The sequence below is a fragment of the Garra rufa genome, unplaced genomic scaffold (assembly GCF_049309525.1).
Source record: "Garra rufa unplaced genomic scaffold, GarRuf1.0 hap1_unplaced_002, whole genome shotgun sequence".
Lineage (NCBI taxonomy): Eukaryota > Metazoa > Chordata > Actinopteri > Cypriniformes > Cyprinidae > Garra > Garra rufa.
In genome coordinates this window covers 2137814-2209902 of record NW_027394277.1, presented here as the reverse complement: position 1 = coordinate 2209902, position 72089 = coordinate 2137814, and positions in this window count along the sequence as shown.

The following is a 72089-nucleotide window of genomic DNA, read 5'->3' as shown; positions in this document are numbered from 1 at the left end:
AGAAAGCCTGAATTGTGAGTTTATATTGCAATTCTGGCTTTATTTCTCACAATTGTGAGTATATATCATAAATTTTTTGAGAAAGAAAGCCTGAATTCTGAGTTTATATTGCAATTCTGGCTTATAAACTCACAATTGTAAGTTTATTTCATCCATTTTTGAGAAAGAAAGCCTGAATTATGAGTTTATATTGCAATTCAGGCTTTATTTCTCACAATTGTTAGTTTATGTTATCCATTTTTGAGAAAGAAAGTCTGAATTATGAGTTTATATTGCAATTCTGGCTTTATTTCTCACAATTGTGAGTATATATCATCAATTTTTTGAGAAAGAAAGCCTGAATTCTGAGTTTATATTTCAATTCTGGCTTATAAACTCACAATTGTAAGTTTATTTCATCCATTTTTGAGAAAGAAAGCCTGAATTATGAGTTTATATTGCAATTCTGGCTTTAATGCTCACAACTGGAAGTTTATATCATCCATTTTTGAGAAAGAAAGCCTCAATTATGAGTTTATATTGCAATTCTGGCTTTAATGCTCACAACTGGAAGTTTATATCATCCATTGTTGAGAAAGAAAGCCTGAATTATCAGTTCATATTGCAATTCTGGCTTTATTTCTCACAACTGTGAGTATATATCATCCATTTCTGAGAAAGAAATCCTGAATTATGAGTTTATATTGCAATTCTGGCTTTATTTCTCACAATTGTGAGTTTATGTTATCCATTTTTGTCAGAGTAAGCCTAAATTATGAGTTTATATTGCAATTCTGGCTTTATTTCTCACAATTGTGAGTATATATCATCCATTTCTGAGAAAGAAAGCCTGAATTATGAGTTAATTTTGCAATTCTGGCTTTAATGCTCACAATTGTAAGTTTATATCATCCATTTTTGAGAAAGAAAGCCTGAATTATGAGTTCATATTGCAATTCTGGCTTTATTTCTCACAACTGTGAGTATATATCATCCATTTCTGAGAAAGAAAGCCTGAATTATGAGTTTATATTGCAATTCTGGCTTTGTTTCTCACAATTGTGAGGATATATCATCCATTTTTGAGAAAGAAAGCCGGAAATATGGGTTTAAATTGCAATTCTGGCTTTATTGCTCACAATTGCGGGTTTATATCATCCATTCCTGAGAAAGAAAGCCTGAATTATGAGTTCATATTGCAATTCTGGCTTTATTTCTCACAATTGTGAGTATATATATGACCCATTTCTGAGAAAGAAAGCCTGAAGTATAAAAATTATATTGCAATTCTGGCTTTATTTCTGACAATTGTGAGTATATATCATCCATTTCTGAGAAAGAAAGCCTGAATTATGAGTTTATATTGCAATTATGGCTTTATTTCTCACAATTGTGAGTTTATGTTATCCAATTTTGAGAAAGAAAGCCTAAATTATGAGTTTATATTGTAATTCTGGCTTTATTGCTCACAATTGCTAGGTTATATCATCCATTTCTGAGAAAGAAAGCCTGAATTATGAGTTTATATTGCAATTCTGGCTTTATTTCTCACAATTGTGAGTATATATCACCCATTTCTGAGAAAGAAAGCCTGAATTATGAGTTTATATTGCAATTCTGGCTTTATTTCTCACAATTGTGAGTATATATCATCCACTTCTGAGAAACAAAGCCTGAATTATGAGTTTATTTTGCAATTCTGGCTTAATTTCTCACAATTGTGAGTATATATCACCCATTTCTGAGAAAGAAAGCCTGAATTATGAGTTTATATTGCAATTCTGGCTTTAATGCTCACAATTGTAAGTTTATATCATCCATTGTTGAGAAAGAAAGCCTGAATTATCAGTTCATATTGCAATTCTGGCTTTACTTCTCACAATTGTGAGTATATATCATCAATTTTTTGAGAAAGAAAGCCTGAATTATGAGTTTATATTGCAATTCAGGCTTTATTTCTCACAATTGTAAGTTTATTTCATCCATTTTTGAGAAAGAAAGCCTGAATTATGAGTTTATATTGCAATTCTGGCTTTATTTCTCACAATTGTGAGCATGTATCATCAATTTTTTGAGAAAGAAAGCCTGAATTATGAGTTTATATTGCAATTCTGGCTTATAAACTCACAATTGTAAGTTTATTTCATCCATTTTTGAGAAAGAAAGCCTGAATTATGAGTTTATATTGCAATTCTGGCTTTAATGCTCACAATTGTAAGTTTATATCATCCATTTTTGAGAAAGAAAGTCTGAATTATGAGTTTATATTGCAATTCTGGCTTTATTTCTCACAATTGTGAGTATATATCATCCATTTCTGAGAAAGAAAGCCTGAATTGTGAGTTTATATTGCAATTCTGGCTTTAATGCTCACAATTGTAAGTTTATATCATCCATTTTTGAGAAAGAAAGCCTTAATTATGAGTTTATATTGCAATTCTGGCTTTATTTCTCACAATTGTGAGTTTAAGTTATCCATTTTTGAGAAAGAAAGCCTGAATGATGAGTTTATATTGCAATTCTGGCTTTATTTCTCACAATTGTGAGTTTAAGTTATCCATTTTTGAGAAAGAAAGCCTGAATTATGAGTTTATATTGCAATTCTGGCTTTATTTCTCACAATTGTGAGTATATATCATCAATTTTTTGAGAAAGAAAGCCTGCATTCTGAGTTTATATTGCAATTCTAGCTTATAAACTCACAATTGTAAGTTAATTTCATCCATTTTTGAGAAAGAAAGCCTGAATTATGAGTTTATATTGCAATTCAGGCTTTATTTCTCACAATTGTAAGTTTATATCATCCATTTTTGAGAAAGAAAGCCTGAATTATGAGTTTATATTGCAATTCTGGCTTTATTTCTCACAATTGTGAGCATGTATCATCAATTTTTTGAGAAAGAAAGCCTGAATTATGAGTTTATATTGCAATTCTGGCTTATAAACTCACAATTGTAAGTTTATTTCATCCATTTTTGAGAAAGAAAGCCTGAATTATGAGTTTATATTGCAATTCTGGCATTAATGCTCACAATTGTAAGTTTATATCATCCATTTTTGAGAAAGAAAGTCTGAATTATGAGTTTATATTGCAATTCTGGCTTTATTTCTCACAATTGTGAGTATATATCATCCATTTCTGAGAAAGAAAGCCTGAATTGTGAGTTTATATTGCAATTCTGGCTTTAATGCTCACAATTGTAAGTTTATATCATCCATTTTTGAGAAAGAAAGCCTTAATTATGAGTTTATATTGCAATTCTGGCTTTATTTCTCACAATTGTGAGTTTAAGTTATCCATTTTTGAGAAAGAAAGCCTGAATGATGAGTTTATATTGCAATTCTGACTTTATTTCTCACAATTGTGAGTTTAAGTTATCCATTTTTGAGAAAGAAAGCCTGAATTATGAGTTTATATTGCAATTCTGGCTTTATTTCTCACAATTGTGAGTATATATCATCAAATTTTTTTGAGAAAGAAAGCCTGAATTCTGAGTTTATATTGCAATTCTGGCTTATAAACTCACAATTGTGAGTATATATCATCAATTTTTTGAGAAAGAAAGCCTGAATTATGAGTTTATATTGCAATTCTGCCTTTATTTCTCATAATTGTGAGTATATATCATAAATTTGAGAAAGAAAGCCTGAATTATGAGTTTATATTGCAATTCTGGCTTTATTTCTCACAATTGTGAGTATATATCATCCATTTCTGAGAAAGAAAGCCTGAATTGTGAGTTTATATTGCAATTCTGGCTTTATTTCTCACAATTGTGAGTATATATCATAAATTTTTTGAGAAAGAAAGCCTGAATTCTGAGTTTATATTGCAATTCTGGCTTATAAACTCACAATTGTAAGTTTATTTCATCCATTTTTGAGAAAGAAAGCCTGAATTATGAGTTTATATTGCAATTCAGGCTTTATTTCTCACAATTGTTAGTTTATGTTATCCATTTTTGAGAAAGAAAGTCTGAATTATGAGTTTATATTGCAATTCTGGCTTTATTTCTCACAATTGTGAGTATATATCATCAATTTTTTGAGAAAGAAAGCCTGAATTCTGAGTTTATATTTCAATTCTGGCTTATAAACTCACAATTGTAAGTTTATTTCATCCATTTTTGAGAAAGAAAGCCTGAATTATGAGTTTATATTGCAATTCTGGCTTTAATGCTCACAACTGGAAGTTTATATCATCCATTTTTGAGAAAGAAAGCCTCAATTATGAGTTTATATTGCAATTCTGGCTTTAATGCTCACAACTGGAAGTTTATATCATCCATTGTTGAGAAAGAAAGCCTGAATTATCAGTTCATATTGCAATTCTGGCTTTATTTCTCACAACTGTGAGTATATATCATCCATTTCTGAGAAAGAAAGCCTGAATTATGAGTTTATATTGCAATTCTGGCTTTATTTCTCACAATTGTGAGTTTATGTTATCCATTTTTGTCAGAGTAAGCCTAAATTATGAGTTTATATTGCAATTCTGGCTTTATTTCTCACAATTGTGAGTATATATCATCCATTTCTGAGAAAGAAAGCCTGAATTATGAGTTAATTTTGCAATTCTGGCTTTAATGCTCACAATTGTAAGTTTATATCATCCATTTTTGAGAAAGAAAGCCTCAATTATGAGTTTATATTGCAATTCTGGCTTTAATGCTCACAATTGTAAGTTTATATCATCCATTTTTGAGAAAGAAAGCCTCAATTATGAGTTTATATTGCAATTATGGCTTTAATGCTCACAACTGGAAGTTTATATCATCCATTGTTGAGAAAGAAAGCCTGAATTATCAGTTCATATTGCAATTCTGGCTTTATTTCTCACAACTGTGAGTATATATCATCCATTTCTGAGAAAGAAAGCCTGAATTATGAGTTTATATTGCAATTCTGGCTTTGTTTCTCACAATTGTGAGGATATATCATCCATTTTTGAGAAAGAAAGCCGGAAATATGGGTTTAAATTGCAATTCTGGCTTTATTGCTCACAATTGCGGGTTTATATCATCCATTCCTGAGAAAGAAAGCCTGAATTATGAGTTCATATTGCAATTCTGGCTTTATTTCTCACAATTGTGAGTATATATATGACCCATTTCTGAGAAAGAAAGCCTGAAGTATAAAAATTATATTGCAATCCTGGCTTTATTTCTGACAATTGTGAGTATATATCATCCATTTCTGAGAAAGAAAGCCTGAATTATGAGTTTATATTGCAATTATGGCTTTATTTCTCACAATTGTGAGTTTATGTTATCCAATTTTGAGAAAGAAAGCCTAAATTATGAGTTTATATTGTAATTCTGGCTTTATTGCTCACAATTGCTAGGTTATATCATCCATTTCTGAGAAAGAAAGCCTGAATTATGAGTTTATATTGCAATTCTGGCTTTATTTCTCACAATTGTGAGTATATATCACCCATTTCTGAGAAAGAAAGCCTGAATTATGAGTTTATATTGCAATTCTGGCTTTATTTCTCACAATTGTGAGTATATATCATCCACTTCTGAGAAACAAAGCCTGAATTATGAGTTTATTTTGCAATTCTGGCTTAATTTCTCACAATTGTGAGTATATATCATCCATTTCTGAGAAAGAAAGCCTGAATTGTGAGTTTATATTGCAATTCTGGCTTTAATGCTCACAATTGTAAGTTTATATCATCCATTTTTGAGAAAGAAAGCCTTAATTATGAGTTTATATTGCAATTCTGGCTTTATTTCTCACAATTGTGAGTTTAAGTTATCCATTTTTGAGAAAGAAAGCCTGAATGATGAGTTTATATTGCAATTCTGACTTTATTTCTCACAATTGTGAGTTTAAGTTATCCATTTTTGAGAAAGAAAGCCTGAATTATGAGTTTATATTGCAATTCTGGCTTTATTTCTCACAATTGTGAGTATATATCATCAAATTTTTTTGAGAAAGAAAGCCTGAATTCTGAGTTTATATTGCAATTCTGGCTTATAAACTCACAATTGTGAGTATATATCATCAATTTTTTGAGAAAGAAAGCCTGAATTATGAGTTTATATTGCAATTCTGCCTTTATTTCTCATAATTGTGAGTATATATCATAAATTTGAGAAAGAAAGCCTGAATTATGAGTTTATATTGCAATTCTGGCTTTATTTCTCACAATTGTGAGTATATATCATCCATTTCTGAGAAAGAAAGCCTGAATTGTGAGTTTATATTGCAATTCTGGCTTTATTTCTCACAATTGTGAGTATATATCATAAATTTTTTGAGAAAGAAAGCCTGAATTCTGAGTTTATATTGCAATTCTGGCTTATAAACTCACAATTGTAAGTTTATTTCATCCATTTTTGAGAAAGAAAGCCTGAATTATGAGTTTATATTGCAATTCAGGCTTTATTTCTCACAATTGTTAGTTTATGTTATCCATTTTTGAGAAAGAAAGTCTGAATTATGAGTTTATATTGCAATTCTGGCTTTATTTCTCACAATTGTGAGTATATATCATCAATTTTTTGAGAAAGAAAGCCTGAATTCTGAGTTTATATTTCAATTCTGGCTTATAAACTCACAATTGTAAGTTTATTTCATCCATTTTTGAGAAAGAAAGCCTGAATTATGAGTTTATATTGCAATTCTGGCTTTAATGCTCACAACTGGAAGTTTATATCATCCATTTTTGAGAAAGAAAGCCTCAATTATGAGTTTATATTGCAATTCTGGCTTTAATGCTCACAACTGGAAGTTTATATCATCCATTGTTGAGAAAGAAAGCCTGAATTATCAGTTCATATTGCAATTCTGGCTTTATTTCTCACAACTGTGAGTATATATCATCCATTTCTGAGAAAGAAAGCCTGAATTATGAGTTTATATTGCAATTCTGGCTTTATTTCTCACAATTGTGAGTTTATGTTATCCATTTTTGTCAGAGTAAGCCTAAATTATGAGTTTATATTGCAATTCTGGCTTTATTTCTCACAATTGTGAGTATATATCATCCATTTCTGAGAAAGAAAGCCTGAATTATGAGTTAATTTTGCAATTCTGGCTTTAATGCTCACAATTGTAAGTTTATATCATCCATTTTTGAGAAAGAAAGCCTCAATTATGAGTTTATATTGCAATTCTGGCTTTAATGCTCACAATTGTAAGTTTATATCATCCATTTTTGAGAAAGAAAGCCTCAATTATGAGTTTATATTGCAATTATGGCTTTAATGCTCACAACTGGAAGTTTATATCATCCATTGTTGAGAAAGAAAGCCTGAATTATCAGTTCATATTGCAATTCTGGCTTTATTTCTCACAACTGTGAGTATATATCATCCATTTCTGAGAAAGAAAGCCTGAATTATGAGTTTATATTGCAATTCTGGCTTTGTTTCTCACAATTGTGAGGATATATCATCCATTTTTGAGAAAGAAAGCCGGAAATATGGGTTTAAATTGCAATTCTGGCTTTATTGCTCACAATTGCGGGTTTATATCATCCATTCCTGAGAAAGAAAGCCTGAATTATGAGTTCATATTGCAATTCTGGCTTTATTTCTCACAATTGTGAGTATATATATGACCCATTTCTGAGAAAGAAAGCCTGAAGTATAAAAATTATATTGCAATCCTGGCTTTATTTCTGACAATTGTGAGTATATATCATCCATTTCTGAGAAAGAAAGCCTGAATTATGAGTTTATATTGCAATTATGGCTTTATTTCTCACAATTGTGAGTTTATGTTATCCAATTTTGAGAAAGAAAGCCTAAATTATGAGTTTATATTGTAATTCTGGCTTTATTGCTCACAATTGCTAGGTTATATCATCCATTTCTGAGAAAGAAAGCCTGAATTATGAGTTTATATTGCAATTCTGGCTTTATTTCTCACAATTGTGAGTATATATCACCCATTTCTGAGAAAGAAAGCCTGAATTATGAGTTTATATTGCAATTCTGGCTTTATTTCTCACAATTGTGAGTATATATCATCCACTTCTGAGAAACAAAGCCTGAATTATGAGTTTATTTTGCAATTCTGGCTTAATTTCTCACAATTGTGAGTATATATCACCCATTTCTGAGAAAGAAAGCCTGAATTATGAGTTTATATTGCAATTCTGGCTTTAATGCTCACAATTGTAAGTTTATATCATCCATTGTTGAGAAAGAAAGCCTGAATTATCAGTTCATATTGCAATTCTGGCTTTACTTCTCACAATTGTGAGTATATATCATCAATTTTTTGAGAAAGAAAGCCTGAATTATGAGTTTATATTGCAATTCAGGCTTTATTTCTCACAATTGTAAGTTTATTTCATCCATTTTTGAGAAAGAAAGCCTGAATTATGAGTTTATATTGCAATTCTGGCTTTATTTCTCACAATTGTGAGCATGTATCATCAATTTTTTGAGAAAGAAAGCCTGAATTATGAGTTTATATTGCAATTCTGGCTTATAAACTCACAATTGTAAGTTTATTTCATCCATTTTTGAGAAAGAAAGCCTGAATTATGAGTTTATATTGCAATTCTGGCTTTAATGCTCACAATTGTAAGTTTATATCATCCATTTTTGAGAAAGAAAGTCTGAATTATGAGTTTATATTGCAATTCTGGCTTTATTTCTCACAATTGTGAGTATATATCATCCATTTCTGAGAAAGAAAGCCTGAATTGTGAGTTTATATTGCAATTCTGGCTTTAATGCTCACAATTGTAAGTTTATATCATCCATTTTTGAGAAAGAAAGCCTTAATTATGAGTTTATATTGCAATTCTGGCTTTATTTCTCACAATTGTGAGTTTAAGTTATCCATTTTTGAGAAAGAAAGCCTGAATGATGAGTTTATATTGCAATTCTGGCTTTATTTCTCACAAATGTGAGTATATGTCATCCATTTCTGAGAAAGAAAGCCTGAATTGTGAGTTTATTTTGCAATTCTGGCTTTATTTCTCACAATTGTGAGTTTATGTTATCCATTTTTGAGAAAGAAAACCTGAATTGTGAGTTTATATTGCAATTCTGGCTTTATTTATCACAATTGTGAGTTTAAGTTATCCATTTTTGAGAAAGAAAGCCTGAATTGTGATTTTATATTGCAATTCTGGCTTTATTTCTCACAATTGTAAGTTTATATCATCCATTTTTGAGAAAGAAAGCCTAAATTATGAGTTTATATTGCAATTCTGGCTTTAATGCTCACAATTGGAAGTTTATATCATCCATTGTTGAGAAAGAAAGCCTGAATTATGAGTTTATATTGCAATTCTGGCTTTATTTCTCACAATTGTGAGTATATATCATCAATTTTTTGAGAAAGAAAGCCTGAATTATGAGTTTATATTGCAATTCTGGCTTTATTTCTCACAATTGTGAGTATATATCATCAATTTTTTGAGAAAGAAAGCCTGACTTATGAGTTTATATTGCAATTCTGCCTTTATTTCTCACAATTGTGAGTATATATCATCAATTTTTTGAGAAAGAAAGCCTGAATTATGAGTTTATATTGCAATTCTGCCTTTATTTCTCATAATTGTGAGTATATATCATAAATTTTTTGAGAAAGAAAGCCTGAATTATGAGTTTATATTGCAATTCTGGCTTTATTTCTCACAATTGTGAGTATATATCATCAATTTTTTGAGAAAGAAAGCCTGAATTATGAGTTTATATTGCAATTCTGGCTTTATTTCTCACAGTTGTGAGGATATATCATAAATTTTTTGAGAAAGAAAGCCTGAATTATGAGTTTATATTGCAATTCTGGCTTTATTTCTCACAATTGTGAGTATATATCATCAATTTTTTTTGAGAAAAAAAGCCTGAATTATGAGTTTATATTGCAATTCTGGCTTATAAACTCACAATTGTAAGTTTATTTCATCCATTTTTGAGAAAGAAAGCCTGAATTATCAGTTCATATTGCAATTCTGGCTTTAATGCTCACAATTGTAAGTTTATATCATCCATTTTTGAGAAAGAAAGTCTTAATTATGAGATTATATTGCAATTCTGGCTTTATTTCTCACAACTGTGAGAATATATCATCCATTTTTGAGAAAGAAAGCCTGAATTATGAGTTTTTATTGCAATTCTGGCTTTAATGCTCACAATTGTAAGTTTATATCATCCATTTCTGAGAAAGAAAGCCTGAATTATGAGTTTATATTGCAATTATGGCTTTATTTCTCACAATTGTGAGTTTATGTTATCCATTTTTGAGAAAGAAAGCCTAAATTATGAGTTTATATTGTAATTCTGGCTTTATTGCTCACAATTGCTAGGTTATATCATCCATTTCTGAGAAAGAAAGCCTGAATTATAAGTTTATATTGCAATTCTGGCTTAATTTCTCACAATTGTGAGTATATATCATCCACTTCTGAGAAAGAAAGCCTAAATTGTGAGTTGATATTGCAATTCTGGCTATATTTCTCACAATTGTGAGTATATATCATCATTTTTTTGAGAAAGAAAGCCTGAATTATGAGTTTATATTGCAATTCAGGCTTTATTTCTCACAATTGTAAGTTTATATCATCCATTTTTGAGAAAGAAAGCCTGAATTATGAGTTTATATTGCAATTCTGGCTTTATTTCTCACAATTGTGAGTATATATCATCCATTTCTGAGAAAGAAAGCCTGAATTGTGAGTTTATATTGCAATTCTGGCTTTATTTCTCACAATTGTGAGTATATATCATCAATTTTTGAGAAAGAAAGTCTGAATTATGAGTTTATATTGCAATTCTGGCTTTATTTCTCACAATTGTGAGTATATATCATCCATTTTTTGAGAAAGAAAGCCTGAATTCTGAGTTTATATTTCAATTCTGGCTTATAAACTCACAATTGTAAGTTTATTTCATCCATTTTTGAGAAAGAAAGCCTGAATTATGAGTTTATATTGCAATTCTGGCTTTAGTGCTCACAACTGGAAGTTTATATCATCCATTTTTGAGAAAGAAAGCCTCAATTATGAGTTTATATTGCAATTCTGGCTTTAATGCTCACAACTGGAAGTTTATATCATCCATTGTTGAGAAAGAAAGCCTGAATTATCAGTTCATATTGCAATTCTGGCTTTATTTCTCACAACTGTGAGTATATATCATCCATTTCTGAGAAAGAAAGCCTGAATTATGAGTTTATATTGCAATTCTGGCTTTATTTCTCACAATTGTGAGTTTATGTTATCCATTTTTGTCAGAGTAAGCCTAAATTATGAGTTTATATTGCAATTCTGGCTTTTAAACTCACAATTGTAAGTTTATTTCATCCATTTTTGAGAAATAAAGCCTGAATTATGAGTTTATATTGCAATTCTGGCTTTAATGCTCACAACTGGAAGTTTATATCATCCATTGTTTAGAAAGAAAGCCTGAATTATCAGTTCATATTGCAATTCTGGCTTTATTTCTCACAATTGTGAGTATATAGCATCCATTTCTGAGAAAGAAAGTCTGAATTATGAGTTTATATTGCAATTCTGGCTTTAATGCTCACAATTGTAAGTTTATATCATCCATTTTTGAGAAAGAAAGCCTCAATTATGAGTTTATATTGCAATTCTGGCTTTAATGCTCACAACTGGAAGTTTATATCATCCATTGTTGAGAAAGAAAGCCTGAATTATCAGTTCATATTGCAATTCTGGCTTTATTTCTCACAATTGTGAGTATATGTCATCCATTTATGAGAAAGAAAGCCTGAATTATGAGTTTATATTGCAATTCTGGCTTTATTTCTCACAATTGTGAGTTTATGTTATCCATTTTTGAGAAAGAAAGTCTGAATTATGAGTTTATATTGCAATTCTGGCTTTATTTCTCACAATTGTGAGTATATATCATCCATTTCTAAGAAAGAAAGCCTGAATTGTGAGTATATATTGCAATTCTGGCTTTATTTCTCACAATTGTGAGTTTATGTTATTCATTTTTGTGAAAGAAAGCCTGAATTATGAGTTTATATTGCAATTCTGGCTTAATTTCTCACAATTGTGAGTATATATCACCCATTTCTGAGAAAGAAAGCCTGAATTGTGAGTTTATATAGCAATTCTGGTTTTATTTTTCACAATTGTGAGTATATATCATCAATTTTTTGAGAAAGAAAGCCTGAATTATGAGTTTATGTTGCAATTCTGGCTTTAATGCTTACAATTGTAAGTTTATATCATCCATTGTTGAGAAAGAAAGCCTGAATTATGAGTTTATATTGCAATTCTGGCTTTAATGCTCACAATTGTAAGTTTATATCATCCATTGTTGAGAAAGAAAGTCTGAATTATGAGTTTATATTGCAATTCTGGCTTTATTTCTCACAATGGTGAGTATATATCATCCATTTCTGAGAAAGACACCTGAATTATGAGTTTATATTGCAATTCTGGCTTTATTTCTCACAATTGTGAGTTTATGTTATCCATTTTTGAGAAAGAAAGTCTGAATTATGAGTTCATATTGCAATTCTGGCTTTATTGCTCACAATTGTAAGTTTATATCATCCATTTTTGAGAAAGAAAGCCTGAATTATGAGTTTATATTGCAATTCTGGCTTTAATGCTCACAATTGTAAGTTTATTTCATCCATTATTGAGAAAGAAAGCCTGAATTATTAGTTTATATTGCAATTCTGGCTTTAATGCTCACAATTGGAAGTTTATATCATCCATTGTTGAGAAAGAAAGCCTGAATTATGAGTTTATATTGCAATTCTGGCTTTAATACTCACAATTGTAAGTTTATATCATCCATTTTTGAGAAAGAAAGCCTGAATTATGAGTTTATATTGCAATTCTGGCTTTAATGCTCACAATTGGAAGTTTATATCATCCATTGTTGAGAAAGAAATCCTGAATTATCAGTTCATATTGCAATTCTGGCTTTACTTCTCACAATTGTGAGTATATATCATCAATTTTTTGAGAAAGAAAGCCTGAATTATGAGTTTATATTGCAATTCTGGCTTTATTTCTCACAATTGTGAGTATATATCATCCATTTTAGAGAAAGAAAGCCTCAATTATGAGTTTATATTGCAATTCTGGCTTTATTTCTCACAATTGTGAGTATATATCACCCATTTTTGAGAAAGAAAGCCTGAATTATGAGTTTATACTGCAATTTTGGCTTTATTTCTCACAATTGTGAGCATATATCACTAATTTTTGAGAAAGAAAGCCTGAATTATGAGTTTATATTGCAATTCTGGCTTTATTTCTCACAATTGTAAGTTTATGTTTTCCATTTTTGTGAAAGAAAGCCTGATTTATGAGTTTATATTGCAATTCTGGCTTTATTTCTCACATATGTGAGTAAATGTCATCCATTTCTGAGAAAGAAAGCCTGAATTATGAGTTTATTTTGCAATTCTAGGTTTATTTCTCACAATTGTGAGTTTGTTATCCATTTTTGAGAAAGAAAGCCTGAATTATGAGTTTATATTGCAATTCTGGCTTTATTTCTCACAATTGTGAGTTTAAGTTATCCGTTTTTGAGAAAGAAAGCCTGAATTGTGAGTTTATATTGCAATTCTGGCTTTAATGCTCACAATTGGAAGTTTATATCATCCATTGTTGAGAAAGAAAGCCTGAATTATCAGTTCATATTGCAATTCTGGCTTTACTTCTCACAATTGTGAGTATATATCATCAATTTTTTGAGAAAGAAAGCCTGAATTATGAGTTTATATTGCAATTCTGTCTTTATTTCTCACAATTGTGAGTATATATCACCAATTTGTGAGAAAGAAAGCCTGAATTATGAGTTCATATTGCAATTCTGGCTTTATTTCTCACAATTCTGAGTATATATCATCCATTTCTAAGTAAGAAAGCCTGAATTATGAGTTTATATTGCAATTCTGGCTTTATTTCTCACAATTGTGAGTATATATCACCCATTTCTGAGAAAGAAAGCCTGAATTATGAGTTTATATTGCAATTTTGGCTTTATTTCTCACAATTGTGAGTATATATCATGCATTTTTGAGAAAGAAAGCCTCAATTATGAGTTTATATTGCAATTCTGGCTTTATTTCTCACAATTGTGAGTATATATCACCCATTTCTGAGAAAGAAAGTCTGAATTATGAGTTTATATTGCAATTTTGGCTTTATTTCTCACAATTGTGAGCATATATCACTAATTTCTGAGAAAGAAAGCCTGAATTATGAGTTTATATTGCAATTCTGGCTTTAATGCTCACAATTGTAAGTTTATATCATCCATTTTTGAGAAAGAAAGCCTGAATTATGATTTTATATTTTGAATTTCTGGCTTTATTTCTCACAATTGTGAGTTTATGTTATCCATTTTTGTGAAAGAAAGCCTGAATGATGAGTTTATATTGCAATTCTGGCTTTATTTCTCACAAATGTGAGTATATGTCATCCATTTCTGAGAAAGAAAGCCTGAATTGTGAGTTTATTTTGCAATTCTGGCTTTATTTCTCACAATTGTGAGTTTATGTTATCCATTTTTGAGAAAGAAAACCTGAATTGTGAGTTTATATTGCAATTCTGGCTTTATTTATCACAATTGTGAGTTTAAGTTATCCATTTTTGAGAAAGAAAGCCTGAATTGTGATTTTATATTGCAATTCTGGCTTTATTTCTCACAATTGTAAGTTTATATCATCCATTTTTGAGAAAGAAAGCCTAAATTATGAGTTTATATTGCAATTCTGGCTTTAATGCTCACAATTGGAAGTTTATATCATCCATTGTTGAGAAAGAAAGCCTGAATTATGAGTTTATATTGCAATTCTGGCTTTATTTCTCACAATTGTGAGTATATATCATCAATTTTTTGAGAAAGAAAGCCTGAATTATGAGTTTATATTGCAATTCTGGCTTTATTTCTCACAATTGTGAGTATATATCATCAATTTTTTGAGAAAGAAAGCCTGACTTATGAGTTTATATTGCAATTCTGGCTTTATTTCTCACAATTGTGAGTATATATCATCAATTTTTTGAGAAAGAAAGCCTGAATTATGAGTTTATATTGCAATTCTGCCTTTATTTCTCATAATTGTGAGTATATATCATAAATTTGAGAAAGAAAGCCTGAATTATGAGTTTATATTGCAATTCTGGCTTTATTTCTCACAATTGTGAGTATATATCATCAATTTTTTGAGAAAGAAAGCCTGAATTATGAGTTTATATTGCAATTCTGGCTTTATTTCTCACAGTTGTGAGGATATATCATAAATTTTTTGAGAAAGAAAGCCTGAATTATGAGTTTATATTGTAATTCTGGCTTTATTGCTCACAATTGCTAGGTTATATCATCCATTTCTGAGAAAGAAAGCCTGAATTATGAGTTTATATTGCAATTCTGGCTTTATTTCTCACAATTGTGAGTATATATCACCCATTTCTGAGAAAGAAAGTCTGAATTATGAGTTTATATTGCAATTCTGGCTTTATTTCTCACAATTGTGAGTATATATCACCCATTTCTGAGAAAGAAAGCCTGAATTGTGAGTTTATATAGCAATTCTGGTTTTATTTTTCACAATTGTGAGTATATATCATCAATTTTTTGAGAAAGAAAGCCTGAATTATGAGTTTATGTTGCAATTCTGGCTTTAATGCTTACAATTGTAAGTTTATATCATCCATTGTTGAGAAAGAAAGCCTGAATTATGAGTTTATATTGCAATTCTGGCTTTAATGCTCACAATTGTAAGTTTATATCATCCATTGTTGAGAAAGAAAGTCTGAATTATGAGTTTATATTGCAATTCTGGCTTTATTTCTCACAATTGTGAGTATATATCATCCATTTCTGAGAAAGACACCTGAATTATGAGTTTATATTGCAATTCTGGCTTTATTTCTCACAATTGTGAGTTTATGTTATCCATTTTTGAGAAAGAAAGTCTGAATTATGAGTTCATATTGCAATTCTGGCTTTATTGCTCACAATTGTAAGTTTATATCATCCATTTTTGAGAAAGAAAGCCTGAATTATGAGTTTATATTGCAATTCTGGCTTTAATGCTCACAATTGTAAGTTTATTTCATCCATTTTTGAGAAAGAAAGCCTGAATTATTAGTTTATATTGCAATTCTGGCTTTAATGCTCACAATTGTAAGTTTATATCATCCATTTTTGAGAAAGAAAGCCTGAATTATGAGTTTATATTGCAATTCTGGCTTTAATGCTCACAATTGTAAGTTTATATCATCCATTTTTGAGAAAGAAAGCCTGAATTATGAGTTTATATTGCAATTCTGGCTTTATTTCTCACAATTGTGAGTATATATCATCAATTTTTTTTGAGAAAAAAAGCCTGAATTATGAGTTTATATTGCAATTCTGGCTTATAAACTCACAATTGTAAGTTTATTTCATCCATTTTTGAGAAAGAAAGCCTGAATTATCAGTTCATATTGCAATTCTGGCTTTAATGCTCACAATTGTAAGTTTATATCATCCATTTTTGAGAAAGAAAGTCTTAATTATGAGATTATATTGCAATTCTGGCTTTATTTCTCACAACTGTGAGAATATATCATCCATTTTTGAGAAAGAAAGCCTGAATTATGAGTTTTTATTGCAATTCTGGCTTTAATGCTCACAATTGTAAGTTTATATCATCCATTTTTGAGAAAGAAAGCCTGAATTATGAGTTTATATTGCAATTCTGGCTTTATTTCTCACAATTGTGAGTTTATGTTATCCATTTTTGTGAAAGAAAGCCTGAATTATGAGTTTATATTGCAATTCTGGCTTAATTTCTCACAATTGTGAGTATATATCATCAATTTTTTGAGAAAGAAAGCCTGAATTATGAGTTTATATTGCAATTCAGGCTTTATTTCTCACAATTGTAAGTTTATATCATCCATTTTTGAGAAAGAAAGCCTGAATTATGAGTTTATATTGCAATTCTGGCTTTATTTCTCACAATTGTGAGCATGTATCATCAATTTTTTGAGAAAGAAAGCCTGAATTATGAGTTTATATTGCAATTCTGGCTTATAAACTCACAATTGTAAATTCATTTCATCCATTTTTGAGAAAGAAAGCCTGAATTATGAGTTTATATTGCAATTCTGGCTTTAATGCTCACAATTGTAAGTTTATATCATAAATTTTTGAGAAAGAAAGTCTGAATTATGAGTTTATATTGCAATTCTGGCTTTATTTCTCACAATTGTGAGTATATATCATCCATTTCTGAGAAAGAAAGCCTGAATTGTGAGTTTATATTGCAATTCTGGCTTTATTTCTCACAATTGTGAGTATATATCATAAATTTTTTGAGAAAGAAAGCCTGAATTCTGAGTTTATATTGCAATTCTGGCTTATAAACTCACAATTGTAAGTTTATTTCATCCATTTTTGAGAAAGAAAGCCTGAATTATGAGTTTATATTGCAATTCAGGCTTTATTTCTCACAATTGTTAGTTTATGTTATCCATTTTTGAGAAAGAAAGTCTGAATTATGAGTTTATATTGCAATTCTGGCTTTATTTCTCACAATTGTGAGTATATATCATCAATTTTTTGAGAAAGAAAGCCTGAATTCTGAGTTTATATTTCAATTCTGGCTTATAAACTCACAATTGTAAGTTTATTTCATCCATTTTTGAGAAAGAAAGCCTGAATTATGAGTTTATATTGCAATTCTGGCTTTAATGCTCACAACTGGAAGTTTATATCATCCATTTTTGAGAAAGAAAGCCTCAATTATGAGTTTATATTGCAATTCTGGCTTTAATGCTCACAACTGGAAGTTTATATCATCCATTGTTGAGAAAGAAAGCCTGAATTATCAGTTCATATTGCAATTCTGGCTTTATTTCTCACAACTGTGAGTATATATCATCCATTTCTGAGAAAGAAAGCCTGAATTATGAGTTTATATTGCAATTCTGGCTTTATTTCTCACAATTGTGAGTTTATGTTATCCATTTTTGTCAGAGTAAGCCTAAATTATGAGTTTATATTGCAATTCTGGCTTTATTTCTCACAATTGTGAGTATATATCATCCATTTCTGAGAAAGAAAGCCTGAATTATGAGTTAATTTTGCAATTCTGGCTTTAATGCTCACAATTGTAAGTTTATATCATCCATTTTTGAGAAAGAAAGCCTGAATTATGAGTTCATATTGCAATTCTGGCTTTATTTCTCACAACTGTGAGTATATATCATCCATTTCTGAGAAAGAAAGCCTGAATTATGAGTTTATATTGCAATTCTGGCTTTGTTTCTCACAATTGTGAGGATATATCATCCATTTTTGAGAAAGAAAGCCGGAAATATGGGTTTAAATTGCAATTCTGGCTTTATTGCTCACAATTGCGGGTTTATATCATCCATTCCTGAGAAAGAAAGCCTGAATTATGAGTTCATATTGCAATTCTGGCTTTATTTCTCACAATTGTGAGTATATATATGACCCATTTCTGAGAAAGAAAGCCTGAAGTATAAAAATTATATTGCAATTCTGGCTTTATTTCTGACAATTGTGAGTATATATCATCCATTTCTGAGAAAGAAAGCCTGAATTATGAGTTTATATTGCAATTATGGCTTTATTTCTCACAATTGTGAGTTTATGTTATCCAATTTTGAGAAAGAAAGCCTAAATTATGAGTTTATATTGTAATTCTGGCTTTATTGCTCACAATTGCTAGGTTATATCATCCATTTCTGAGAAAGAAAGCCTGAATTATGAGTTTATATTGCAATTCTGGCTTTATTTCTCACAATTGTGAGTATATATCACCCATTTCTGAGAAAGAAAGCCTGAATTATGAGTTTATATTGCAATTCTGGCTTTATTTCTCACAATTGTGAGTATATATCATCCACTTCTGAGAAACAAAGCCTGAATTATGAGTTTATTTTGCAATTCTGGCTTAATTTCTCACAATTGTGAGTATATATCACCCATTTCTGAGAAAGAAAGCCTGAATTATGAGTTTATATTGCAATTCTGGCTTTAATGCTCACAATTGTAAGTTTATATCATCCATTGTTGAGAAAGAAAGCCTGAATTATCAGTTCATATTGCAATTCTGGCTTTACTTCTCACAATTGTGAGTATATATCATCAATTTTTTGAGAAAGAAAGCCTGAATTATGAGTTTATATTGCAATTCAGGCTTTATTTCTCACAATTGTAAGTTTATTTCATCCATTTTTGAGAAAGAAAGCCTGAATTATGAGTTTATATTGCAATTCTGGCTTTATTTCTCACAATTGTGAGCATGTATCATCAATTTTTTGAGAAAGAAAGCCTGAATTATGAGTTTATATTGCAATTCTGGCTTATAAACTCACAATTGTAAGTTTATTTCATCCATTTTTGAGAAAGAAAGCCTGAATTATGAGTTTATATTGCAATTCTGGCTTTAATGCTCACAATTGTAAGTTTATATCATCCATTTTTGAGAAAGAAAGTCTGAATTATGAGTTTATATTGCAATTCTGGCTTTATTTCTCACAATTGTGAGTATATATCATCCATTTCTGAGAAAGAAAGCCTGAATTGTGAGTTTATATTGCAATTCTGGCTTTAATGCTCACAATTGTAAGTTTATATCATCCATTTTTGAGAAAGAAAGCCTTAATTATGAGTTTATATTGCAATTCTGGCTTTATTTCTCACAATTGTGAGTTTAAGTTATCCATTTTTGAGAAAGAAAGCCTGAATGATGAGTTTATATTGCAATTCTGGCTTTATTTCTCACAATTGTGAGTTTAAGTTATCCATTTTTGAGAAAGAAAGCCTGAATTATGAGTTTATATTGCAATTCTGGCTTTATTTCTCACAATTGTGAGTATATATCATCAATTTTTTGAGAAAGAAAGCCTGCATTCTGAGTTTATATTGCAATTCTAGCTTATAAACTCACAATTGTAAGTTAATTTCATCCATTTTTGAGAAAGAAAGCCTGAATTATGAGTTTATATTGCAATTCAGGCTTTATTTCTCACAATTGTAAGTTTATATCATCCATTTTTGAGAAAGAAAGCCTGAATTATGAGTTTATATTGCAATTCTGGCTTTATTTCTCACAATTGTGAGCATGTATCATCAATTTTTTGAGAAAGAAAGCCTGAATTATGAGTTTATATTGCAATTCTGGCTTATAAACTCACAATTGTAAGTTTATTTCATCCATTTTTGAGAAAGAAAGCCTGAATTATGAGTTTATATTGCAATTCTGGCATTAATGCTCACAATTGTAAGTTTATATCATCCATTTTTGAGAAAGAAAGTCTGAATTATGAGTTTATATTGCAATTCTGGCTTTATTTCTCACAATTGTGAGTATATATCATCCATTTCTGAGAAAGAAAGCCTGAATTGTGAGTTTATATTGCAATTCTGGCTTTAATGCTCACAATTGTAAGTTTATATCATCCATTTTTGAGAAAGAAAGCCTTAATTATGAGTTTATATTGCAATTCTGGCTTTATTTCTCACAATTGTGAGTTTAAGTTATCCATTTTTGAGAAAGAAAGCCTGAATGATGAGTTTATATTGCAATTCTGACTTTATTTCTCACAATTGTGAGTTTAAGTTATCCATTTTTGAGAAAGAAAGCCTGAATTATGAGTTTATATTGCAATTCTGGCTTTATTTCTCACAATTGTGAGTATATATCATCAAATTTTTTTGAGAAAGAAAGCCTGAATTCTGAGTTTATATTGCAATTCTGGCTTATAAACTCACAATTGTAAGTTTATTTCATCCATTTTTGAGAAAGAAAGCCTGAATTATGAGTTTATATTGCAATTCAGGCTTTATTTCTCACAATTGTTAGTTTATGTTATCCATTTTTGAGAAAGAAAGTCTGAATTATGAGTTTATATTGCAATTCTGGCTTTATTTCTCACAATTGTGAGTATATATCATCAATTTTTTGAGAAAGAAAGCCTGAATTCTGAGTTTATATTTCAATTCTGGCTTATAAACTCACAATTGTAAGTTTATTTCATCCATTTTTGAGAAAGAAAGCCTGAATTATAAGTTTATATTGCAATTCTGGCTTTAATGCTCACAACTGGAAGTTTATATCATCCATTTTTGAGAAAGAAAGCCTCAATTATGAGTTTATATTGCAATTCTGGCTTTAATGCTCACAACTGGAAGTTTATATCATCAATTGTTGAGAAAGAAAGCCTGAATTATCAGTTCATATTGCAATTCTGGCTTTATTTCTCACAACTGTGAGTATATATCATCCATTTCTGAGAAAGAAAGCCTGAATTATGAGTTTATATTGCAATTCTGGCTTTATTTCTCACAATTGTGAGTTTATGTTATCCATTTTTGTCAAAGTAAGCCTAAATTATGAGTTTATATTGCAATTCTGGCTTTATTTCTCACAATTGTGAGTATATATCATCCACTTCTGAGAAAGAAAGCCTGAATTATGAGTTAATTTTGCAATTCTGGCTTTAATGCTCACAATTGTAAGTTTATATCATCCATTTTTGAGAAAGAAAGCCTCAATTATGAGTTTATATTGCAATTCTGGCTTTAATGCTCACAATTGTAAGTTTATATCATCCATTTTTGAGAAAGAAAGCCTCAATTATGAGTTTATATTGCAATTCTGGCTTTAATGCTCACAACTGGAAGTTTATAGCATCCATTGTTGAGAAAGAAAGCCTGAATAATCAGTTCATATTGCAATTCTGGCTTTATTTCTCACAACTGTGAGAATATATCATCCATTTTTGAGAAAGAAAGCCTGAATTATGAGTTTATATTGCAATTCTGGCTTTATTTCTCACAATTGTGAGTTTATGTTATCCATTTTTGTGAAAGAAAGCCTGAATTATGAGTTTATATTGCAATTCTGGCTTAATTTCTCACAATTGTGAGTATATATCATCAATTTTTTGAGAAAGAAAGCCTGAATTATGAGTTTATATTGCAATTCAGGCTTTATTTCTCACAATTGTAAGTTTATATCATCCATTTTTGAGAAAGAAAGCCTGAATTATGAGTTTATATTGCAATTCTGGCTTTATTTCTCACAATTGTGAGCATGTATCATCAATTTTTTGAGAAAGAAAGCCTGAATTATGAGTTTATATTGCAATTCTGGCTTATAAACTCACAATTGTAAGTTTATTTCATCCATTTTTGAGAAAGAAAGCCTGAATTATGAGTTTATATTGCAATTCAGGCTTCATTTCTCACAATTGTGAGTATATATCATCAATTTTTTGAGAAAGAAAGCCTGAATTATGAGTTTATATTGCATTTCTGGCTTATAAACTCACAATTGTAAGTTTATTTCATCCATTTTTGAGAAAGAAAGCCTGAATTATGAGTTTATATTGCAATTCTGGCTTTAATGCACACAATTGTAAGTTTATATCATCCATTTTTGAGAAAGAAAGTCTTAATTATGAGATTATATTGCAATTCTGGCTTTATTTCTCACAACTGTGAGAATATATCATCCATTTTTGAGAAAGAAAGCCTGAATTATGAGTTTATATTGCAATTCTGGCTTTATTTCTCACAATTGTGAGTTTATGTTATCCATTTTTGTGAAAGAAAGCCTGAATTATGAGTTTATATTGCAATTCTGGCTTAATTTCTCACAATTGTGAGTATATATCATCAATTTTTTGAGAAAGAAAGCCTGAATTATGAGTTTATATTGCAATTCAGGCTTTATTTCTCACAATTGTAAGTTTATATCATCCATTTTTGAGAAAGAAAGCCTGAATTATGAGTTTATATTGCAATTCTGGCTTTATTTCTCACAATTGTGAGCATGTATCATCAATTTTTTGAGAAAGAAAGCCTGAATTATGAGTTTATATTGCAATTCTGGCTTATAAACTCATAATTGTAAGTTTATTTCATCCATTTTTGAGAAAGAAAGCCTGAATTATGAGTTTATATTGCAATTCTGGCTTTAATGCTCACAATTGTAAGTTTATATCATCCATTTTTGAGAAAGAAAGTCTGAATTATGAGTTTATATTGCAATTCTGGCTTTATTTCTCACAATTGTGAGTATATATCATCCATTTCTGAGAAAGAAAGCCTGAATTGTGAGTTTATATTGCAATTCTGGCTTTAATGCTCACAATTGTAAGTTTATATCATCCATTTTTGAGAAAGAAAGCCTTAATTATGAGTTTATATTGCAATTCTGGCTTTATTTCTCACAATTGTGAGTTTAAGTTATCCATTTTTGAGAAAGAAAGCCTGAATGATGAGTTTATATTGCAATTCTGGCTTTATTTCTCACAATTGTGAGTTTAAGTTATCCATTTTTGAGAAAGAAAGCCTGAATTATGAGTTTATATTGCAATTCTGGCTTAATTTCTCACAATTGTGAGTATATATCATCAATTTTTTGAGAAAGAAAGCCTGAATTATGAGTTTATATTGCAATTCAGGCTTTATTTCTCACAATTGTAAGTTTATATCATCCATTTTTGAGAAAGAAAGCCTGAATTATGAGTTTATATTGCAATTCTGGCTTTATTTCTCACAATTGTGAGCATGTATCATCAATTTTTTGAGAAAGAAAGCCTGAATTATGAGTTTATATTGCAATTCTGGCTTATAAACTCACAATTGTAAGTTTATTTCATCCATTTTTGAGAAAGAAAGCCTGAATTATGAGTTTATATTGCAATTCTGGCTTTAATGCTCACAATTGTAAGTTTATATCATCCATTTTTGAGAAAGAAAGTCTGAATTATGAGTTTATATTGCAATTCTGGCTTTATTTCTCACAATTGTGAGTATATATCATCCATTTCTGAGAAAGAAAGCCTGAATTGTGAGTTTATATTGCAATTCTGGCTTTAATGCTCACAATTGTAAGTTTATATCATCCATTTTTGAGAAAGAAAGCCTTAATTATGAGTTTATATTGCAATTCTGGCTTTATTTCTCACAATTGTGAGTTTAAGTTATCCATTTTTGAGAAAGAAAGCCTGAATGATGAGTTTATATTGCAATTCTGGCTTTATTTCTCACAATTGTGAGTTTAAGTTATCCATTTTTGAGAAAGAAAGCCTGAATTATGAGTTTATATTGCAATTCTGGCTTTATTTCTCACAATTGTGAGTATATATCATCAATTTTTTGAGAAAGAAAGTCTTAATTATGAGATTATATTGCAATTCTGGCTTAATTTCTCACAATTGTGAGTTTATGTTATCCATTTTTGTCAAAGTAAGCCTAAATTATGAGTTTATATTGCAATTCTGGCTTTATTTCTCACAATTGTGAGTATATATCATCCATTTCTGAGAAAGAAAGCCTGAATTATGAGTTAATTTTGCAATTCTGGCTTTGTTTCTCACAATTGTGAGAATATATCATCCATTTTTGAGAAAGAAAGCCGGAAATATGGGTTTAAATTGCAATTCTGGCTTTATTGCTCACAATTGCGGGTTTATATCATCCATTCCTGAGAAAGAAAGCCTGAATTATGAGTTCATATTGCAATTCTGGCTTTATTTCTCACAATTGTGAGTATATATATGACCCATTTCTGAGAAAGAAAGCCTGAATTATAAAAATTATATTGCAATTCTGGCTTTATTTCTGACAATTGTGAGTATATATCATCCATTTCTGAGAAAGAAAGCCTGAATTATGAGTTTATATTGCAATTATGGCTTTATTTCTCACAATTGTGAGTTTATGTTATCCAATTTTGAGAAAGAAAGCCTAAATTATGAGTTTATATTGTAATTCTGACTTTATTGCTCACAATTGCTAGGTTATATCATCCATTTCTGAGAAAGAAAGCCTGAATTATGAGTTTATATTGCAATTCTGGCTTTATTTCTCACAATTGTGAGTATATATCACCCATTTCTGAGAAAGAAAGCCTGAATTATGAGTTTATATTGCAATTCTGGCTTTATTTCTCACAATTGTGAGTATATATCATCCACTTCTGAGAAAGAAAGCCTGAATTATGAGTTTATTTTGCAATTCTGGCTTAATTTCTCACAATTGTGAGTATATATCACCCATTTCTGAGAAAGAAAGCCTGAATTATGAGTTTATATTGCAATTCTGGCTTTAATGCTCACAGTCGTAAGTTTATATCATCCATTGTTGAGAAAGAAAGCCTGAATTATCAGTTCATATTGCAATTCTGGCTTTACTTCTCACAATTGTGAGTATATATCATCAATTTTTTGAGAAAGAAAGCCTGAATTATGAGTTTATATTGCAATTCAGGCTTTATTTCTCACAATTGTAAGTTTATTTCATCCATTTTTGAGAAAGAAAGCCTGAATTATGAGTTTATATTGCAATTCTGGCTTTATTTCTCACAATTGTGAGCATGTATCATCAATTTTTTGAGAAAGAAAGCCTGAATTATGAGTTTATATTGCAATTCTGGCTTATAAACTCACAATTGTAAGTTTATATCATCTATTTTTGAGAAAGAAAGTCTGAATTATGAGTTTATATTGCAATTCTGGCTTTATTTCTCACAATTGTGAGTATATATCATCCATTTCTGAGAAAGAAAGCCTGAATTGTGAGTTTATATTGCAATTCTGGCTTTAATGCTCACAATTGTAAGTTTATATCATCCATTTTTGAGAAAGAAAGCCTTAATTATGAGTTTATATTGCAATTCTGGCTTTATTTCTCACAATTGTGAGTTTAAGTTATCCATTTTTGAGAAAGAAAGCCTGAATGATGAGTTTATATTGCAATTCTGGCTTTATTTCTCACAATTGTGAGTTTAAGTTATCCATTTTTGAGAAAGAAAGCCTGAATTATGAGTTTATATTGCAATTCTGGCTTTATTTCTCACAATTGTGAGTATATATCATCAATTTTTTGAGAAAGAAAGCCTGAATTCTGAGTTTATATTGCAATTCTGGCTTATAAACTCACAATTGTAAGTTTATTTCATCCATTTTTGAGAAAGAAAGCCTGAATTATGAGTTTATATTGCAATTCTGGCTTTAATGCTCACAATTGTAAGTTTATATCATCCATGTTTGAGAAAGAAAGTCTTAATTATGAGATTATATTGCAATTCTGGCTTTATTTCTCACAACTGTGAGAATATATCATCCATTTTTGAGAAAGAAAGCCTGAATTATGAGTTTATATTGCAATTCTGGCTTTATTTCTCACAATTGTGAGTTTATGTTATCCATTTTTGTGAAAGAAAGCCTGAATTATGAGTTTATATTGCAATTCTGGCTTAATTTCTCACAATTGTGAGTATATATCATCAATTTTTTGAGAAAGAAAGCCTGAATTATGAGTTTATATTGCAATTCAGGCTTTATTTCTCACAATTGTAAGTTTATATCATCCATTTTTGAGAAAGAAAGCCTGAATTATGAGTTTATATTGCAATTCTGGCTTTATTTCTCACAATTGTGAGCATGTATCTTCAATTTTTTGAGAAAGAAAGCCTGAATTATGAGTTTATATTGCAATTCAGGCTTTATTTCTCACAATTGTGAGTTTATGTTATCCATTTTTGTCAAAGTAAGCCTAAATTATGAGTTTATATTGCAATTCTGGCTTTATTTCTCACAATTGTGAGTATATATCATCCACTTCTGAGAAAGAAAGCCTGAATTATGAGTTAATTTTGCAATTCTGGCTTTAATGCTCACAATTGTAAGTTTATATCATCCATTTTTGAGAAAGAAAGCCTCAATTATGAGTTTATATTGCAATTCTGGCTTTAATGCTCACAACTGGAAGTTTATATCATCCATTGTTGAGAAAGAAAGCCTGAATTATCAGTTCATATTGCAATTCTGGCTTTATTTCTCACAACTGTGAGTATATATCATCCATTTCTGAGAAAGAAAGCCTGAATTATGAGTTTATATTGCAATTCTGGCTTTATTTCTCACAATTGTGAGTTTATGTTATCCATTTTTGTCAAAGTAAGCCTAAATTATGAGTTTATATTGCAATTCTGGCTTTATTTCTCACAATTGTGAGTATATATCATCCATTTCTGAGAAAGAAAGCCTGAATTATGAGTTAATTTTGCAATTCTGGCTTTGTTTCTCACAATTGTGAGGACATATCATCCATTTTTGAGAAAGAAAGCCGGAAATATGGGTTTAAATTGCAATTCTGGCTTTATTGCTCACAATTGCGGGTTTATATCATCCATTCCTGAGAAAGAAAGCCTGAATTATGAGTTCATATTGCAATTCTGGCTTTATTTCTCACAATTGTGAGTATATATATGACCCATTTCTGAGAAAGAAAGCCTGAATTATAAAAATTATATTGCAATTCTGGCTTTATTTCTGACAATTGTGAGTATATATCATCCATTTCTGAGAAAGAAAGCCTGAATTATGAGTTCATATTGCAATTATGGCTTTATTTCTCACAATTGTGAGTTTATGTTATCCAATTTTGAGAAAGAAAGCCTAAATTATGAGTTTATATTGTAATTCTGGCTTTATTGCTCACAATTGCTAGGTTATATCATCCATTTCTGAGAAAGAAAGCCTGAATTATGAGTTTATATTGCAATTATGGCTTTATTTCTCACAATTGTGAGTATATATCACCCATTTCTGAGAAAGAAAGCCTGAATTATGAGTTTATATTGCAATTCTGGCTTTAATGCTCACAATTGTAAGTTTATATCATCCATTGTTGAGAAAGAAAGCCTGAATTATCAGTTCATATTGCAATTCTGGCTTTACTTCTCACAATTGTGAGTATATATCATCAATTTTTTGAGAAAGAAAGCCTGAATTATGAGTTTATATTGCAATTCAGGCTTTATTTCTCACAATTGTAAGTTTATTTCATCCATTTTTGAGAAAGAAAGCCTGAATTATGAGTTTATATTGCAATTCTGGCTTTATTTCTCACAATTGTGAGCATGTATCATCAATTTTTTGAGAAAGAAAGCCTGAATTATGAGTTTATATTGCAATTCTGGCTTATAAACTCACAATTGTAAGTTTATTTCATCCATTTTTGAGAAAGAAAGCCTGAATTATGAGTTTATATTGCAATTCTGGCTTTAATGCTCACAATTGTAAGTTTATATCATCCATTTTTGAGAAAGAAAGTCTGAATTATGAGTTTATATTGCAATTCTGGCTTTATTTCTCACAATTGTGAGTATATATCATCCATTTCTGAGAAAGAAAGCCTGAATTGTGAGTTTATATTGCAATTCTGGCTTTAATGCTCACAATTGTAAGTTTATATCATCCATTTTTGAGAAAGAAAGCCTTAATTATGAGTTTATATTGCAATTCTGGCTTTATTTCTCACAATTGTGAGTTTAAGTTATCCATTTTTGAGAAAGAAAGCCTGAATTATGAGTTTATATTGCAATTCTGGCTTATAAACTCACAATTGTAAGTTTATTTCATCCATTTTTGAGAAAGAAAGCCTGAATTATGAGTTTATATTGCAATTCTGGCTTTAATGCTCACAATTGTAAGTTTATATCATCCATTTTTGAGAAAGAAAGTCTTAATTATGAGATTATATTGCAATTCTGGCTTTATTTCTCACAACTGTGAGAATATATCATCCATTTTTGAGAAAGAAAGCCTGAATTATGAGTTTATATTGCAATTCTGGCTTTATTTCTCACAATTGTGAGTTTATGTTATCTATTTTTGTGAAAGAAAGCCTGAATTATGAGTTTATATTGCAATTCTGGCTTAATTTCTCACAATTGTGAGTATATATCATCAATTTTTTGAGAAAGAAAGCCTGAATTATGAGTTTATATTGCAATTCAGGCTTTATTTCTCACAATTGTAAGTTTATATCATCCATTTTTGAGAAAGAAAGCCTGAATTATGAGTTTATATTGCAATTCTGGCTTTATTTCTCACAATTGTGAGCATGTATCATCAATTTTTTGAGAAAGAAAGCCTGAATTATGAGTTTATATTGCAATTCTGGCTTATAAACTCACAATTGTAAGTTTATTTCATCCATTTTTGAGAAAGAAAGCCTGAATTATGAGTTTATATTGCAATTCTGGCATTAATGCTCACAATTGTAAGTTTATATCATCCATTTTTGAGAAAGAAAGTCTGAATTATGAGTTTATATTGCAATTCTGGCTTTATTTCTCACAATTGTGAGTATATATCATCCATTTCTGAGAAAGAAAGCCTGAATTGTGAGTTTATATTGCAATTCTGGCTTTAATGCTCACAATTGTAAGTTTATATCATCCATTTTTGAGAAAGAAAGCCTTAATTATGAGTTTATATTGCAATTCTGGCTTTATTTCTCACAATTGTGAGTTTAAGTTATCCATTTTTGAGAAAGAAAGCCTGAATGATGAGTTTATATTGCAATTCTGACTTTATTTCTCACAATTGTGAGTTTAAGTTATCCATTTTTGAGAAAGAAAGCCTGAATTATGAGTTTATATTGCAATTCTGGCTTTATTTCTCACAATTGTGAGTATATATCATCAAATTTTTTGAGAAAGAAAGCCTGAATTCTGAGTTTATATTGCAATTCTGGCTTATAAACTCACAATTGTAAGTTTATTTCATCCATTTTTGAGAAAGAAAGCCTGAATTATGAGTTTATATTGCAATTCAGGCTTTATTTCTCACAATTGTTAGTTTATGTTATCCATTTTTGAGAAAGAAAGTCTGAATTATGAGTTTATATTGCAATTCTGGCTTTATTTCTCACAATTGTGAGTATATATCATCAATTTTTTGAGAAAGAAAGCCTGAATTCTGAGTTTATATTTCAATTCTGGCTTATAAACTCACAATTGTAAGTTTATTTCATCCATTTTTGAGAAAGAAAGCCTGAATTATAAGTTTATATTGCAATTCTGGCTTTAATGCTCACAACTGGAAGTTTATATCATCCATTTTTGAGAAAGAAAGCCTCAATTATGAGTTTATATTGCAATTCTGGCTTTAATGCTCACAACTGGAAGTTTATATCATCAATTGTTGAGAAAGAAAGCCTGAATTATCAGTTCATATTGCAATTCTGGCTTTATTTCTCACAACTGTGAGTATATATCATCCATTTCTGAGAAAGAAAGCCTGAATTATGAGTTTATATTGCAATTCTGGCTTTATTTCTCACAATTGTGAGTTTATGTTATCCATTTTTGTCAAAGTAAGCCTAAATTATGAGTTTATATTGCAATTCTGGCTTTATTTCTCACAATTGTGAGTATATATCATCCACTTCTGAGAAAGAAAGCCTGAATTATGAGTTAATTTTGCAATTCTGGCTTTAATGCTCACAATTGTAAGTTTATATCATCCATTTTTGAGAAAGAAAGCCTCAATTATGAGTTTATATTGCAATTCTGGCTTTAATGCTCACAATTGTAAGTTTATATCATCCATTTTTGAGAAAGAAAGCCTCAATTATGAGTTTATATTGCAATTCTGGCTTTAATGCTCACAACTGGAAGTTTATAGCATCCATTGTTGAGAAAGAAAGCCTGAATTATCAGTTCATATTGCAATTCTGGCTTTATTTCTCACAACTGTGAGAATATATCATCCATTTTTGAGAAAGAAAGCCTGAATTATGAGTTTATATTGCAATTCTGGCTTTATTTCTCACAATTGTGAGTTTATGTTATCCATTTTTGTGAAAGAAAGCCTGAATTATGAGTTTATATTGCAATTCTGGCTTAATTTCTCACAATTGTGAGTATATATCATCAATTTTTTGAGAAAGAAAGCCTGAATTATGAGTTTATATTGCAATTCAGGCTTTATTTCTCACAATTGTAAGTTTATATCATCCATTTTTGAGAAAGAAAGCCTGAATTATGAGTTTATATTGCAATTCTGGCTTTATTTCTCACAATTGTGAGCATGTATCATCAATTTTTTGAGAAAGAAAGCCTGAATTATGAGTTTATATTGCAATTCTGGCTTATAAACTCACAATTGTAAGTTTATTTCATCCATTTTTGAGAAAGAAAGCCTGAATTATGAGTTTATATTGCAATTCAGGCTTCATTTCTCACAATTGTGAGTATATATCATCAATTTTTTGAGAAAGAAAGCCTGAATTATGAGTTTATATTGCATTTCTGGCTTATAAACTCACAATTGTAAGTTTATTTCATCCATTTTTGAGAAAGAAAGCCTGAATTATGAGTTTATATTGCAATTCTGGCTTTAATGCACACAATTGTAAGTTTATATCATCCATTTTTGAGAAAGAAAGTCTTAATTATGAGATTATATTGCAATTCTGGCTTTATTTCTCACAACTGTGAGAATATATCATCCATTTTTGAGAAAGAAAGCCTGAATTATGAGTTTATATTGCAATTCTGGCTTTATTTCTCACAATTGTGAGTTTATGTTATCCATTTTTGTGAAAGAAAGCCTGAATTATGAGTTTATATTGCAATTCTGGCTTAATTTCTCACAATTGTGAGTATATATCATCAATTTTTTGAGAAAGAAAGCCTGAATTATGAGTTTATATTGCAATTCAGGCTTTATTTCTCACAATTGTAAGTTTATATCATCCATTTTTGAGAAAGAAAGCCTGAATTATGAGTTTATATTGCAATTCTGGCTTTATTTCTCACAATTGTGAGCATGTATCATCAATTTTTTGAGAAAGAAAGCCTGAATTATGAGTTTATATTGCAATTCTGGCTTATAAACTCATAATTGTAAGTTTATTTCATCCATTTTTGAGAAAGAAAGCCTGAATTATGAGTTTATATTGCAATTCTGGCTTTAATGCTCACAATTGTAAGTTTATATCATCCATTTTTGAGAAAGAAAGTCTGAATTATGAGTTTATATTGCAATTCTGGCTTTATTTCTCACAATTGTGAGTATATATCATCCATTTCTGAGAAAGAAAGCCTGAATTGTGAGTTTATATTGCAATTCTGGCTTTAATGCTCACAATTGTAAGTTTATATCATCCATTTTTGAGAAAGAAAGCCTTAATTATGAGTTTATATTGCAATTCTGGCTTTATTTCTCACAATTGTGAGTTTAAGTTATCCATTTTTGAGAAAGAAAGCCTGAATGATGAGTTTATATTGCAATTCTGGCTTTATTTCTCACAATTGTGAGTATATATCATCAATTTTTTGAGAAAGAAAGCCTGAATTCTGAGTTTATATTGCAATTCTGGCTTATAAACTCACAATTGTAAGTTTATTTCATCCATTTTTGAGAAAGAAAGCCTGAATTATGAGTTTATATTGCAATTCTGGCTTTAATGCTCACAATTGTAAGTTTATATCATCCATGTTTGAGAAAGAAAGTCTTAATTATGAGATTATATTGCAATTCTGGTTTTATTTCTCACAACTGTGAGAATATATCATCCATTTTTGAGAAAGAAAGCCTGAATTATGAGTTTATATTGCAATTCTGGCTTTATTTCTCACAATTGTGAGTTTATGTTATCCATTTTTGTGAAAGAAAGCCTGAATTATGAGTTTATATTGCAATTCTGGCTTAATTTCTCACAATTGTGAGTATATATCATCAATTTTTTGAGAAAGAAAGCCTGAATTATGAGTTTATATTGCAATTCAGGCTTTATTTCTCACAATTGTAAGTTTATATCATCCATTTTTGAGAAAGAAAGCCTGAATTATGAGTTTATATTGCAATTCTGGCTTTATTTCTCACAATTGTGAGCATGTATCTTCAATTTTTTGAGAAAGAAAGCCTGAATTATGAGTTTATATTGCAATTCAGGCTTTATTTCTCACAATTGTGAGTTTATGTTATCCATTTTTGTCAAAGTAAGCCTAAATTATGAGTTTATATTGCAATTCTGGCTTTATTTCTCACAATTGTGAGTATATATCATCCATTTCTGAGAAAGAAAGCCTGAATTATGAGTTAATTTTGCAATTCTGGCTTTAATGCTCACAATTGTAAGTTTATATCATCCATTTTTGAGAAAGAAAGCCTCAATTATGAGTTTATATTGCAATTCTGGCTTTAATGCTCACAATTGTAAGTTTATATCATCCATTTTTGAGAAAGAAAGCCTCAATTATGAGTTTATATTGCAATTCTGGCTTTAATGCTCACAACTGGAAGTTTATATCATCCATTGTTGAGAAAGAAAGCCTGAATTATCAGTTCATATTGCAATTCTGGCTTTATTTCTCACAACTGTGAGTATATATCATCCATTTCTGAGAAAGAAAGCCTGAATTATGAGTTTATATTGCAATTCTGGCTTTATTTCTCACAATTGTGAGTTTATGTTATCCATTTTTGTCGAAGTAAGCCTAAATTATGAGTTTATATTGCAATTCTGGCTTTATTTCTCACAATTGTGAGTATATATCATCCATTTCTGAGAAAGAAAGCCTGAATTATGAGTTAATTTTGCAATTCTGGCTTTGTTTCTCACAATTGTGAGGACATATCATCCATTTTTGAGAAAGAAAGCCGGAAATATGGGTGTAAATTGCAATTCTGGCTTTATTGCTCACAATTGCGGGTTTATATCATCCATTCCTGAGAAAGAAAGCCTGAATTATGAGTTCATATTGCAATTCTGGCTTTATTTCTCACAATTGTGAGTATATATATGACCCATTTCTGAGAAAGAAAGCCTGAATTATAAAAATTATATTGCAATTCTGGCTTTATTTCTGACAATTGTGAGTATATATCATCCATTTCTGAGAAAGAAAGCCTGAATTATGAGTTTATATTGCAATTATGGCTTTATTTCTCACAATTGTGAGTTTATGTTATCCAATTTTGAGAAAGAAAGCCTAAATTACGAGTTTATATTGTAATTCTGGCTTTATTGCTCACAATTGCTAGGTTATATCATCCATTTCTGAGAAAGAAAGCCTGAATTATGAGTTTATATTGCAATTCTGACTTTATTTCTCACAATTGTGAGTTTAAGTTATCCATTTTTGAGAAAGAAAGCCTGAATTATGAGTTTATATTGCAATTCTGGCTTTATTTCTCACAATTGTGAGTATATATCATCAATTTTTTGAGAAAGAAAGCCTGAATTCTGAGTTTATATTGCAATTCTGGCTTATAAACTCACAATTGTAAGTTTATTTCATCCATTTTTGAGAAAGAAAGCCTGAATTATGAGTTTATATTGCAATTCAGGCTTTATTTCTCACAATTGTTAGTTTATGTTATCCATTTTTGAGAAAGAAAGTCTGAATTATGAGTTTATATTGCAATTCTGGCTTTATTTCTCACAATTGTGAGTATATATCATCAATTTTTTGAGAAAGAAAGCCTGAATTCTGAGTTTATATTTCAATTCTGGCTTATAAACTCACAATTGTAAGTTTATTTCATCCATTTTTGAGAAAGAAAGCCTGAATTATGAGTTTATATTGCAATTCTGGCTTTAATGCTCACAACTGGAAGTTTATATCATCCATTTTTGAGAAAGAAAGCCTCAATTATGAGTTTATATTGCAATTCTGGCTTTAATGCTCACAACTGGAAGTTTATATCATCCATTGTTGAGAAAGAAAGCCTGAATTATCAGTTCATATTGCAATTCTGGCTTTATTTCTCACAACTGTGAGTATATATCATCCATTTCTGAGAAAGAAAGCCTGAATTATGAGTTTATATTGCAATTCTGGCTTTATTTCTCACAATTGTGAGTTTATGTTATCCATTTTTGTCAAAGTAAGCCTAAATTATGAGTTTATATTGCAATTCTGGCTTTATTTCTCACAATTGTGAGTATATATCATCCACTTCTGAGAAAGAAAGCCTGAATTATGAGTTAATTTTGCAATTCTGGCTTTAATGCTCACAATTGTAAGTTTATATCATCCATTTTTGAGAAAGAAAGCCTCAATTATGAGTTTATATTGCAATTCTGGCTTTAATGCTCACAATTGTAAGTTTATATCATCCATTTTTGAGAAAGAAAGCCTCAATTATGAGTTTATATTGCAATTCTGGCTTTAATGCTCATACCTGGAAGTTTATAGCATCCATTGTTGAGAAAGAAAGCCTGAATTATCAGTTCATATTGCAATTCTGGCTTTATTTCTCACAACTGTGAGAATATATCATCCATTTTTGAGAAAGAAAGCCTGAATTATGAGTTTATATTGCAATTCTGGCTTTATTTCTCACAATTGTGAGTTTATGTTATCCATTTTTGTGAAAGAAAGCCTGAATTATGAGTTTATATTGCAATTCTGGCTTAATTTCTCACAATTGTGAGTATATATCATCAATTTTTTGAGAAAGAAAGCCTGAATTATGAGTTTATATTGCAATTCAGGCTTTATTTCTCACAATTGTAAGTTTATATCATCCATTTTTGAGAAAGAAAGCCTGAATTATGAGTTTATATTGCAATTCTGGCTTTATTTCTCACAATTGTGAGCATGTATCATCAATTTTTTGAGAAAGAAAGCCTGAATTATGAGTTTATATTGCAATTCTGGCTTATAAACTCACAATTGTAAGTTTATTTCATCCATTTTTGAGAAAGAAAGCCTGAATTATGAGTTTATATTGCAATTCAGGCTTCATTTCTCACAATTGTGAGTATATATCATCAATTTTTTGAGAAAGAAAGCCTGAATTATGAGTTTATATTGCATTTCTGGCTTATAAACTCACAATTGTAAGTTTATTTCATCCATTTTTGAGAAAGAAAGCCTGAATTATGAGTTTATATTGCAATTCTGGCTTTAATGCACACAATTGTAAGTTTATATCATCCATTTTTGAGAAAGAAAGTCTTAATTATGAGATTATATTGCAATTCTGGCTTTATTTCTCACAACTGTGAGAATATATCATCCATTTTTGAGAAAGAAAGCCTGAATTATGAGTTTATATTGCAATTCTGGCTTTATTTCTCACAATTGTGAGTTTATGTTATCCATTTTTGTGAAAGAAAGCCTGAATTATGAGTTTATATTGCAATTCTGGCTTAATTTCTCACAATTGTGAGTATATATCATCAATTTTTTGAGAAAGAAAGCCTGAATTATGAGTTTATATTGCAATTCAGGCTTTATTTCTCACAATTGTAAGTTTATATCATCCATTTTTGAGAAAGAAAGCCTGAATTATGAGTTTATATTGCAATTCTGGCTTTATTTCTCACAATTGTGAGCATGTATCATCAATTTTTTGAGAAAGAAAGCCTGAATTATGAGTTTATATTGCAATTCTGGCTTATAAACTCACAATTGTAAGTTTATTTCATCCATTTTTGAGAAAGAAAGCCTGAATTATGAGTTTATATTGCAATTCTGGCTTTAATGCTCACAATTGTAAGTTTATATCATCCATTTTTGAGAAAGAAAGTCTGAATTATGAGTTTATATTGCAATTCTGGCTTTATTTCTCACAATTGTGAGTATATATCATCCATTTCTGAGAAAGAAAGCCTGAATTGTGAGTTTATATTGCAATTCTGGCTTTAATGCTCACAATTGTAAGTTTATATCATCCATTTTTGAGAAAGAAAGCCTTAATTATGAGTTTATATTGCAATTCTGGCTTTATTTCTCACAATTGTGAGTTTAAGTTATCCATTTTTGAGAAAGAAAGCCTGAATGATGAGTTTATATTGCAATTCTGGCTTTATTTCTCACAATTGTGAGTTTAAGTTATCCATTTTTGAGAAAGAAAGCCTGAATTATGAGTTTATATTGCAATTCTGGCTTTATTTCTCACAATTGTGAGCATGTATCATCAATTTTTTGAGAAAGAAAGCCTGAATTATGAGTTTATATTGCAATTCTGGCTTATAAACTCACAATTGTAAGTTTATTTCATCCATTTTTGAGAAAGAAAGCCTGAATTATGAGTTTATATTGCAATTCTGGCTTTAATGCTCACAATTGTAAGTTTATATCATCCATTTTTGAGAAAGAAAGTCTGAATTATGAGTTTATATTGCAATTCTGGCTTTATTTCTCACAATTGTGAGTATATATCATCCATTTCTGAGAAAGAAAGCCTGAATTGTGAGTTTATATTGCAATTCTGGCTTTAATGCTCACAATTGTAAGTTTATATCATCCATTTTTGAGAAAGAAAGCCTTAATTATGAGTTTATATTGCAATTCTGGCTTTATTTCTCACAATTGTGAGTTTAAGTTATCCATTTTTGAGAAAGAAAGCCTGAATGATGAGTTTATATTGCAATTCTGGCTTTATTTCTCACAATTGTGAGTTTAAGTTATCCATTTTTGAGAAAGAAAGCCTGAATTATGAGTTTATATTGCAATTCTGGCTTTATTTCTCACAATTGTGAGTATATATCATCAATTTTTTGAGAAAGAAAGTCTTAATTATGAGATTATATTGCAATTCTGGCTTAATTTCTCACAATTGTGAGTTTATGTTATCCATTTTTGTCAAAGTAAGCCTAAATTATGAGTTTATATTGCAATTCTGGCTTTATTTCTCACAATTGTGAGTATATATCATCCATTTCTGAGAAAGAAAGCCTGAATTATGAGTTAATTTTGCAATTCTGGCTTTGTTTCTAACAATTGTGAGAATATATCATCCATTTTTGAGAAAGAAAGCCGGAAATATGGGTTTAAATTGCAATTCTGGCTTTATTGCTCACAATTGCGGGTTTATATCATCCATTCCTGAGAAAGAAAGCCTGAATTATGAGTTCATATTGCAATTCTGGCTTTATTTCTCACAATTGTGAGTATATATATGACCCATTTCTGAGAAAGAAAGCCTGAATTATAAAAATTATATTGCAATTCTGGCTTTATTTCTGACAATTGTGAGTATATATCATCCATTTCTGAGAAAGAAAGCCTGAATTATGAGTTTATATTGCAATTATGGCTTTATTTCTCACAATTGTGAGTTTATGTTATCCAATTTTGAGAAAGAAAGCCTAAATTATGAGTTTATATTGTAATTCTGACTTTATTGCTCACAATTGCTAGGTTATATCATCCATTTCTGAGAAAGAAAGCCTGAATTATGAGTTTATATTGCAATTCTGGCTTTATTTCTCACAATTGTGAGTATATATCACCCATTTCTGAGAAAGAAAGCCTGAATTATGAGTTTATATTGCAATTCTGGCTTTATTTCTCACAATTGTGAGTATATATCATCCACTTCTGAGAAAGAAAGCCTGAATTATGAGTTTATTTTGCAATTCTGGCTTAATTTCTCACAATTGTGAGTATATATCACCCATTTCTGAGAAAGAAAGCCTGAATTATGAGTTTATATTGCAATTCTGGCTTTAATGCTCACAGTCGTAAGTTTATATCATCCATTGTTGAGAAAGAAAGCCTGAATTATCAGTTCATATTGCAATTCTGGCTTTACTTCTCACAATTGTGAGTATATATCATCAATTTTTTGAGAAAGAAAGCCTGAATTATGAGTTTATATTGCAATTCAGGCTTTATTTCTCACAATTGTAAGTTTATTTCATCCATTTTTGAGAAAGAAAGCCTGAATTATGAGTTTATATTGCAATTCTGGCTTTATTTCTCACAATTGTGAGCATGTATCATCAATTTTTTGAGAAAGAAAGCCTGAATTATGAGTTTATATTGCAATTCTGGCTTATAAACTCACAATTGTAAGTTTATATCATCTATTTTTGAGAAAGAAAGTCTGAATTATGAGTTTATATTGCAATTCTGGCTTTATTTCTCACAATTGTGAGTATATATCATCCATTTCTGAGAAAGAAAGCCTGAATTGTGAGTTTATATTGCAATTCTGGCTTTAATGCTCACAATTGTAAGTTTATATCATCCATTTTTGAGAAAGAAAGCCTTAATTATGAGTTTATATTGCAATTCTGGCTTTATTTCTCACAATTGTGAGTTTAAGTTATCCATTTTTGAGAAAGAAAGCCTGAATGATGAGTTTATATTGCAATTCTGGCTTTATTTCTCACAATTGTGAGTTTAAGTTATCCATTTTTGAGAAAGAAAGCCTGAATTATGAGTTTATATTGCAATTCTGGCTTTATTTCTCACAATTGTGAGTATATATCATCAATTTTTTGAGAAAGAAAGCCTGAATTCTGAGTTTATATTGCAATTCTGGCTTATAAACTCACAATTGTAAGTTTATTTCATCCATTTTTGAGAAAGAAAGCCTGAATTATGAGTTTATATTGCAATTCTGGCTTTAATGCTCACAATTGTAAGTTTATATCATCCATGTTTGAGAAAGAAAGTCTTAATTATGAGATTATATTGCAATTCTGGCTTTATTTCTCACAACTGTGAGAATATATCATCCATTTTTGAGAAAGAAAGCCTGAATTATGAGTTTATATTGCAATTCTGGCTTTATTTCTCACAATTGTGAGTTTATGTTATCCATTTTTGTGAAAGAAAGCCTGAATTATGAGTTTATATTGCAATTCTGGCTTAATTTCTCACAATTGTGAGTATATATCATCAATTTTTTGAGAAAGAAAGCCTGAATTATGAGTTTATATTGCAATTCAGGCTTTATTTCTCACAATTGTAAGTTTATATCATCCATTTTTGAGAAAGAAAGCCTGAATTATGAGTTTATATTGCAATTCTGGCTTTATTTCTCACAATTGTGAGCATGTATCTTCAATTTTTTGAGAAAGAAAGCCTGAATTATGAGTTTATATTGCAATTCAGGCTTTATTTCTCACAATTGTGAGTTTATGTTATCCATTTTTGTCAAAGTAAGCCTAAATTATGAGTTTATATTGCAATTCTGGCTTTATTTCTCACAATTGTGAGTATATATCATCCACTTCTGAGAAAGAAAGCCTGAATTATGAGTTAATTTTGCAATTCTGGCTTTAATGCTCACAATTGTAAGTTTATATCATCCATTTTTGAGAAAGAAAGCCTCAATTATGAGTTTATATTGCAATTCTGGCTTTAATGCTCACAACTGGAAGTTTATATCATCCATTGTTGAGAAAGAAAGCCTGAATTATCAGTTCATATTGCAATTCTGGCTTTATTTCTCACAACTGTGAGTATATATCATCCATTTCTGAGAAAGAAAGCCTGAATTATGAGTTTATATTGCAATTCTGGCTTTATTTCTCACAATTGTGAGTTTATGTTATCCATTTTTGTCAAAGTAAGCCTAAATTATGAGTTTATATTGCAATTCTGGCTTTATTTCTCACAATTGTGAGTATATATCATCCATTTCTGAGAAAGAAAGCCTGAATTATGAGTTAATTTTGCAATTCTGGCTTTGTTTCTCACAATTGTGAGGACATATCATCCATTTTTGAGAAAGAAAGCCGGAAATATGGGTTTAAATTGCAATTCTGGCTTTATTGCTCACAATTGCGGGTTTATATCATCCATTCCTGAGAAAGAAAGCCTGAATTATGAGTTCATATTGCAATTCTGGCTTTATTTCTCACAATTGTGAGTATATATATGACCCATTTCTGAGAAAGAAAGCCTGAATTATAAAAATTATATTGCAATTCTGGCTTTATTTCTGACAATTGTGAGTATATATCATCCATTTCTGAGAAAGAAAGCCTGAATTATGAGTTCATATTGCAATTATGGCTTTATTTCTCACAATTGTGAGTTTATGTTATCCAATTTTGAGAAAGAAAGCCTAAATTATGAGTTTATATTGTAATTCTGGCTTTATTGCTCACAATTGCTAGGTTATATCATCCATTTCTGAGAAAGAAAGCCTGAATTATGAGTTTATATTGCAATTATGGCTTTATTTCTCACAATTGTGAGTATATATCACCCATTTCTGAGAAAGAAAGCCTGAATTATGAGTTTATATTGCAATTCTGGCTTTAATGCTCACAATTGTAAGTTTATATCATCCATTGTTGAGAAAGAAAGCCTGAATTATCAGTTCATATTGCAATTCTGGCTTTACTTCTCACAATTGTGAGTATATATCATCAATTTTTTGAGAAAGAAAGCCTGAATTATGAGTTTATATTGCAATTCAGGCTTTATTTCTCACAATTGTAAGTTTATTTCATCCATTTTTGAGAAAGAAAGCCTGAATTATGAGTTTATATTGCAATTCTGGCTTTATTTCTCACAATTGTGAGCATGTATCATCAATTTTTTGAGAAAGAAAGCCTGAATTATGAGTTTATATTGCAATTCTGGCTTATAAACTCACAATTGTAAGTTTATTTCATCCATTTTTGAGAAAGAAAGCCTGAATTATGAGTTTATATTGCAATTCTGGCTTTAATGCTCACAATTGTAAGTTTATATCATCCATTTTTGAGAAAGAAAGTCTGAATTATGAGTTTATATTGCAATTCTGGCTTTATTTCTCACAATTGTGAGTATATATCATCCATTTCTGAGAAAGAAAGCCTGAATTGTGAGTTTATATTGCAATTCTGGCTTTAATGCTCACAATTGTAAGTTTATATCATCCATTTTTGAGAAAGAAAGCCTTAATTATGAGTTTATATTGCAATTCTGGCTTTATTTCTCACAATTGTGAGTTTAAGTTATCCATTTTTGAGAAAGAAAGCCTGAATTATGAGTTTATATTGCAATTCTGGCTTATAAACTCACAATTGTAAGTTTATTTCATCCATTTTTGAGAAAGAAAGCCTGAATTATGAGTTTATATTGCAATTCTGGCTTTAATGCTCACAATTGTAAGTTTATATCATCCATTTTTGAGAAAGAAAGTCTTAATTATGAGATTATATTGCAATTCTGGCTTTATTTCTCACAACTGTGAGAATATATCATCCATTTTTGAGAAAGAAAGCCTGAATTATGAGTTTATATTGCAATTCTGGCTTTATTTCTCACAATTGTGAGTTTATGTTATCTATTTTTGTGAAAGAAAGCCTGAATTCTGAGTTTATATTGCAATTCTGGCTTATAAACTCACAATTGTAAGTTTATTTCATCCATTTTTGAGAAAGAAAGCCTGAATTATGAGTTTATATTGCAATTCTGGCTTTAATGCTCACAATTGTAAGTTTATATCATCCATGTTTGAGAAAGAAAGTCTTAATTATGAGATTATATTGCAATTCTGGCTTTATTTCTCACAACTGTGAGAATATATCATCCATTTTTGAGAAAGAAAGCCTGAATTATGAGTTTATATTGCAATTCTGGCTTTATTTCTCACAATTGTGAGTTTATGTTATCCATTTTTGTGAAAGAAAGCCTGAATTATGAGTTTATATTGCAATTCTGGCTTAATTTCTCACAATTGTGAGTATATATCATCAATTTTTTGAGAAAGAAAGCCTGAATTATGAGTTTATATTGCAATTCAGGCTTTATTTCTCACAATTGTAAGTTTATATCATCCATTTTTGAGAAAGAAAGCCTGAATTATGAGTTTATATTGCAATTCTGGCTTTATTTCTCACAATTGTGAGCATGTATCTTCAATTTTTTGAGAAAGAAAGCCTGAATTATGAGTTTATATTGCAATTCAGGCTTTATTTCTCACAATTGTGAGTTTATGTTATCCATTTTTGTCAAAGTAAGCCTGAATTATGAGTTAATTTTGCAATTCTGGCTTTAATGCTCACAATTGTAAGTTTATATCATCCATTTTTGAGAAAGAAAGCCTCAATTATGAGTTTATATTGCAATTCTGGCTTTAATGCTCACAATTGTAAGTTTATATCATCCATTTTTGAGAAAGAAAGCCTCAATTATGAGTTTATATTGCAATTCTGGCTTTAATGCTCACAACTGGAAGTTTATATCATCCATTGTTGAGAAAGAAAGCCTGAATTATCAGTTCATATTGCAATTCTGGCTTTATTTCTCACAACTGTGAGTATATATCATCCATTTCTGAGAAAGAAAGCCTGAATTATGAGTTTATATTGCAATTCTGGCTTTATTTCTCACAATTGTGAGTTTATGTTATCCATTTTTGTCGAAGTAAGCCTAAATTATGAGTTTATATTGCAATTCTGGCTTTATTTCTCACAATTGTGAGGACATATCATCCATTTTTGAGAAAGAAAGCCGGAAATATGGGTTTAAATTGCAATTCTGGCTTTATTGCTCACAATTGCGGGTTTATATCATCCATTCCTGAGAAAGAAAGCCTGAATTATGAGTTCATATTGCAATTCTGGCTTTATTTCTCACAATTGTGAGTATATATATGACCCATTTCTGAGAAAGAAAGCCTGAATTATAAAAATTATATTGCAATTCTGGCTTTATTTCTGACAATTGTGAGTATATATCATCCATTTCTGAGAAAGAAAGCCTGAATTATGAGTTTATATTGCAATTATGGCTTTATTTCTCACAATTGTGAGTTTATGTTATCCAATTTTGAGAAAGAAAGCCTAAATTATGAGTTTATATTGTAATTCTGGCTTTATTGCTCACAATTGCTAGGTTATATCATCCATTTCTGAGAAAGAAAGCCTGAATTATGAGTTTATATTGCAATTCTGGCTTTATTTCTCACAATTGTGAGTATATATCACCCATTTCTGAGAAAGAAAGCCTGAATTATGAGTTTATATTGCAATTCTGGCTTTATTTCTCACAATTGTGAGTATATATCATCCACTTCTGAGAAAGAAAGCCTGAATTATGAGTTTATTTTGCAGTTCTGGCTTAATTTCTCACAATTGTTAGTATATATCACCCATTTCTGAGAAAGAAAGCCTGAATTATGAGTTTATATTGCAATTCTGGCTTTAATGCTCACAATTGTAAGTTTATATCATCCATTGTTGAGAAAGAAAGCCTGAATTATCAGTTCATATTGCAATTCTGGCTTTACTTCTCACAATTGTGAGTATATATCATCAATTTTTTGAGAAAGAAAGCCTGAATTATGAGTTTATATTGCAATTCTGGCTTTATTTCTCACAATTGTGAGCATGTATCTTCAATTTTTTGAGAAAGAAAGCCTGAATTATGAGTTTATATTGCAATTCAGGCTTTATTTCTCACAATTGTGAGTTTATGTTATCCATTTTTGTCAAAGTAAGCCTAAATTATGAGTTTATATTGCAATTCTGGCTTTATTTCTCACAATTGTGAGTATATATCATCCACTTCTGAGAAAGAAAGCCTGAATTATGAGTTAATTTTGCAATTCTGGCTTTAATGCTCACAATTGTAAGTTTATATCATCCATTTTTGAGAAAGAAAGCCTCAATTATGAGTTTATATTGCAATTCTGGCTTTAATGCTCACAACTGGAAGTTTATATCATCCATTTTTGAGAAAGAAAGCCTCAATTATGAGTTTATATTGCAATTCTGGCTTTAATGCTCACAACTGGAAGTTTATATCATCCATTGTTGAGAAAGAAAGCCTGAATTATCAGTTCATATTGCAATTCTGGCTTTATTTCTCACAACTGTGAGTATATATCATCCATTTCTGAGAAAGAAAGCCTGAATTATGAGTTTATATTGCAATTCTGGCTTTATTTCTCACAATTGTGAGTTTATGTTATCCATTTTTGTCAAAGTAAGCCTAAATTATGAGTTTATATTGCAATTCTGGCTTTATTTCTCACAATTGTGAGTATATATCATCCACTTCTGAGAAAGAAAGCCTGAATTATGAGTTAATTTTGCAATTCTGGCTTTAATGCTCACAATTGTAAGTTTATATCATCCATTTTTGAGAAAGAAAGCCTCAATTATGAGTTTATATTGCAATTCTGGCTTTAATGCTCACAATTGTAAGTTTATATCATCCATTTTTGAGAAAGAAAGCCTCAATTATGAGTTTATATTGCAATTCTGGCTTTAATGCTCACAACTGGAAGTTTATAGCATCCATTGTTGAGAAAGAAAGCCTGAATTATCAGTTCATATTGCAATTCTGGCTTTATTTCTCACAACTGTGAGAATATATCATCCATTTTTGAGAAAGAAAGCCTGAATTATGAGTTTATATTGCAATTCTGGCTTTATTTCTCACAATTGTGAGTTTATGTTATCCATTTTTGTGAAAGAAAGCCTGAATTATGAGTTTATATTGCAATTCTGGCTTAATTTCTCACAATTGTGAGTATATATCATCAATTTTTTGAGAAAGAAAGCCTGAATTATGAGTTTATATTGCAATTCAGGCTTTATTTCTCACAATTGTAAGTTTATATCATCCATTTTTGAGAAAGAAAGCCTGAATTATGAGTTTATATTGCAATTCTGGCTTTATTTCTCACAATTGTGAGCATGTATCATCAATTTTTTGAGAAAGAAAGCCTGAATTATGAGTTTATATTGCAATTCTGGCTTATAAACTCACAATTGTAAGTTTATTTCATCCATTTTTGAGAAAGAAAGCCTGAATTATGAGTTTATATTGCAATTCAGGCTTCATTTCTCACAATTGTGAGTATATATCATCAATTTTTTGAGAAAGAAAGCCTGAATTATGAGTTTATATTGCATTTCTGGCTTATAAACTCACAATTGTAAGTTTATTTCATCCATTTTTGAGAAAGAAAGCCTGAATTATGAGTTTATATTGCAATTCTGGCTTTAATGCACACAATTGTAAGTTTATATCATCCATTTTTGAGAAAGAAAGTCTTAATTATGAGATTATATTGCAATTCTGGCTTTATTTCTCACAACTGTGAGAATATATCATCCATTTTTGAGAAAGAAAGCCTGAATTATGAGTTTATATTGCAATTCTGGCTTTATTTCTCACAATTGTGAGTTTATGTTATCCATTTTTGTGAAAGAAAGCCTGAATTATGAGTTTATATTGCAATTCTGGCTTAATTTCTCACAATTGTGAGTATATATCATCAATTTTTTGAGAAAGAAAGCCTGAATTATGAGTTTATATTGCAATTCTGGCTTTATTTCTCACAATTGTGAGCATGTATCATCAATTTTTTGAGAAAGAAAGCCTGAATTATGAGTTTATATTGCAATTCTGGCTAATAAACTCACAATTGTAAGTTTATTTCATCCATTTTTGAGAAAGAAAGCCTGAATTATGAGTTTATATTGCAATTCAGGCTTCATTTCTCACAATTGTGAGTATATATCATCAATTTTTTGAGAAAGAAAGCCTGAATTATGAGTTTATATTGCATTTCTGGCTTATAAACTCACAATTGTAAGTTTATTTCATCCATTTTTGAGAAAGAAAGCCTGAATTATGAGTTTATATTGCAATTCTGGCTTTAATGCACACAATTGTAAGTTTATATCATCCATTTTTGAGAAAGAAAGTCTTAATTATGAGATTATATTGCAATTCTGGCTTTATTTCTCACAACTGTGAGAATATATCATCCATTTTTGAGAAAGAAAGCCTGAATTATGAGTTTATATTGCAATTCTGGCTTTATTTCTCACAATTGTGAGTTTATGTTATCCATTTTTGTGAAAGAAAGCCTGAATTATGAGTTTATATTGCAATTCAGGCTTTATTTCTCACAATTGTAAGTTTATATCATCCATTTTTGAGAAAGAAAGCCTGAATTATGAGTTTATATTGCAATTCTGGCTTTATTTCTCACAATTGTGAGCATGTATCATCAAATTTTTGAGAAAGAAAGCCTGAATTATGAGTTTATATTGCAATTCTGGCTTATAAACTCACAATTGTAAGTTTATTTCATCCATTTTTGAGAAAGAAAGCCTGAATTATGAGTTTATATTGCAATTCTGGCTTTAATGCTCACAATTGTAAGTTTATATCATCCATTTTTGAGAAAGAAAGTCTTAATTATGAGATTATATTGCAATTCTGGCTTTATTTCTCACAACTGTGAGAATATATCATCCATTTTTGAGAAAGAAAGCCTGAATTATGAGTTTATATTGCAATTCTGGCTTTATTTCTCACAATTGTGAGTTTATGTTATCTATTTTTGTGAAAGAAAGCCTGAATTATGAGTTTATATTGCAATTCTGGCTTAATTTCTCACAATTGTGAGTATATATCATCAATTTTTTGAGAAAGAAAGCCTGAATTATGAGTTTATATTGCAATTCAGGCTTTATTTCTCACAATTGTAAGTTTATATCATCCATTTTTGAGAAAGAAAGCCTGAATTATGAGTTTATATTGCAATTCTGGCTTTATTTCTCACAATTGTGAGCATGTATCATCAATTTTTTGAGAAAGAAAGCCTGAATTATGAGTTTATATTGCAATTCTGGCTTATAAACTCACAATTGTAAGTTTATTTCATCCATTTTTGAGAAAGAAAGCCTGAATTATGAGTTTATATTGCAATTCTGGCATTAATGCTCACAATTGTAAGTTTATATCATCCATTTTTGAGAAAGAAAGTCTGAATTATGAGTTTATATTGCAATTCTGGCTTTATTTCTCACAATTGTGAGTATATATCATCCATTTCTGAGAAAGAAAGCCTGAATTGTGAGTTTATATTGCAATTCTGGCTTTAATGCTCACAATTGTAAGTTTATATCATCCATTTTTGAGAAAGAAAGCCTTAATTATGAGTTTATATTGCAATTCTGGCTTTATTTCTCACAATTGTGAGTTTAAGTTATCCATTTTTGAGAAAGAAAGCCTGAATGATGAGTTTATATTGCAATTCTGACTTTATTTCTCACAATTGTGAGTTTAAGTTATCCATTTTTGAGAAAGAAAGCCTGAATTATGAGTTTATATTGCAATTCTGGCTTTATTTCTCACAATTGTGAGTGTATATCATCAAATTTTTTGAGAAAGAAAGCCTGAATTCTGAGTTTATATTGCAATTCTGGCTTATAAACTCACAATTGTAAGTTTATTTCATCCATTTTTGAGAAAGAAAGCCTGAATTATGAGTTTATATTGCAATTCAGGCTTTATTTCTCACAATTGTTAGTTTATGTTATCCATTTTTGAGAAAGAAAGTCTGAATTATGAGTTTATATTGCAATTCTGGCTTTATTTCTCACAATTGTGAGTATATATCATCAATTTTTTGAGAAAGAAAGCCTGAATTCTGAGTTTATATTTCAATTCTGGCTTATAAACTCACAATTGTAAGTTTATTTCATCCATTTTTGAGAAAGAAAGCCTGAATTATGAGTTTATATTGCAATTCTGGCTTTAATGCTCACAACTGGAAGTTTATATCATCCATTTTTGAGAAAGAAAGCCTCAATTATGAGTTTATATTGCAATTCTGGCTTTAATGCTCACAACTGGAAGTTTATATCATCCATTGTTGAGAAAGAAAGCCTGAATTATCAGTTCATATTGCAATTCTGGCTTTATTTCTCACAACTGTGAGTATATATCATCCATTTCTGAGAAAGAAAGCCTGAATTATGAGTTTATATTGCAATTCTGGCTTTATTTCTCACAATTGTGAGTTTATGTTATCCATTTTTGTCAAAGTAAGCCTAAATTATGAGTTTATATTGCAATTCTGGCTTTATTTCTCACAATTGTGAGTATATATCATCCACTTCTGAGAAAGAAAGCCTGAATTATGAGTTAATTTTGCAATTCTGGCTTTAATGCTCACAATTGTAAGTTTATATCATCCATTTTTGAGAAAGAAAGCCTCAATTATGAGTTTATATTGCAATTCTGGCTTTAATGCTCACAATTGTAAGTTTATATCATCCATTTTTGAGAAAGAAAGCCTCAATTATGAGTTTATATTGCAATTCTGGCTTTAATGCTCACAACTGGAAGTTTATAGCATCCATTGTTGAGAAAGAAAGCCTGAATTATCAGTTCATATTGCAATTCTGGCTTTATTTCTCACAACTGTGAGAATATATCATCCATTTTTGAGAAAGAAAGCCTGAATTATGAGTTTATATTGCAATTCTGGCTTTATTTCTCACAATTGTGAGTTTATGTTATCCATTTTTGTGAAAGAAAGCCTGAATTATGAGTTTATATTGCAATTCTGGCTTAATTTCTCACAATTGTGAGTATATATCATCAATTTTTTGAGAAAGAAAGCCTGAATTATGAGTTTATATTGCATTTCTGGCTTATAAACTCACAATTGTAAGTTTATTTCATCCATTTTTGAGAAAGAAAGCCTGAATTATGAGTTTATATTGCAATTCTGGCTTTAATGCACACAATTGTAAGTTTATATCATCCATTTTTGAGAAAGAAAGTCTTAATTATGAGATTATATTGCAATTCTGGCTTTATTTCTCACAACTGTGAGAATATATCATCCATTTTTGAGAAAGAAAGCCTGAATTATGAGTTTATATTGCAATTCTGGCTTTATTTCTCACAATTGTGAGTTTATGTTATCCATTTTTGTGAAAGAAAGCCTGAATTATGAGTTTATATTGCAATTCTGGCTTAATTTCTCACAATTGTGAGTATATATCATCAATTTTTTGAGAAAGAAAGCCTGAATTATGAGTTTATATTGCAATTCAGGCTTTATTTCTCACAATTGTAAGTTTATATCATCCATTTTTGAGAAAGAAAGCCTGAATTATGAGTTTATATTGCAATTCTGGCTTTATTTCTCACAATTGTGAGCATGTATCATCAATTTTTTGAGAAAGAAAGCCTGAATTATGAGTTTATATTGCAATTCTGGCTTATAAACTCATAATTGTAAGTTTATTTCATCCATTTTTGAGAAAGAAAGCCTGAATTATGAGTTTATATTGCAATTCTGGCTTTAATGCTCACAATTGTAAGTTTATATCATCCATTTTTGAGAAAGAAAGTCTGAATTATGAGTTTATATTGCAATTCTGGCTTTATTTCTCACAATTGTGAGTATATATCATCCATTTCTGAGAAAGAAAGCCTGAATTGTGAGTTTATATTGCAATTCTGGCTTTAATGCTCACAATTGTAAGTTTATATCATCCATTTTTGAGAAAGAAAGCCTTAATTATGAGTTTATATTGCAATTCTGGCTTTATTTCTCACAATTGTGAGTTTAAGTTATCCATTTTTGAGAAAGAAAGCCTGAATGATGAGTTTATATTGCAATTCTGGCTTTATTTCTCACAATTGTGAGTTTAAGTTATCCATTTTTGAGAAAGAAAGCCTGAATTATGAGTTTATATTGCAATTCTGGCTTTATTTCTCACAATTGTGAGTATATATCATCAATTTTTTGAGAAAGAAAGCCTGAATTCTGAGTTTATATTGCAATTCTGGCTTATAAACTCACAATTGTAAGTTTATTTCATCCATTTTTGAGAAAGAAAGCCTGAATTATGAGTTTATATTGCAATTCTGGCTTTAATGCTCACAATTGTAAGTTTATATCATCCATGTTTGAGAAAGAAAGTCTTAATTATGAGATTATATTGCAATTCTGGCTTTATTTCTCACAACTGTGAGAATATATCATCCATTTTTGAGAAAGAAAGCCTGAATTATGAGTTTATATTGCAATTCTGGCTTTAATGCTCACAATTGTAAGTTTATATCATCCATTGTTGAGAAAGAAAGCCTGAATTATCAGTTCATATTGCAATTCTGGCTTTACTTCTCACAATTGTGAGTATATATCATCAATTTTTTGAGAAAGAAAGCCTGAATTATGAGTTTATATTGCAATTCTGGCTTTATTTCTCACAATTGTGAGCATGTATCTTCAATTTTTTGAGAAAGAAAGCCTGAATTATGAGTTTATATTGCAATTCAGGCTTTATTTCTCACAATTGTGAGTTTATGTTATCCATTTTTGTCAAAGTAAGCCTAAATTATGAGTTTATATTGCAATTCTGGCTTTATTTCTCACAATTGTGAGTATATATCATCCACTTCTGAGAAAGAAAGCCTGAATTATGAGTTAATTTTGCAATTCTGGCTTTAATGCTCACAATTGTAAGTTTATATCATCCATTTTTGAGAAAGAAAGCCTCAATTATGAGTTTATATTGCAATTCTGGCTTTAATGCTCACAACTGGAAGTTTATATCATCCATTTTTGAGAAAGAAAGCCTCAATTATGAGTTTATATTGCAATTCTGGCTTTAATGCTCACAACTGGAAGTTTATATCATCCATTGTTGAGAAAGAAAGCCTGAATTATCAGTTCATATTGCAATTCTGGCTTTATTTCTCACAACTGTGAGTATATATCATCCATTTCTGAGAAAGAAAGCCTGAATTATGAGTTTATATTGCAATTCTGGCTTTATTTCTCACAATTGTGAGTTTATGTTATCCATTTTTGTCAAAGTAAGCCTAAATTATGAGTTTATATTGCAATTCTGGCTTTATTTCTCACAATTGTGAGTATATATCATCCACTTCTGAGAAAGAAAGCCTGAATTATGAGTTAATTTTGCAATTCTGGCTTTAATGCTCACAATTGTAAGTTTATATCATCCATTTTTGAGAAAGAAAGCCTCAATTATGAGTTTATATTGCAATTCTGGCTTTAATGCTCACAATTGTAAGTTTATATCATCCATTTTTGAGAAAGAAAGCCTCAATTATGAGTTTATATTGCAATTCTGGCTTTAATGCTCACAACTGGAAGTTTATAGCATCCATTGTTGAGAAAGAAAGCCTGAATTATCAGTTCATATTGCAATTCTGGCTTTATTTCTCACAACTGTGAGAATATATCATCCATTTTTGAGAAAGAAAGCCTGAATTATGAGTTTATATTGCAATTCTGGCTTTATTTCTCACAATTGTGAGTTTATGTTATCCATTTTTGTGAAAGAAAGCCTGAATTATGAGTTTATATTGCAATTCTGGCTTAATTTCTCACAATTGTGAGTATATATCATCAATTTTTTGAGAAAGAAAGCCTGAATTATGAGTTTATATTGCAATTCAGGCTTTATTTCTCACAATTGTAAGTTTATATCATCCATTTTTGAGAAAGAAAGCCTGAATTATGAGTTTATATTGCAATTCTGGCTTTATTTCTCACAATTGTGAGCATGTATCATCAATTTTTTGAGAAAGAAAGCCTGAATTATGAGTTTATATTGCAATTCTGGCTTATAAACTCACAATTGTAAGTTTATTTCATCCATTTTTGAGAAAGAAAGCCTGAATTATGAGTTTATATTGCAATTCAGGCTTCATTTCTCACAATTGTGAGTATATATCATCAATTTTTTGAGAAAGAAAGCCTGAATTATGAGTTTATATTGCATTTCTGGCTTATAAACTCACAATTGTAAGTTTATTTCATCCATTTTTGAGAAAGAAAGCCTGAATTATGAGTTTATATTGCAATTCTGGCTTTAATGCACACAATTGTAAGTTTATATCATCCATTTTTGAGAAAGAAAGTCTTAATTATGAGATTATATTGCAATTCTGGCTTTATTTCTCACAACTGTGAGAATATATCATCCATTTTTGAGAAAGAAAGCCTGAATTATGAGTTTATATTGCAATTCTGGCTTTATTTCTCACAATTGTGAGTTTATGTTATCCATTTTTGTGAAAGAAAGCCTGAATTATGAGTTTATATTGCAATTCTGGCTTAATTTCTCACAATTGTGAGTATATATCATCAATTTTTTGAGAAAGAAAGCCTGAATTATGAGTTTATATTGCAATTCTGGCTTTATTTCTCACAATTGTGAGCATGTATCATCAATTTTTTGAGAAAGAAAGCCTGAATTATGAGTTTATATTGCAATTCTGGCTAATAAACTCACAATTGTAAGTTTATTTCATCCATTTTTGAGAAAGAAAGCCTGAATTATGAGTTTATATTGCAATTCAGGCTTCATTTCTCACAATTGTGAGTATATATCATCAATTTTTTGAGAAAGAAAGCCTGAATTATGAGTTTATATTGCATTTCTGGCTTATAAACTCACAATTGTAAGTTTATTTCATCCATTTTTGAGAAAGAAAGCCTGAATTATGAGTTTATATTGCAATTCTGGCTTTAATGCACACAATTGTAAGTTTATATCATCCATTTTTGAGAAAGAAAGTCTTAATTATGAGATTATATTGCAATTCTGGCTTTATTTCTCACAACTGTGAGAATATATCATCCATTTTTGAGAAAGAAAGCCTGAATTATGAGTTTATATTGCAATTCTGGCTTTATTTCTCACAATTGTGAGTTTATGTTATCCATTTTTGTGAAAGAAAGCCTGAATTATGAGTTTATATTGCAATTCTGGCTTTGTTTCTCACAATTGTGAGGACATATCATCCATTTTTGAGAAAGAAAGCCGGAAATATGGGTTTAAATTGCAATTCTGGCTTTATTGCTCACAATTGCGGGTTTATATCATCCATTCCTGAGAAAGAAAGCCTGAATTATGAGTTCATATTGCAATTCTGGCTTTATTTCTCACAATTGTGAGTATATATATGACCCATTTCTGAGAAAGAAAGCCTGAATTATAAAAATTATATTGCAATTCTGGCTTTATTTCTGACAATTGTGAGTATATATCATCCATTTCTGAGAAAGAAAGCCTGAATTATGAGTTTATATTGCAATTATGGCTTTATTTCTCACAATTGTGAGTTTATGTTATCCAATTTTGAGAAAGAAAGCCTAAATTATGAGTTTATATTGTAATTCTGGCTTTATTGCTCACAATTGCTAGGTTATATCATCCATTTCTGAGAAAGAAAGCCTGAATTATGAGTTTATATTGCAATTCTGGCTTTATTTCTCACAATTGTGAGTATATATCACCCATTTCTGAGAAAGAAAGCCTGAATTATGAGTTTATATTGCAATTCTGGCTTTATTTCTCACAATTGTGAGTATATATCATCCACTTCTGAGAAAGAAAGCCTGAATTATGAGTTTATTTTGCAATTCTGGCTTAATTTCTCACAATTGTTAGTATATATCACCCATTTCTGAGAATGAAAGCCTGAATTATGAGTTTATATTGCAATTCTGGCTTTAATGCTCACAATTGTAAGTTTATATCATCCATTGTTGAGAAAGAAAGCCTGAATTATCAGTTCATATTGCAATTCTGGCTTTACTTCTCACAATTGTGAGTATATATATCATCAATTTTTTGAGAAAGAAAGCCTGAATTATGAGTTTATATTGCAATTCAGGCTTTATTTCTCACAATTGTAAGTTTATTTCATCCATTTTTGAGAAAGAAAGCCTGAATTATGAGTTTATATTGCAATTCTGGCTTTATTTCTCACAATTGTGAGCATGTATCATCAATTTTTTGAGAAAGAAAGCCTGAATTATGAGTTTATATTGCAATTCTGGCTTATAAACTCACAATTGTAAGTTTATTTCATGCATTTTTGAGAAAGAAAGCCTGAATTATGAGTTTATATTGCAATTCTGGCTTTATTTCTCACAATTGTGAGTATATATCATCAATTTTTTGAGAAAGAAAGCCTGAATTCTGAGTTTATATTGCAATTCTGGCTTATAAACTCACAATTGTAAGTTTATTTCATCCATTTTTGAGAAAGAAAGCCTGAATTATGAGTTTATATTGCAATTCTGGCTTTAATGCTCACAATTGTAAGTTTATATCATCCATTTTTGAGAAAGAAAGTCTTAATTATGAGATTATATTGCAATTCTGGCTTTATTTCTCACAACTGTGAGAATATATCATCCATTTTTGAGAAAGAAAGCCTGAATTATGAGTTTATATTGCAATTCTGGCTTTATTTCTCACAATTGTGAGTTTATGTTATCCATTTTTGTGAAAGAAAGCCTGAATTATGAGTTTATATTGCAATTCTGGCTTAATTTCTCACAATTGTGAGTATATATCATCAATTTTTTGAGAAAGAAAGCCTGAATTATGAGTTTATATTGCAATTCAGGCTTTATTTCTCACAATTGTAAGTTTATATCATCCATTTTTGAGAAAGAAAGCCTGAATTATGAGTTTATATTGCAATTCTGGCTTTATTTCTCACAATTGTGAGCATGTATCTTCAATTTTTTGAGAAAGAAAGCCTGAATTATGAGTTTATATTGCAATTCAGGCTTTATTTCTCACAATTGTGAGTTTATGTTATCCATTTTTGTCAAAGTAAGCCTAAATTATGAGTTTATATTGCAATTCTGGCTTTATTTCTCACAATTGTGAGTATATATCATCCACTTCTGAGAAAGAAAGCCTGAATTATGAGTTAATTTTGCAATTCTGGCTTTAATGCTCACAATTGTAAGTTTATATCATCCATTTTTGAGAAAGAAAGCCTCAATTATGAGTTTATATTGCAATTCTGGCTTTAATGCTCACAACTGGAAGTTTATATCATCCATTTTTGAGAAAGAAAGCCTCAATTATGAGTTTATATTGCAATTCTGGCTTTAATGCTCACAACTGGAAGTTTATATCATCCATTGTTGAGAAAGAAAGCCTGAATTATCAGTTCATATTGCAATTCTGGCTTTATTTCTCACAACTGTGAGTATATATCATCCATTTCTGAGAAAGAAAGCCTGAATTATGAGTTTATATTGCAATTCTGGCTTTATTTCTCACAATTGTGAGTTTATGTTATCCATTTTTGTCAAAGTAAGCCTAAATTATGAGTTTATATTGCAATTCTGGCTTTATTTCTCACAATTGTGAGTATATATCATCCACTTCTGAGAAAGAAAGCCTGAATTATGAGTTAATTTTGCAATTCTGGCTTTAATGCTCACAATTGTAAGTTTATATCATCCATTTTTGAGAAAGAAAGCCTCAATTATGAGTTTATATTGCAATTCTGGCTTTAATGCTCACAATTGTAAGTTTATATCATCCATTTTTGAGAAAGAAAGCCTCAATTATGAGTTTATATTGCAATTCTGGCTTTAATGCTCACAACTGGAAGTTTATAGCATCCATTGTTGAGAAAGAAAGCCTGAATTATCAGTTCATATTGCAATTCTGGCTTTATTTCTCACAACTGTGAGAATATATCATCCATTTTTGAGAAAGAAAGCCTGAATTATGAGTTTATATTGCAATTCTGGCTTTATTTCTCACAATTGTGAGTTTATGTTATCCATTTTTGTGAAAGAAAGCCTGAATTATGAGTTTATATTGCAATTCTGGCTTAATTTCTCACAATTGTGAGTATATATCATCAATTTTTTGAGAAAGAAAGCCTGAATTATGAGTTTATATTGCAATTCAGGCTTTATTTCTCACAATTGTAAGTTTATATCATCCATTTTTGAGAAAGAAAGCCTGAATTATGAGTTTATATTGCAATTCTGGCTTTATTTCTCACAATTGTGAGCATGTATCATCAATTTTTTGAGAAAGAAAGCCTGAATTATGAGTTTATATTGCAATTCTGGCTTATAAACTCACAATTGTAAGTTTATTTCATCCATTTTTGAGAAAGAAAGCCTGAATTATGAGTTTATATTGCAATTCAGGCTTCATTTCTCACAATTGTGAGTATATATCATCAATTTTTTGAGAAAGAAAGCCTGAATTATGAGTTTATATTGCATTTCTGGCTTATAAACTCACAATTGTAAGTTTATTTCATCCATTTTTGAGAAAGAAAGCCTGAATTATGAGTTTATATTGCAATTCTGGCTTTAATGCACACAATTGTAAGTTTATATCATCCATTTTTGAGAAAGAAAGTCTTAATTATGAGATTATATTGCAATTCTGGCTTTATTTCTCACAACTGTGAGAATATATCATCCATTTTTGAGAAAGAAAGCCTGAATTATGAGTTTATATTGCAATTCTGGCTTTATTTCTCACAATTGTGAGTTTATGTTATCCATTTTTGTGAAAGAAAGCCTGAATTATGAGTTTATATTGCAATTCTGGCTTAATTTCTCACAATTGTGAGTATATATCATCAATTTTTTGAGAAAGAAAGCCTGAATTATGAGTTTATATTGCAATTCTGGCTTTATTTCTCACAATTGTGAGCATGTATCATCAATTTTTTGAGAAAGAAAGCCTGAATTATGAGTTTATATTGCAATTCTGGCTTATAAACTCACAATTGTAAGTTTATTTCATCCATTTTTGAGAAAGAAAGCCTGAATTATGAGTTTATATTGCAATTCAGGCTTCATTTCTCACAATTGTGAGTATATATCATCAATTTATTGAGAAAGAAAGCCTGAATTATGAGTTTATATTGCATTTCTGGCTTATAAACTCACAATTGTAAGTTTATTTCATCCATTTTTGAGAAAGAAAGCCTGAATTATGAGTTTATATTGCAATTCTGGCTTTAATGCACACAATTGTAAGTTTATATCATCCATTTTTGAGAAAGAAAGTCTTAATTATGAGATTATATTGCAATTCTGGCTTTATTTCTCACAACTGTGAGAATATATCATCCATTTTTGAGAAAGAAAGCCTGAATTATGAGTTTATATTGCAATTCTGGCTTTATTTCTCACAATTGTGAGTTTATGTTATCCATTTTTGTGAAAGAAAGCCTGAATTATGAGTTTATATTGCAATTCAGGCTTTATTTCTCACAATTGTAAGTTTATATCATCCATTTTTGAGAAAGAAAGCCTGAATTATGAGTTTATATTGCAATTCTGGCTTTATTTCTCACAATTGTGAGCATGTATCATCAAATTTTTGAGAAAGAAAGCCTGAATTATGAGTTTATATTGCAATTCTGGCTTATAAACTCACAATTGTAAGTTTATTTCATCCATTTTTGAGAAAGAAAGCCTGAATTATGAGTTTATATTGCAATTCTGGCTTTAATGCTCACAATTGTAAGTTTATATCATCCATTTTTGAGAAAGAAAGTCTGAATTATGAGTTTATATTGCAATTCTGGCTTTATTTCTCACAATTGTGAGTATATATCATCCATTTCTGAGAAAGAAAGCCTGAATTGTGAGTTTATATTGCAATTCTGGCTTTAATGCTCACAATTGTAAGTTTATATCATCCATTTTTGAGAAAGAAAGCCTTAATTATGAGTTTATATTGCAATTCTGGCTTTATTTCTCACAATTGTGAGTTTAAGTTATCCATTTTTGAGAAAGAAAGCCTGAATGATGAGTTTATATTGCAATTCTGGCTTTATTTCTCACAATTGTGAGTTTAAGTTATCCATTTTTGAGAAAGAAAGCCTGAATTATGAGTTTATATTGCAATTCTGGCTTTATTTCTCACAATTGTGAGTATATATCATCAATTTTTTGAGAAAGAAAGCCTGAATTCTGAGTTTATATTGCAATTCTGGCTTATAAACTCACAATTGTAAGTTTATTTCATCCATTTTTGAGAAAGAAAGCCTGAATTATGAGTTTATATTGCAATTCTGGCTTTAATGCTCACAATTGTAAGTTTATATCATCCATGTTTGAGAAAGAAAGTCTTAATTATGAGATTATATTGCAATTCTGGCTTTATTTCTCACAACTGTGAGAATATATCATCCATTTTTGAGAAAGAAAGCCTGAATTATGAGTTTATATTGCAATTCTGGCTTTATTTCTCACAATTGTGAGTTTATGTTATCCATTTTTGTGAAAGAAAGCCTGAATTATGAGTTTATATTGCAATTCTGGCTTAATTTCTCACAATTGTGAGTATATATCATCAATTTTTTGAGAAAGAAAGCCTGAATTATGAGTTTATATTGCAATTCAGGCTTTATTTCTCACAATTGTAAGTTTATATCATCCATTTTTGAGAAAGAAAGCCTGAATTATGAGTTTATATTGCAATTCTGGCTTTATTTCTCACAATTGTGAGCATGTATCTTCAATTTTTTGAGAAAGAAAGCCTGAATTATGAGTTTATATTGCAATTCAGGCTTTATTTCTCACAATTGTGAGTTTATGTTATCCATTTTTGTCAAAGTAAGCCTAAATTATGAGTTTATATTGCAATTCTGGCTTTATTTCTCACAATTGTGAGTATATATCATCCATTTCTGAGAAAGAAAGCCTGAATTATGAGTTAATTTTGCAATTCTGGCTTTAATGCTCACAATTGTAAGTTTATATCATCCATTTTTGAGAAAGAAAGCCTCAATTATGAGTTTATATTGCAATTCTGGCTTTAATGCTCACAATTGTAAGTTTATATCATCCATTTTTGAGAAAGAAAGCCTCAATTATGAGTTTATATTGCAATTCTGGCTTTAATGCTCACAACTGGAAGTTTATATCATCCATTGTTGAGAAAGAAAGCCTGAATTATCAGTTCATATTGCAATTCTGGCTTTATTTCTCACAACTGTGAGTATATATCATCCATTTCTGAGAAAGAAAGCCTGAATTATGAGTTTATATTGCAATTCTGGCTTTATTTCTCACAATTGTGAGTTTATGTTATCCATTTTTGTCAAAGTAAGCCTAAATTATGAGTTTATATTGCAATTCTGGCTTTATTTCTCACAATTGTGAGTATATATCATCCATTTCTGAGAAAGAAAGCCTGAATTATGAGTTAATTTTGCAATTCTGGCTTTGTTTCTCACAATTGTGAGGACATATCATCCATTTTTGAGAAAGAAAGCCGGAAATATGGGTTTAAATTGCAATTCTGGCTTTATTGCTCACAATTGCGGGTTTATATCATCCATTCCTGAGAAAGAAAGCCTGAATTATGAGTTCATATTGCAATTCTGGCTTTATTTCTCACAATTGTGAGTATATATATGACCCATTTCTGAGAAAGAAAGCCTGAATTATAAAAATTATATTGCAATTCTGGCTTTATTTCTGACAATTGTGAGTATATATCATCCATTTCTGAGAAAGAAAGCCTGAATTATGAGTTTATATTGCAATTATGGCTTTATTTCTCACAATTGTGAGTTTATGTTATCCAATTTTGAGAAAGAAAGCCTAAATTATGAGTTTATATTGTAATTCTGGCTTTATTGCTCACAATTGCTAGGTTATATCATCCATTTCTGAGAAAGAAAGCCTGAATTATGAGTTTATATTGCAATTCTGACTTTATTTCTCACAATTGTGAGTTTAAGTTATCCATTTTTGAGAAAGAAAGCCTGAATTATGAGTTTATATTGCAATTCTGGCTTTATTTCTCACAATTGTGAGTATATATCATCAATTTTTTGAGAAAGAAAGCCTGAATTCTGAGTTTATATTGCAATTCTGGCTTATAAACTCACAATTGTAAGTTTATTTCATCCATTTTTGAGAAAGAAAGCCTGAATTATGAGTTTATATTGCAATTCAGGCTTTATTTCTCACAATTGTTAGTTTATGTTATCCATTTTTGAGAAAGAAAGTCTGAATTATGAGTTTATATTGCAATTCTGGCTTTATTTCTCACAATTGTGAGTATATATCATCAATTTTTTGAGAAAGAAAGCCTGAATTCTGAGTTTATATTTCAATTCTGGCTTATAAACTCACAATTGTAAGTTTATTTCATCCATTTTTGAGAAAGAAAGCCTGAATTATGAGTTTATATTGCAATTCTGGCTTTAATGCTCACAACTGGAAGTTTATATCATCCATTTTTGAGAAAGAAAGCCTCAATTATGAGTTTATATTGCAATTCTGGCTTTAATGCTCACAACTGGAAGTTTATATCATCCATTGTTGAGAAAGAAAGCCTGAATTATCAGTTCATATTGCAATTCTGGCTTTATTTCTCACAACTGTGAGTATATATCATCCATTTCTGAGAAAGAAAGCCTGAATTATGAGTTTATATTGCAATTCTGGCTTTATTTCTCACAATTGTGAGTTTATGTTATCCATTTTTGTCAAAGTAAGCCTAAATTATGAGTTTATATTGCAATTCTGGCTTTATTTCTCACAATTGTGAGTATATATCATCCACTTCTGAGAAAGAAAGCCTGAATTATGAGTTAATTTTGCAATTCTGGCTTTAATGCTCACAATTGTAATTTTATATCATCCATTTTTGAGAAAGAAAGCCTCAATTATGAGTTTATATTGCAATTCTGGCTTTAATGCTCACAATTGTAAGTTTATATCATCCATTTTTGAGAAAGAAAGCCTCAATTATGAGTTTATATTGCAATTCTGGCTTTAATGCTCATACCTGGAAGTTTATAGCATCCATTGTTGAGAAAGAAAGCCTGAATTATCAGTTCATATTGCAATTCTGGCTTTATTTCTCACAACTGTGAGAATATATCATCCATTTTTGAGAAAGAAAGCCTGAATTATGAGTTTATATTGCAATTCTGGCTTTATTTCTCACAATTGTGAGTTTATGTTATCCATTTTTGTGAAAGAAAGCCTGAATTATGAGTTTATATTGCAATTCTGGCTTAATTTCTCACAATTGTGAGTATATATCATCAATTTTTTGAGAAAGAAAGCCTGAATTATGAGTTTATATTGCAATTCAGGCTTTATTTCTCACAATTGTAAGTTTATATCATCCATTTTTGAGAAAGAAAGCCTGAATTATGAGTTTATATTGCAATTCTGGCTTTATTTCTCACAATTGTGAGCATGTATCATCAATTTTTTGAGAAAGAAAGCCTGAATTATGAGTTTATATTGCAATTCTGGCTTATAAACTCACAATTGTAAGTTTATTTCATCCATTTTTGAGAAAGAAAGCCTGAATTATGAGTTTATATTGCAATTCAGGCTTCATTTCTCACAATTGTGAGTATATATCATCAATTTTTTGAGAAAGAAAGCCTGAATTATGAGTTTATATTGCATTTCTGGCTTATAAACTCACAATTGTAAGTTTATTTCATCCATTTTTGAGAAAGAAAGCCTGAATTATGAGTTTATATTGCAATTCTGGCTTTAATGCACACAATTGTAAGTTTATATCATCCATTTTTGAGAAAGAAAGTCTTAATTATGAGATTATATTGCAATTCTGGCTTTATTTCTCACAACTGTGAGAATATATCATCCATTTTTGAGAAAGAAAGCCTGAATTATGAGTTTATATTGCAATTCTGGCTTTATTTCTCACAATTGTGAGTTTATGTTATCCATTTTTGTGAAAGAAAGCCTGAATTATGAGTTTATATTGCAATTCTGGCTTAATTTCTCACAATTGTGAGTATATATCATCAATTTTTTGAGAAAGAAAGCCTGAATTATGAGTTTATATTGCAATTCAGGCTTTATTTCTCACAATTGTAAGTTTATATCATCCATTTTTGAGAAAGAAAGCCTGAATTATGAGTTTATATTGCAATTCTGGCTTTATTTCTCACAATTGTGAGCATGTATCATCAATTTTTTGAGAAAGAAAGCCTGAATTATGAGTTTATATTGCAATTCTGGCTTATAAACTCACAATTGTAAGTTTATTTCATCCATTTTTGAGAAAGAAAGCCTGAATTATGAGTTTATATTGCAATTCTGGCTTTAATGCTCACAATTGTAAGTTTATATCATCCATTTTTGAGAAAGAAAGTCTGAATTATGAGTTTATATTGCAATTCTGGCTTTATTTCTCACAATTGTGAGTATATATCATCCATTTCTGAGAAAGAAAGCCTGAATTGTGAGTTTATATTGCAATTCTGGCTTTAATGCTCACAATTGTAAGTTTATATCATCCATTTTTGAGAAAGAAAGCCTTAATTATGAGTTTATATTGCAATTCTGGCTTTATTTCTCACAATTGTGAGTTTAAGTTATCCATTTTTGAGAAAGAAAGCCTGAATTATGAGTTTATATTGCAATTCTGGCTTTATTTCTCACAATTGTGAGTATATATCATCAATTTTTTGAGAAAGAAAGCCTGAATTCTGAGTTTATATTGCAATTCTGGCTTATAAACTCACAATTGTAAGTTTATTTCATCCATTTTTGAGAAAGAAAGCCTGAATTATGAGTTTATATTGCAATTCTGGCTTTAATGCTCACAATTGTAAGTTTATATCATCCATGTTTGAGAAAGAAAGTCTTAATTATGAGATTATATTGCAATTCTGGCTTTATTTCTCACAACTGTGAGAATATATCATCCATTTTTGAGAAAGAAAGCCTGAATTATGAGTTTATATTGCAATTCTGGCTTTATTTCTCACAATTGTGAGTTTATGTTATCCATTTTTGTGAAAGAAAGCCTGAATTATGAGTTTATATTGCAATTCTGGCTTAATTTCTCACAATTGTGAGTATATATCATCAATTTTTTGAGAAAGAAAGCCTGAATTATGAGTTTATATTGCAATTCAGGCTTTATTTCTCACAATTGTAAGTTTATATCATCCATTTTTGAGAAAGAAAGCCTGAATTATGAGTTTATATTGCAATTCTGGCTTTATTTCTCACAATTGTGAGCATGTATCTTCAATTTTTTGAGAAAGAAAGCCTGAATTATGAGTTTATATTGCAATTCAGGCTTTATTTCTCACAATTGTGAGTTTATGTTATCCATTTTTGTCAAAGTAAGCCTAAATTATGAGTTTATATTGCAATTCTGGCTTTATTTCTCACAATTGTGAGTATATATCATCCATTTCTGAGAAAGAAAGCCTGAATTATGAGTTAATTTTGCAATTCTGGCTTTAATGCTCACAATTGTAAGTTTATATCATCCATTTTTGAGAAAGAAAGCCTCAATTATGAGTTTATATTGCAATTCTGGCTTTAATGCTCACAATTGTAAGTTTATATCATCCATTTTTGAGAAAGAAAGCCTCAATTATGAGTTTATATTGCAATTCTGGCTTTAATGCTCACAACTGGAAGTTTATATCATCCATTGTTGAGAAAGAAAGCCTGAATTATCAGTTCATATTGCAATTCTGGCTTTATTTCTCACAACTGTGAGTATATATCATCCATTTCTGAGAAAGAAAGCCTGAATTATGAGTTTATATTGCAATTCTGGCTTTATTTCTCACAATTGTGAGTTTATGTTATCCATTTTTGTCAAAGTAAGCCTAAATTATGAGTTTATATTGCAATTCTGGCTTTATTTCTCACAATTGTGAGTATATATCATCCATTTCTGAGAAAGAAAGCCTGAATTATGAGTTAATTTTGCAATTCTGGCTTTGTTTCTCACAATTGTGAGGACATATCATCCATTTTTGAGAAAGAAAGCCGGAAATATGGGTTTAAATTGCAATTCTGGCTTTATTGCTCACAATTGCGGCTTTATATCATCCATTCCTGAGAAAGAAAGCCTGAATTATGAGTTCATATTGCAATTCTGGCTTTATTTCTCACAATTGTGAGTATATATATGACCCATTTCTGAGAAAGAAAGCCTGAATTATAAAAATTATATTGCAATTCTGGCTTTATTTCTGACAATTGTGAGTATATATCATCCATTTCTGAGAAAGAAAGCCTGAATTATGAGTTTATATTGCAATTATGGCTTTATTTCTCACAATTGTGAGTTTATGTTATCCAATTTTGAGAAAGAAAGCCTAAATTATGAGTTTATATTGTAATTCTGGCTTTATTGCTCACAATTGCTAGGTTATATCATCCATTTCTGAGAAAGAAAGCCTGAATTATGAGTTTATATTGCAATTCTGACTTTATTTCTCACAATTGTAAGTTTATATCATCCATTTTTGAGAAAGAAAGCCTGAATTATGAGTTTATATTGCAATTCTGGCTTTATTTCTCACAATTGTGAGCATGTATCATCAAATTTTTGAGAAAGAAAGCCTGAATTATGAGTTTATATTGCAATTCTGGCTTATAAACTCACAATTGTAAGTTTATTTCATCCATTTTTGAGAAAGAAAGCCTGAATTATGAGTTTATATTGCAATTCTGGCTTTAATGCTCACAATTGTAAGTTTATATCATCCATTTTTGAGAAAGAAAGTCTGAATTATGAGTTTATATTGCAATTCTGGCTTTATTTCTCACAATTGTGAGTATATATCATCCATTTCTGAGAAAGAAAGCCTGAATTGTGAGTTTATATTGCAATTCTGGCTTTAATGCTCACAATTGTAAGTTTATATCATCCATTTTTGAGAAAGAAAGCCTTAATTATGAGTTTATATTGCAATTCTGGCTTTATTTCTCACAATTGTGAGTTTAAGTTATCCATTTTTGAGAAAGAAAGCCTGAATGATGAGTTTATATTGCAATTCTGGCTTTATTTCTCACAATTGTGAGTTTAAGTTATCCATTTTTGAGAAAGAAAGCCTGAATTATGAGTTTATATTGCAATTCTGGCTTTATTTCTCACAATTGTGAGTATATATCATCAATTTTTTGAGAAAGAAAGCCTGAATTCTGAGTTTATATTGCAATTCTGGCTTATAAACTCACAATTGTAAGTTTATTTCATCCATTTTTGAGAAAGAAAGCCTGAATTATGAGTTTATATTGCAATTCTGGCTTTAATGCTCACAATTGTAAGTTTATATCATCCATGTTTGAGAAAGAAAGTCTTAATTATGAGATTATATTGCAATTCTGGCTTTATTTCTCACAACTGTGAGAATATATCATCCATTTTTGAGAAAGAAAGCCTGAATTATGAGTTTATATTGCAATTCTGGCTTTATTTCTCACAATTGTGAGTTTATGTTATCCATTTTTGTGAAAGAAAGCCTGAATTATGAGTTTATATTGCAATTCTGGCTTAATTTCTCACAATTGTGAGTATATATCATCAATTTTTTGAGAAAGAAAGCCTGAATTATGAGTTTATATTGCAATTCAGGCTTTATTTCTCACAATTGTAAGTTTATATCATCCATTTTTGAGAAAGAAAGCCTGAATTATGAGTTTATATTGCAATTCTGGCTTTATTTCTCACAATTGTGAGCATGTATCTTCAATTTTTTGAGAAAGAAAGCCTGAATTATGAGTTTATATTGCAATTCAGGCTTTATTTCTCACAATTGTGAGTTTATGTTATCCATTTTTGTCAAAGTAAGCCTAAATTATGAGTTTATATTGCAATTCTGGCTTTATTTCTCACAATTGTGAGTATATATCATCCATTTCTGAGAAAGAAAGCCTGAATTATGAGTTAATTTTGCAATTCTGGCTTTAATGCTCACAATTGTAAGTTTATATCATCCATTTTTGAGAAAGAAAGCCTCAATTATGAGTTTATATTGCAATTCTGGCTTTAATGCTCACAATTGTAAGTTTATATCATCCATTTTTGAGAAAGAAAGCCTCAATTATGAGTTTATATTGCAATTCTGGCTTTAATGCTCACAACTGGAAGTTTATATCATCCATTGTTGAGAAAGAAAGCCTGAATTATCAGTTCATATTGCAATTCTGGCTTTATTTCTCACAACTGTGAGTATATATCATCCATTTCTGAGAAAGAAAGCCTGAATTATGAGTTTATATTGCAATTCTGGCTTTATTTCTCACAATTGTGAGTTTATGTTATCCATTTTTGTCAAAGTAAGCCTAAATTATGAGTTTATATTGCAATTCTGGCTTTATTTCTCACAATTGTGAGTATATATCATCCATTTCTGAGAAAGAAAGCCTGAATTATGAGTTAATTTTGCAATTCTGGCTTTGTTTCTCACAATTGTGAGGACATATCATCCATTTTTGAGAAAGAAAGCCGGAAATATGGGTTTAAATTGCAATTCTGGCTTTATTGCTCACAATTGCGGGTTTATATCATCCATTCCTGAGAAAGAAAGCCTGAATTATGAGTTCATATTGCAATTCTGGCTTTATTTCTCACAATTGTGAGTATATATATGACCCATTTCTGAGAAAGAAAGCCTGAATTATAAAAATTATATTGCAATTCTGGCTTTATTTCTGACAATTGTGAGTATATATCATCCATTTCTGAGAAAGAAAGCCTGAATTATGAGTTTATATTGCAATTATGGCTTTATTTCTCACAATTGTGAGTTTATGTTATCCAATTTTGAGAAAGAAAGCCTAAATTATGAGTTTATATTGTAATTCTGGCTTTATTGCTCACAATTGCTAGGTTATATCATCCATTTCTGAGAAAGAAAGCCTGAATTATGAGTTTATATTGCAATTCTGACTTTATTTCTCACAATTGTGAGTTTAAGTTATCCATTTTTGAGAAAGAAAGCCTGAATTATGAGTTTATATTGCAATTCTGGCTTTATTTCTCACAATTGTGAGTATATATCATCAATTTTTTGAGAAAGAAAGCCTGAATTCTGAGTTTATATTGCAATTCTGGCTTATAAACTCACAATTGTAAGTTTATTTCATCCATTTTTGAGAAAGAAAGCCTGAATTATGAGTTTATATTGCAATTCAGGCTTTATTTCTCACAATTGTTAGTTTATGTTATCCATTTTTGAGAAAGAAAGTCTGAATTATGAGTTTATATTGCAATTCTGGCTTTATTTCTCACAATTGTGAGTATATATCATCAATTTTTTGAGAAAGAAAGCCTGAATTCTGAGTTTATATTTCAATTCTGGCTTATAAACTCACAATTGTAAGTTTATTTCATCCATTTTTGAGAAAGAAAGCCTGAATTATGAGTTTATATTGCAATTCTGGCTTTAATGCTCACAACTGGAAGTTTATATCATCCATTTTTGAGAAAGAAAGCCTCAATTATGAGTTTATATTGCAATTCTGGCTTTAATGCTCACAACTGGAAGTTTATATCATCCATTGTTGAGAAAGAAAGCCTGAATTATCAGTTCATATTGCAATTCTGGCTTTATTTCTCACAACTGTGAGTATATATCATCCATTTCTGAGAAAGAAAGCCTGAATTATGAGTTTATATTGCAATTCTGGCTTTATTTCTCACAATTGTGAGTTTATGTTATCCATTTTTGTCAAAGTAAGCCTAAATTATGAGTTTATATTGCAATTCTGGCTTTATTTCTCACAATTGTGAGTATATATCATCCACTTCTGAGAAAGAAAGCCTGAATTATGAGTTAATTTTGCAATTCTGGCTTTAATGCTCACAATTGTAATTTTATATCATCCATTTTTGAGAAAGAAAGCCTCAATTATGAGTTTATATTGCAATTCTGGCTTTAATGCTCACAATTGTAAGTTTATATCATCCATTTTTGAGAAAGAAAGCCTCAATTATGAGTTTATATTGCAATTCTGGCTTTAATGCTCATACCTGGAAGTTTATAGCATCCATTGTTGAGAAAGAAAGCCTGAATTATCAGTTCATATTGCAATTCTGGCTTTATTTCTCACAACTGTGAGAATATATCATCCATTTTTGAGAAAGAAAGCCTGAATTATGAGTTTATATTGCAATTCTGGCTTTATTTCTCACAATTGTGAGTTTATGTTATCCATTTTTGTGAAAGAAAGCCTGAATTATGAGTTTATATTGCAATTCTGGCTTAATTTCTCACAATTGTGAGTATATATCATCAATTTTTTGAGAAAGAAAGCCTGAATTATGAGTTTATATTGCAATTCAGGCTTTATTTCTCACAATTGTAAGTTTATATCATCCATTTTTGAGAAAGAAAGCCTGAATTATGAGTTTATATTGCAATTCTGGCTTTATTTCTCACAATTGTGAGCATGTATCATCAATTTTTTGAGAAAGAAAGCCTGAATTATGAGTTTATATTGCAATTCTGGCTTATAAACTCACAATTGTAAGTTTATTTCATCCATTTTTGAGAAAGAAAGCCTGAATTATGAGTTTATATTGCAATTCAGGCTTCATTTCTCACAATTGTGAGTATATATCATCAATTTTTTGAGAAAGAAAGCCTGAATTATGAGTTTATATTGCATTTCTGGCTTATAAACTCACAATTGTAAGTTTATTTCATCCATTTTTGAGAAAGAAAGCCTGAATTATGAGTTTATATTGCAATTCTGGCTTTAATGCACACAATTGTAAGTTTATATCATCCATTTTTGAGAAAGAAAGTCTTAATTATGAGATTATATTGCAATTCTGGCTTTATTTCTCACAACTGTGAGAATATATCATCCATTTTTGAGAAAGAAAGCCTGAATTATGAGTTTATATTGCAATTCTGGCTTTATTTCTCACAATTGTGAGTTTATGTTATCCATTTTTGTGAAAGAAAGCCTGAATTATGAGTTTATATTGCAATTCTGGCTTAATTTCTCACAATTGTGAGTATATATCATCAATTTTTTGAGAAAGAAAGCCTGAATTATGAGTTTATATTGCAATTCAGGCTTTATTTCTCACAATTGTAAGTTTATATCATCCATTTTTGAGAAAGAAAGCCTGAATTATGAGTTTATATTGCAATTCTGGCTTTATTTCTCACAATTGTGAGCATGTATCATCAATTTTTTGAGAAAGAAAGCCTGAATTATGAGTTTATATTGCAATTCTGGCTTATAAACTCACAATTGTAAGTTTATTTCATCCATTTTTGAGAAAGAAAGCCTGAATTATGAGTTTATATTGCAATTCTGGCTTTAATGCTCACAATTGTAAGTTTATATCATCCATTTTTGAGAAAGAAAGTCTGAATTATGAGTTTATATTGCAATTCTGGCTTTATTTCTCACAATTGTGAGTATATATCATCCATTTCTGAGAAAGAAAGCCTGAATTGTGAGTTTATATTGCAATTCTGGCTTTAATGCTCACAATTGTAAGTTTATATCATCCATTTTTGAGAAAGAAAGCCTTAATTATGAGTTTATATTGCAATTCTGGCTTTATTTCTCACAATTGTGAGTTTAAGTTATCCATTTTTGAGAAAGAAAGCCTGAATGATGAGTTTATATTGCAATTCTGGCTTTATTTCTCACAATTGTGAGTTTAAGTTATCCATTTTTGAGAAAGAAAGCCTGAATTATGAGTTTATATTGCAATTCTGGCTTTATTTCTCACAATTGTGAGTATATATCATCAATTTTTTGAGAAAGAAAGCCTGAATTCTGAGTTTATATTGCAATTCTGGCTTATAAACTCACAATTGTAAGTTTATTTCATCCATTTTTGAGAAAGAAAGCCTGAATTATGAGTTTATATTGCAATTCTGGCTTTAATGCTCACAATTGTAAGTTTATATCATCCATGTTTGAGAAAGAAAGTCTTAATTATGAGATTATATTGCAATTCTGGCTTTATTTCTCACAACTGTGAGAATATATCATCCATTTTTGAGAAAGAAAGCCTGAATTATGAGTTTATATTGCAATTCTGGCTTTATTTCTCACAATTGTGAGTTTATGTTATCCATTTTTGTGAAAGAAAGCCTGAATTATGAGTTTATATTGCAATTCTGGCTTAATTTCTCACAATTGTGAGTATATATCATCAATTTTTTGAGAAAGAAAGCCTGAATTATGAGTTTATATTGCAATTCAGGCTTTATTTCTCACAATTGTAAGTTTATATCATCCATTTTTGAGAAAGAAAGCCTGAATTATGAGTTTATATTGCAATTCTGGCTTTATTTCTCACAATTGTGAGCATGTATCTTCAATTTTTTGAGAAAGAAAGCCTGAATTATGAGTTTATATTGCAATTCTGGCTTTATTTCTCACAATTGTGAGTATATATCATCAATTTTTTGAGAAAGAAAGCCTGAATTCTGAGTTTATATTTCAATTCTGGCTTATAAACTCACAATTGTAAGTTTATTTCATCCATTTTTGAGAAAGAAAGCCTGAATTATGAGTTTATATTGCAATTCTGGCTTTAATGCTCACAACTGGAAGTTTATATCATCCATTTTTGAGAAAGAAAGCCTCAATTATGAGTTTATATTGCAATTCTGGCTTTAATGCTCACAACTGGAAGTTTATATCATCCATTGTTGAGAAAGAAAGCCTGAATTATCAGTTCATATTGCAATTCTGGCTTTATTTCTCACAACTGTGAGTATATATCATCCATTTCTGAGAAAGAAAGCCTGAATTATGAGTTTATATTGCAATTCTGGCTTTATTTCTCACAATTGTGAGTTTATGTTATCCATTTTTGTCAAAGTAAGCCTAAATTATGAGTTTATATTGCAATTCTGGCTTTATTTCTCACAATTGTGAGTATATATCATCCACTTCTGAGAAAGAAAGCCTGAATTATGAGTTAATTTTGCAATTCTGGCTTTAATGCTCACAATTGTAATTTTATATCATCCATTTTTGAGAAAGAAAGCCTCAATTATGAGTTTATATTGCAATTCTGGCTTTAATGCTCACAATTGTAAGTTTATATCATCCATTTTTGAGAAAGAAAGCCTCAATTATGAGTTTATATTGCAATTCTGGCTTTAATGCTCATACCTGGAAGTTTATAGCATCCATTGTTGAGAAAGAAAGCCTGAATTATCAGTTCATATTGCAATTCTGGCTTTATTTCTCACAACTGTGAGAATATATCATCCATTTTTGAGAAAGAAAGCCTGAATTATGAGTTTATATTGCAATTCTGGCTTTATTTCTCACAATTGTGAGTTTATGTTATCCATTTTTGTGAAAGAAAGCCTGAATTATGAGTTTATATTGCAATTCTGGCTTAATTTCTCACAATTGTGAGTATATATCATCAATTTTTTGAGAAAGAAAGCCTGAATTATGAGTTTATATTGCAATTCAGGCTTTATTTCTCACAATTGTAAGTTTATATCATCCATTTTTGAGAAAGAAAGCCTGAATTATGAGTTTATATTGCAATTCTGGCTTTATTTCTCACAATTGTGAGCATGTATCATCAATTTTTTGAGAAAGAAAGCCTGAATTATGAGTTTATATTGCAATTCTGGCTTATAAACTCACAATTGTAAGTTTATTTCATCCATTTTTGAGAAAGAAAGCCTGAATTATGAGTTTATATTGCAATTCAGGCTTCATTTCTCACAATTGTGAGTATATATCATCAATTTTTTGAGAAAGAAAGCCTGAATTATGAGTTTATATTGCATTTCTGGCTTATAAACTCACAATTGTAAGTTTATTTCATCCATTTTTGAGAAAGAAAGCCTGAATTATGAGTTTATATTGCAATTCTGGCTTTAATGCACACAATTGTAAGTTTATATCATCCATTTTTGAGAAAGAAAGTCTTAATTATGAGATTATATTGCAATTCTGGCTTTATTTCTCACAACTGTGAGAATATATCATCCATTTTTGAGAAAGAAAGCCTGAATTATGAGTTTATATTGCAATTCTGGCTTTATTTCTCACAATTGTGAGTTTATGTTATCCATTTTTGAGAAAGAAAGCCTGAATTATGAGTTTATATTGCAATTCAGGCTTTATTTCTCACAATTGTAAGTTTATATCATCCATTTTTGAGAAAGAAAGCCTGAATTATGAGTTTATATTGCAATTCTGGCTTTATTTCTCACAATTGTGAGCATGTATCATCAATTTTTTGAGAAAGAAAGCCTGAATTATGAGTTTATATTGCAATTCTGGCTTTAATGCTCAC